Below are 71,733 nucleotides of genomic sequence, written 5' to 3' on the forward strand. Positions count from 1 at the left end.
GTAGACAGAGTGCTTACCTATCCTGCACAGAGCCCTAGGTTAATTCTCAGCACTGCAGAAAGCAGAGTGTTTGTGTATGTCTGTAATGCCAGCACTCTGAAGGTAGAGGCAGAAGAATCAGAAGTTTCAAATTAAAGGCCAGCCTGGGATACCTGTTTACTTGTTGAGACAAAGTCTCATTATGTAGCTCTGGTTGGCCTTGAACTTGCTATGTAGACCAGGCTGGCTTCAAGCTCACAGCACTCTGCCTGCCTCTGCCTCCCTGAGTGCTGGGATTACAGGCTTGCACCACCAAGCCTGGCTTGGGTATGATTTTAGAAAGAGAAAATTTCATCTATAATTTTTGCAACCATTTCTCCCAGGAATTTACTTTTGTCTCCTCTCTTCCAGGATACCGGGTTTTGTCTACCTTACACCAAGCCCAGATTGGTGGTTCTGGGAATGGTGCTAATATCAAAGTCTTCTTCTAGACTGTGAAAAAAAATCACCTTGTTTCAGATCTTTAGACTCAGGATCCTTCAAGATAGCATGATAATTTAATAGATGCTTCTTATCATTAGGCAAATTTGGAGAAGGCTTAATATAGTGGGTTCAAGTCCTCAGTTATTCTTTGTATGGATCCAATTAAGTGAACTTCAGACTCTAGTATGTTTCTAGAATTGGATCACTAGAGCTGATTATTAACTTTTCAGATTATGTGTATAGAAATATACACATACTTCTCTGTGGTAGAAATATTTAATGATGTTTTCCAGGCATATCTTCCTAATTCTACTTTCATTTATGCCACCTTTCATAGCTGGATGTTGATTTAACATCTTTTTGTATTACATTGGTGTGTGTGTGTGCATGTGTGTGAAAAGTTGGTGGCATGCACCTTTGCTCAATGAGCCATCTTGCCAAAAAGGGGTGGGGGCAATTATGGCAGTTCATGCCTTTAATTCTAGCACTCTGAAAACTAAGGCTACACAGATAAACCCTGTCTGGAAAAACCAGGAAAAAAAATCATTCTCAGGGTTTGCTTATTGCATTCATTCTGATTCATCTTAACTCAAGAAAGAAAATCTTCCTGTAAAAAGAGAGTAGAAATCCTTAGGCCCAGTATTTGACAGCATCATAGACACTTGCATATTATTAGACTATTTAGAAGCATGCTCCAGAGTTCTGAGGTTGCCATTCTGCAGTGTTATTTTGATACCCTGACAAGATATTTTTAGAGCAATAAGGCCAAAATTAAAACATTGTGACAAAAAAGTGAAATTAAGTCAAAGCTTCACTAAATGGAAAACTACAGCAGATAGTCAGTGAAGAGCAGGAAAATAACCACAAATACATTTTGAGAACCGTATGGGGAGTTGCAATAGCAGAGATAAAAAATTGTTTACTGCCTGTGTGCTTGGAAGCATCTACAGCCAGGGAACTGAGGCCTTAGCCATGTAGCCTGTCCTGACAGGCCTGCATGCCTTGGATTGGCCCAGGCAGAGCTGATCCCTGTCTACAGTTCAGGGGAAGAAAGCCTGTAGCACTTGAACTTCACTGTGGTCATGAGAGCTCTGGATTTACTTTAATCCCCAGGTACTTGATTTGGGTCTGAAACATGGCTATCCAGACTGCTTATCTTTCTGCTTTCTCCTGCACCTGTCTTTTCAACACTAGCCCTGTGTGGGGCGTTTCTTGGTGCCTCTGTTTGAGGCCTTCCATGATTTAGACTTGAAGACCTTCCTAACCCCCAAAACCACTGTTGAAAAGTGCACACGCATAGATTATGCCTGTTAGAGCCTGGTTCCTAAAGTCTTTAATGAGTTCTTACATACAGTTTGTTGCAGTTTCAGAGCTTTCTTGATTCCCTCAAGCCCAATCTTAAGTAATGATTCAGACTCTGATGACCTTGGCCCTCAACTGGGAGCCGAAAGCACTGTTTGCTGACACAGTAATAGAACTGTGTTAAGAATTTGAATGTCCTTACTCTTCTAGGGGGTCTTGGTATAATTTTAGTTACACAACTGAATAATTTGCCTTAAGATCCAAATATCTTCTTTAGCAATTCTAAGGATGCCCTTGAGTTTCTCATCAAGGAAAGAGATAGAGGCAAGTTTTTTTAGGAAAATAAAAAGTTTTTGTGCCACTCTGAGAGAGAGAGGAGATCTGTGAGGCAATGTTCAAGGAGATACTGAGACCCGTTTTCCATGCTTACTTAATTCAGCATATATAACAAGGAAATTGGAAGCTCCATCTTGTGGACCTATGGTAGGGAGTAACCCATGGTTACTATGAGACCAGTCTGTGCAGGAGAGAATGCCAACCTGCAAAAAATAGAGTGTGGACACACTCACAGGCCTCACCTCTCACACCTCACAAGGTGAGCAGTGAGCAGCTTTTTAAAAAAACATGTGTATTTGGGGGGAAGGTGTGTGTGTAAGTGTGTGTGTGTGTGTGTGTGTGTGTGTGTGTGTGTGTGTTTATGTGTGAGTGCATGCGTTTGTGTATGCACTCATGCCTGCATGCAAGCACGATCAGGTATGTGTAGGTCACAGAACAGTATTTGTTTTGTTTTTTGAGACAGGGTTTTTCTGTGTAGCCCTGGATGTTCTGGAACTTGATTTGTAGACCATGCCAGCCTCAAACTCAAATTACCTGCCTTTGCCTCCCAGGTGCTGGAACTAAGTTCATGCGCCACCATCATCAGGCCAGAAGACAATTTTGAGTGTTGATTCTTTCCTTGTTGTTATAAATTAAAAATAGAAGCAGGGGGACAACCGATATTCTCTTTGAGAGGTTTATTAGGAGGGATATGGAGGATGTGGGTATCGGGACATGGTGGGGGAAGAAAGGGGGAAAGGGAAAGGGGGGAAGCCCCAGAAAGAGAGAGAGAAAGAGAGGGGGGGGAAGTAAGAGAGAGAAAGTAAGAGAGTGACCACGTGTCGGAATCGGCTCTTTTAAGGGGGCACGGTAACCACGCCTTCCAGGTGTGACCACCTGGCTGGCGACATATGATGACATCATAGGTTGCTGGGCAACCCAGAAGCAGGTTGTGTTCCAAAATACTAACACTTGTACCATGTGGGTCCTAGTGATCCAACTTGGGCTATCAGACTCAGAGGCAAAGCCCTTATCCGCTAAGCCAACTCACCATCTCATGATACATAGCTTTTATAAATATATGCTGCAAGGAATAACACTATTGAATGACTTGACTTGCCCTACAGAGTAATTTTATTCTGACCAATTGAATTTTGAAGCAATGGAGTTGCGTTTGGTTTTAGTTAATGTTGTATTTGAGCCATTTCAATTGTCTTTTCAGGCTACTCCCCTTGTTTGATAATAAAGCCATTATGTAAACAGGGTAGCCATCCAGAGCTTAGGACTTGCTGGAGGCGTTTGGAGGGACGGGGAAGTGTAGGAGAGACCAGAATGGCTAAACCTTTCTAAGCCTTTTGGTTCTAAAACTTTTGTTTCTCTCTTTTGAAATGTAGACTCTGTGTGTGTGTGTGTGTGTGTGTGTGTGTGTGTGTGTGTGTGTGTGTAAGAGAGAGTAATATATACATGTACATGCTTACTAAAAAAATTCTTTTTTACTGTTTGGTTCATATCCCATATCAGTTCTGGATTGTAATGTATGTGCCTACTTGTGGGTTGTGTTTTGTTTTTGAGACAGAGTATCAGTATAGCCTGGGTGTCTAGCACTCAGCCTGTACAGACAAGAGGCCAGGCTGGACTAGTAACAGTCCTCCTCCAGAGTGCTGAGATTACAGGCATGTGAGGCTGGTTTCTGTGGTGCTGGGCATGAAACCCAGGACTTTGTGCATGGCAAGCACTCGACCAGCTGGGCGACCTCCTGAGTCCTGTGTTTTGTTTTAAATCTTTTAATAATGCTATTTAGTTGTCATGGAGAGCTTTTCTGTTTTTTCAGATGTCTACTTAGGGCACTGTCTCCCCACTCTTTGATGACTCCATTTGTATCCCTTCCATAGATGTATGCTGCTTTACAGTCGCAGGTTTCCATATGGCCCTACTGCTAACTGTCCCTTCTCACAGTGCCTCCATTAACCCTCTCCTCCACCCCCCTTCCCATTTAATCTTCTCCTTCCAGTCCCCACCCCCATCTCTTCATAACAATGTATTTTTAAATTTTGGGTTGTATTGAGACAGAATTTTGCTATGTAGCCCAAATTGACCTTGAACTTACAACAGCCCTACTGCTTCAGCCTTTCTAAACTATTACAAGATTCCCACCCTGCCTAGCTTTATGAGTACAAAACAAATAAGCAGAATGAATTTGAATATTTTGAAGGTACCCCAGCACCTTTCTCAGTGTATATCTACAAATGGGATCGTGCCACACATGCTGATAGAATAGCGCTTGAACACGTGCGGCAACATGTGACATAACGTTTTATTTATCCGACTGATGACATTTTCAGGATGGTTTCTAGAATGTCACTCTTGTCAAATCTTTTTCTCCTTAGGGTTGTCCCTAAGATGGACAGAGGTAACACATATTCTACATTTTCAAACATATTGTTTACCGATTATTACTCTATTTAAGGTGTCTGGGACCCCTTTTGTTTTAACAATTTATTTAATTTTATTTTATGTGCTTTGGTGTGAGGCTGTCAGGTACCCTGGAACTGGAGTTACAGACAGTTATGAGCTACCATGTGGGTGCTGGGAATTGAACCTAGGTTTTCTTGAAGAGAAGCTAATGCTCTTAACCACTGAGCCATCTCTCCAACTCCTAGGAGGCCTTTTTTTTTTTTTTTTTTTTTTTTTTTTTTGGCCTTCCGATTACCAATGTAATTGTCCTTAGCTGCAAAATAATCCTCAGAGAACAGGTCTTTCAAAGTGAAGGCAGAGAAGTAGGGACCTTGATTGTCCCCGTCCCTCCCAACAATTTGCTAAACATAATAGTACAGAGAACAGTTTAAGAATTTCTGGACAGAAAAAGAACTCACCAAAACCCCAGGCCTCCGGCCTCCAGCCTTGAAGCTGTCAAGAGCTACCATGTCCTGTCCTGTGCGGCCAGCTGGACAGAGGGAAGGCCCTATTGGCCGACAGCAGTCCAACCCAGTGACCACTAAAGAAGAGAGAGAACATGATCAAACTGGGGCGCGGGGAGGGGAATTTATCGTCAGTCCCTGAAGACATTCAAGAGGTCTTGGCGCTGGAATCTAGCGTTCCAGGGAAGGTAGGACTTGAGTAAACTGCAGCTACAACGGTCTTTGCACCGGGCAACTCGCTACGCTAGCAGCCGAAAGACACGAGGGGGCGCTGGTGCCCTGGTAGGGACGAAGCTGTCCTGTCTGAGCCCGGAACTTGTGCGCGCCCACCCCCTTAGGCCCACCCTTGCGGCTCCAGACGCTGCTGACAGTGTTTGCTCTAGCCGTCCGGGACCCCCGGGCAGACAGGAGGAGGGAGAAGCCAGAGCTCTCGTCTTGTCTCGTAATCCGACCGTAAGCCTTGCACCTGTTTCAGTGGCCACTGACCTAAGGCAAGTGATAGGACCTCAGCTACCCAGACTCATTATGAAACAGGGCCGCTCCTTGACACCTACCCCCAGGAAGGTTTTGGTGAGAATTAATGGAATACACGCTGGCTGGTACTTCTGTAAATACCCTTAAAGCAAGCCAACCATCCCTCAGCATAATCAGTGTATTAACTTAGTGGCTACGGGGGCTAGCAGGAGAGATTTATTATACTCCATTCTCTCTCTCAGCAACCTCTTAGTCCTTTATTCTGGAAAGGTCTATTACAACTCCACTGCCCACCAACACACACACGCGCGCGCGCACACACACACACACACACACACACACACACACGCACACAATCAAAAGTTTCCGGTGTGACTTGCGGAGGCACGAGTGGTTTCCATCCACTTCAAATGTACCTCAAACATTTTACCAGGGTTTAAAATCAACAGCGTCTGGTCGGAGGTGTCCAGCCCCGATCGGCTGTGAGCGCTGACGGTGGGGGGGGGGGGGGGAGATATGTGGAGCGGGGCTGGGTACCCACCATACCTGGCTCACTTACTCAATTACCCAGTCCAGTTTCCAGCTGAAGGGGATGGACGGCAGCCACCCTGAAGCATGAGCGGACAGGAGAGTGGGGGGCCTGAGCTCTGTGTTGGCAGTTGCCATGGTTTTGCTCCGAGTTCTGGAGCCAACCTGCCCACTACCTGGAGGCACCCAGGTCACAGAAGCAGTAGGTTAGAAGCCTGTGGAGGACCTGAGGAGTGCTAGCCTGGAGCCTGCCAGCCCAGCTGTTGAGATGGAAGCCATAGATGGGCAAGGGGGTGAAGGAGACAAGCCACTAGAGAAGGTGAAGTGAGGCTTGGAAGTAAGGGAGCCAGGGAGGGGCTGGATTTAGAGAACCGTGAACGTGAAATTCAAGGAAGGAGACCAGAAGAGAAAGTGGTGGGATGTATGAGCTGGCAAGAGCCCAAAGAACAGGAGGACGTAATTCCTCCATCAGTTGGGCTAGAGGGTAGCTCAGTAGCAGAGAGCTTGCCCTAGTCCTGGGTTTGATTCCCAAGAACCAAAAAGTTGGGGATAAGTAGTAAACATGTTTATCAAAGATGAGTCTCTGGCAAGATGGTGAGAAGTTCCGTTTTATTGCTAACCCATGCCTATGTGAGTGTACAAATGTGTTACGGTCTGTGGACAGTTATGTGGCTGTGTTTACGGAGTTAGCCAGAGTCCCCACTGTCTGTAGTTGTCCCTTCTTTACCTTTCCCCAGCGTCCCCTCAGAGTGATCTGAATGCAGATCTTCCTCTCCTGAACACAAATGGCAAGTAATCCAGTTGTCCACAGGGGCTTTGACGATGTGAGGTGCAAACCCGACCCTGCTGGCACCTTCAATCCCAGCACTCAGGAGGCAGGGTCCATCGGATCTCTGCGAGTTTGGGGCCAGCGTGGTCTACAGAGCAATTTCTAGGTCAGCCAGGGCTGCACTGAGAAAGTCTATTTCAAAAAAACCAAAAATAATAAAAATTTTAAAAACCCAAAAAGCAAAGAAAGACAAGAATATGTGAGGTACAAACCCAGTGACACAGACTCATCCTGTGCTCTCTAAGTTTTAGGGGTATTTTACAGCTGCCTCGTCACCACTGATTTCCAGTTTTCTTTGCTCCACTTCTGTGTCACAAGAGTCCTGTTATCATCACCACCCTTCTTTACTGGGTACCCTTCAGTTAGTTGCATGACATAATGCTAAAATTTAGACATGCATAGACATGGGCCTGGGACCTCAGTAAGCACCAGGCCCATGAATAAATGAAAGAAAAAGTGATTGCTGCCCGACAAAGAGTCACAGAATTCTTTCAATGCCCCAGTGTTCTCGATTATAACCAGAGGTAATGATAGGTACCCTCACAGAATTCGTGGAAAAAGAAAATGAGTTAATATTTATTAGGAGCTTTGCAAAGTTTCCCAGGATAGCCAAGAATTATAAAAGAAATAGGTAAAATGTTCTAGGTTTTCTAAACAGGGGTTTTTAGAGATGGGCTTCTTTGCCCAGCCTCACTGACCTAGTGATGTTTTAAGAAAGATCACAGGGAGAATGGAGAGGAGCTTGGCTGTCATTTGCCAACATCTGCCCAGCACTGATCCTCAGACCTGAGCCCCTTGCTGACTGTGCCACCTCCTTCCAGGTGGGGAGCTCCAGCACCGTACCTGCCAGAGATGCTCTGGTCTGTCATGCCAAGGGCCTGAGCCAGGACACCTTCAAAATTGTAAGAGGCCATCCTGAAACCCCGTCCCTCTAGCCTGGGAGGCCTCAGGAGGCTTCTAACTCCGAGCCTACCACCTCATCTGTCACACTCAGGATGGAAGTGGGGTGGGAAACTCTTTGGAGCCTGTCACCACACAGCCCTCTGTGAGCCACTAAGGACCTCACTCAGGCCAATTTGCCAGACACTTGGGGTGTCCACCTGCCTTTCCTCCCCACCCTCAGCCCCCACCTTGCCTGTGACCTCCTCAGTGTAAAGAATACCTGAGGCCCCTGAAGAAGTTCCTGCGCAAGTTGAACCTGCCCAAGGACCTTCCGCAGAAGAAGCTGGTAAAGCGCATGAAGCAGAGCCTGGAGGCCCTCGGGGACCACATCAACACCTTTCTGCAGCACTACTGCCAAGCCTGGGAGATGAAGCACTGGAAGAAGTAGGCAGCCTCCTGTCCTAGCCCACCTCCATTCAAGATTACGCTCCAGCCAGGGCCCTCCAGCCCCGCAGAGGGCCAAGACCCTGGGAGACAGCGGGTGTGTAAGGAACAGGGCCCTCTCGTCATCAGGGCCACACTGACCGCACCTTGGCTGTGCACCTAGCAGACAAAGTCTTTCCCAAGGGCCTCCAGAGGCCTCTGCAGGTAACGCATGTTACCAAGCCCAGCCACCTGAGTTCTGTCCCTCCCACCCATACAGTGGAAGGAGAAATCCAATGCTGTTAGTTGTCCTCTGACCTCCTCACGGGCACTGTGGCAAGCACTCACACAGACAGTTACACACAGACACACAAAAACACAGACACACAGAGACAGACACACACACACACACACACACACACACACACACACACACACGTGCGCACTCACGTCTTTAAGCCTCTCTCTCCTGAGAAGAACTCTCTGGCCTCTAGGTGGACAGCTGCTGTGTACTGGTGCTTGATACCAGCACGTGACATTTCTGTCCTGGTCCCCACCTCCATCTCCTCACCCTGACACTGAGGAAGCACGGTGTACCTTCTGCTGGGTAGCTCCTGGTCACAGGATGGAGGGGGTAGAAAAGGCTCAGTCAGCCTCTCTGTCTGGTTTCTCTCTGCAGGATGCTCTGGCGATTTGTGTCCCTCTTCTCAGAACTGGAAGCCAAGCAGCTTCGCCGGCTCTACAAGTACACCAAAACCAACCAGACGGCCAAGTTCCTGGTGAGGCTTCTCAGAAAGCTCCTCTGAGGTCCAGCAGGAGTTCTTAGATCATGAGGGGAAGGCTGGGACTGTGACTGGCCTCTGACACCCCCACTCCCAACCCCCCCCTTCCAGGGCTCACTGCTGAGGAAGTACCACCTCTCATTATCTTCCCCTACCCTGGGCCCCGAGGGAGCTGACTAGGGCCACCAAGTTCATGACATTTATTCCTCTTCCATATCCACACCATGGTTTTAACATGGACAGGGACATCCTGAGCCATGGGTGAGAACAGCTGAGGCCAGCTTGGGGACATCTCCAGGGCCTGAAAGCAGAACTTGACCTAGCTCTGTCCTCACACAGTGGTTCAGATACCCTGATCTCTGGACATGTTTACTTCTTAAAATAAGTGAGAACTCTAAAAGACATGCTTATAGCTATTAATATTTACTCTACTAGAGATTATAGGTAAGGAAATTTTAACTATATTTACTAAAGTATTTAAAAATAGTATTTTTTGTTTTTGTTTTTTGAGGTTTCTCTGTGTAGCCTTGGCTGTCCTGGACTTGCTTTGTAGATCAGGCTGGCCTCAAATTCACAGCGATCCCCCTGCCTCTGCCTCCCCGAGTGCTGGGATCTCAGGCGTGTACCACTGCACCCCACTAAATAGGAGCTATTTTAAACATAAATATCCTGTGAAAAAAAGTAACTGCTTTCTGAAACAACGACAACAAATTCAGAAGAGCAGTAGTGTTTTCTGTTTTGCAGCTCTTTTTAGTACCTGACTCAAGGGAAGCAGCTGCCATCTCAGGTCTGCTTCTGTGGTCGGTGTGTTATGATATATTTATTGTCTTGGTTGAAACACACGCAAGTCCCAGCCTCATACAAATATGTATTTAGAAAATAGCAGATATTTTTCTTTGCTGTCATACCAAAAAAAATACAACTAGTAGTTTTTAAAAATTGTGCGGTGTATCTTGAACCATATTTATAAACTAAAAAATTGATGGGCTTGCCAGCCTGGTCTACAGAGCAAGTTCCAGAACAGACAAGGCTACCTAGAGAAACCCTGTCTCAAAAACAAAATCAATGGCTTTATTTACTTGTTTTTAGGACAAAGTCTCACTGGAACTTACTCTATCATAGGCTGGTATCAGATCCACAGGCTGCCTAACTCCTGAGTGCTAGGATTCAGGGACCGTGCTGCTGTGATCAGCTACAAAATAAAATTAGGGGACGGAGATATGGCTCAGAGGTTAAGAGCTCTGGCTGTTCTTCTAAAGGTCCTCAGTGCAATTCCCAGCAACTACATGGTGGCTCACAACCATCTATAATGTGACTTAGTGCCCTCTTCTGGTGTGCAGGCACACATGCAGGCAGAATACTGTGTAAATAATAAATAAACATTTTTTACAATTAAAAAAATAAAATTAATACTTAGCCCATGTCTTTAATCCCAGCTCTGAGAAGCAGAAACCAGCATATCTCTGTGATCTGTGAGTTTGAGGATACCCTGGGCTACATAATGAGGTCCAGGCTAGCCAACACTACATATACCATGTCTCAAAAAGCAATAGAATAATAATAATAATAACAATGATAAAAATAGCAATAATGGACTTAAAACCGCTTTAAAGGACAGTGAGTGGGAAGCTCGGGTCTGGCTCTCCCCACCCACACTTCCATGCTTCCCAAGCCATAGAGACTTTCTTTAGGCACATTTGTCAAGACTGGTAAAACAACATCAACAGAGTCTTACCAGAGAAGGCCCATCGTTTACATTAGGATTTAGGTTTTCTGTTGTATACATCTGATAGTTTCTATTTGATTTCTAAAACCTTTAAAATCAACATTAATTACACAAAGGGGCTTTGTTGCTTTGATCATATTCACTCTTCACACTGCCTTTTACACACACACACACACACACACACACACACACGCACGCACGCGCGCGCATACTGAACTTTTCCCAGTTAACTCCTTTCTGCTCTCATCTTTGTGTGTGTGGCCCAGCAAATTTAGTCAGGGTTGCTTATGGCAACATGGGTGAGGCTGATCTGCAGAGCATGGGCAACTTCTCATTTTGTTTTCTTATGGTTTGGTTTTGCAAGACAGGGTTTCTCTGCGTAGCCCTGGCTGCACTTTGTAGACCAGGCTGGCCTTGAACTCACAGAGATCCACCTGCCTCTGCTTCTCAGAGTGCTGGGATTACAGACATTTGCCACTCCACCCAGCCGAACATGGGCAACTTAGCAGTGACACACCACTGGAGAAAAATGTCCCTCCCTTTCTGGCAACCATTGACAGTTTATAGATCCTCACGGGTATAGGGCCTTGTGAGCTCTTCCCCTCTTTTGTCTTTTAAACAGGGTCTTGCTGTTAAGTCCAGGTTGCCCTTAAACTTACAACCCCTTGCCTCAACCTCCCGAGTGGTAGGGTTATAGGCATACACCACCACATCCACTAGTGTTAGGGGTTTTGATAAATGTGTGGTAAATGTCCCTACCGCTACCGTGTCCTTCAGAATAGGTACCCCCGTCATCTGTGAGCCACTCATCCCCTCTCTCCTTCCTTCCTGGGAGCCCTCAGGAAGCTGTTCCTTTCACTGAACTCACAGCTTTCCCTTCCCGGATCGTCCTGTGTCTGCAGCCATACGATACGCACTTTTTCAGAGATCTGCTGATGAGCTGGTCATGCTCTGCTTCAGTAGAATCCATTGGCCTATTTTTTTTTTTGCATGTTGATCAGATCTTACCTTTCTGAGAATTCAGAGGATATTTTGAGAGTCTCAGGTTCAAAACAAGAATCCTGCCGGGCATGGTGGTGCACGCCTTTAATCCCAGCACTTGGGGAGACAAAGGCAGGTGGATCTCTGTGAGTTCGAGGCCAGCCTGGTCTACAAAGTGAGTTTCAGGACAGCCAGAGCTACATGAAGAATCCCTAAACAAACAAACAAACAAACAAACAACAACAAAACCCACCCACACAAATAATAATAATCCTAAGTAATAGCAGTGAAAGTCGCCTTTGTGTCAAGGACTTTCTGTTCCTTCCTGTGAGCTTCACAAATAACTGTAACTAGCAATTAGAGTTATAACCCCCCCCCCCCAAAAAAAAAAGAGTTATAACCCATGATTTTTAAGGAAACATCCAAATACAGGGAGATGAGACGGTTGTGCCAGGGACACACAAGTGGGAAGACTGCCAGGAGCAGTCTGCCTGTATGAGTGCCTGCCCTAACCTGCTTTGTCAGCCCCCGCCCCCTGCATCTCTGCTGCTGCTCTTGAACATGAACACTTGGATCATTTTGTTAATCCTTTTTTTTTTTTTTTCTTTCCTCTTATTTATTTTGATCTTTACCGTACTGGAATTGAACTCAGGGCCTCACATAACTAGGCAAGCGCCCTATTACAGATTTACCTGCATAGCACCATCTTTTCTTTAAGGGAAGGGGCAGGGATCCTGCTGTGTTACCCAGGTTGACTGTCACTCCTGGGCTTGAGTGATCCTCCCGTCTCAGTAAGCTGCAACTACAGGCGTTTGACTTAGTGTCTGGCTCAAGTAGGTCCTTTTCTAAGTATAAGAAGTTGCCATTTGCCGGGCAGTGGTGGCACATGCCTTTGATCCCAGCACTTGGGAGGCAGAGACAGGTGAGTCTTTGAGTTCGAGGCCAGCTTGGTCTACAGAGTGAGTTCCGGGGCAGCCAGGGCTACACAGAGAAACCCTGTCTCAAAAACCACTACCACTATCACCACACACACACACACACACACACACACACACACACACACACACACACAAGTTGCCATTCTAGTGACTCCTGGATTTCTTGTATTTACTGACCAGAAAATACTTCAAAATATGCCTTCAGGTTATCAGTTTATTTTTTTAAGTTAGTATGAAAAAAAAAAAAAAAAAAGACAAGCACCACTGTCTCATTACAATCAAGCAAATAAGACACCATCACTCTCAAAAGAAACGGAAGGTATAACCTTAAAATGAAAGGAGACCTTGCTGGAGCGTGAGGGCAGCAGGACACTTGCTTGCATGAAGCCCTGGTTCCTGTCTGCAGCAGTGCACGCCTCTGACACCTGAACTATTTCCTTAGCGTGGAGAAACTTACCTAGAACACACAGGTGGCAGCCTGACTCACCCACACCCTCAGTTTTTCTGTGACTTTCACCCCATCCTTTTGGCTAGGCCAATGGGAGATGCCATAGCTTCTTAGCAGCTGGGGGGTAGGGCTGGGTGAGGCTGCCACCTAGAATTTAGGCCCATCTCTTCTCCTGTATCTCCTCAACCACGGACCCAATTTCAGGTCACACTCTGCCCGTTGGATGCGCCAGAGAGATCGTTGCTGTCCAGCCAGGAGGACAGTCTTCCCCGGCTCTGCAGTGCCTGGGGGTTGCATGGAAATATCAGCGGCATGAAGGAGAGGCTGTCCAAGATGCAGGCCCCCGGCGAAGCAGTCATCCTGCTGGAGGAACCCCGGTCCTTGCACCACTCCAGAGGAGGTGAGGCCCACTACCTGGGTGAGGGGCTGTGGACAAGTTTTCGGGTTTTTCTGGGGCAGGTACAGCCGCCCTCCCTCCCTCCCTTTCTACCATCTCTTCCTTCTGGCCTTTCCTTTCTTTTCCTTGGTCTCTTTTCTATTTTCAGCTTCTCCCAGATATATTCATTTATAGAATCTTTTAACTCTGTAGCTAAGTGTGGGGACAAACAAACAAACAAACAAACAAACAAACAAACAAAATACCAGTACCCAGAGGCCAGCATTGTTGGCATTTAGTGCAGTTCCTTCAGCGTCTGTCATCTCCCAGCAGAGGTCTCATAGTGTGTACGTTTTGAATCTTGTATTTTTTTTTTTTTTTTTTTTTAGTTAACTTTTTTGTAAAGGCCCTTTCTGATATGGCTAGAAACAGGGTGAAGACGGTTTCTGAGTGCTGAGAGTATGGACTCCCATGAAGTGTCTGGGTATCGGTGGCAGGATGACCACTCTGATGGGGTGGGACAAAGAGAAAATGGAAGGGCTCATCCTTCCAGGGAGATCGATGGCATGGGATGACTTTCCAAGCCTCTTTGGCCTCTGTGCTGACCAAAACATTCGATTCTCTGTAGAAGGGCTGTGGAGTTAGGTGGGGGAGGCTTTTCAACCAGAGGAGGCTAAAGGTAGGGACCTGGGAGGGCTCCTGCTGGACACAAGGCACAGAGAGACGCGGCATGCCTCTACCTCCACACTTCCAGACCTGGCTCTGGGCCACAGTTAGCTGTCCTTTCTCGGCTACTGTTGGGGAAGGCAAAGGCAAGCGTGGTAGCCCGGAGAACACAGAATGTAGTCCTAATGTGGACTCAGAGGCTCTCTTCTGAAGGTGTGAATGACTGTTGGCGCTCATGCAAGTTGGCCTCGGGCATCTCTTTCCCAATCACACCGGACACAGGAGCAGCTGTGAAAACAGAGCAGAGGCCGTAAGCCTGGGTCAGATAGCTAGTGAGGCACAGACACTGTCTCCGAGGGCCCGTGTCTGGCCTTGGTGCCTGCAGCTTAAACTGAGGAAATGAAGCAGGCAATGGGGCTTCAAAGAGTATAGGCCAGGCCATTGCTAAGGAGCTCATAGCCAAGCCCTGGGGGAGAGCGTGAGTTCTGTGCTCTGGAAGCCTGTATCTGGGCCAGGTGCTTTGTGTTTTGCTGTTGACATCTGCAGCATCCTGATGAGAGAGCTGGGTGTAATTGTCTCCCTTTGGAGAGGAGCTCTTCAAAGGCAGCAAAGGCCATGTCGATCAGATAAGCTGTGTGCAGGAGGTGGGGCTGGGTCAGGCTTTAAAGAAAGAAATGAGGCGGCTGAAGAAGGCAAAGGAGCGTGGGAAGTATGTGGAGAATGAGCAAACGGGCTAGGCCTGGCAGTGAGTGAAGCGAGTGCAGAGTGGAGTGAGGTGTAAGGCAGGGATACCAGGGGACAGCCTTGGCTGGTGGGCTGAGAAGCTGGAGAGCGAAGCGAGGGTGTCAGATGTGCTAAATAAGTTCCACATCCTTGAGCCACATCCCCGGCGTCTTCAAGCAAGTGTTAAAATAAGTAATGTCACTCATGGTGGCTTGCGCCTGTAACCCCAGCACTTTGGAGACTGAGTCAGGAGAACTGCTGTGATTTTGAACCATATAGTTTCCGGACCAGCCTGGGCCACAGTGTATGAGACCTTGTTAGAAAACAAATGGGGACTGACACCATGGCTCAGCGGGGGAAGATGTTGTAAGTAGGCCTGATGGACTGAATCTGGTCCCTGGGATCCACAGGAGGAGAGAGCTGATTCCCACAAAATCCTATGACGCCCACACATGCGTACCATGGGCCGTGTGCCCTCCCTATAAACAAGTGTAATTTTAAGAACTTAAAGTGATTTTTAAAACGTTATTTTTATTTATTTATTTGTTTGTTTATTTATTTATTTTTGAGGCAGGGTTTCATGTAGCCCAGGCTGGCTTCAAACTCACTATATAGTTAAGGATGACCTTGAACTCTGAGCCTACTGTTCCCACCTTCCAAGTGTTAGGATTACAGGCCACCTGATTTATGTGGCACTGGGGATCCAACCCAAGCTTCATGCATTCTTGGCATGGGGTCTGGTACTAGAACAAAGCACTGAGGTCTTTAAGGGTTGCTAAGGCTCAGGGCAGATATTTTTGTTTTTGTTTTTGTTTTGAGACAGGGCTTTTCTGTGTAGTCCTGGCTGTCCTGGGACTCACTCTGTAGACCAGGCTGTCCTCGAGCGCACAGAGATCTGCCTGCCTCTGCCTCCTGAGTGCTGGCATTAAAGGCATGCACCACCTTTGCCCAGCAAGCATGGATATTCTTACATACAACACTTGTGCCAAAGTCCAATATAGACAAGTCAGTCTTCACTGGGAATGACGGTTAGAAAGTTTGTGTGGCAGGATGGATGGCTAAAATATTGAGTTAGTGCCTTTTCTCTTCATGTCAGCCAGGCATCCACGCTTTGCAGTGCTTTGCATAGAGATTTCAAGCAGGCAAAATATCAGATGCAGCCTTTCTTGGTGGAAGTTTTGCCTTTGGTATCTTGTGGCACCAAACTTAAAAACAGCTCAGGTGGCAACTTTTATATTTGTATACTTTATCAAAACAGAATTTGAGTTAAATGCAAAAAAATTAAAAACAGAAAAATAAAAACAGGGAGATATAAACATCAGATTGTCATCGTCCACCATTGCACTATTAACAGTTTGTGCATATAAAATCACATCTATTTGAACAAAGCTGAGACTGTGCTGTCTATGTGATTTGATTTTAACTTGCCTCATGTTTGAGAAGGGGTGCTGCTATCACACGGGGGGGGGGGGAGCCATTGGTAGACATAGTTCCTCAGTTATTTTTCCAACCTTATTTTTTGGAGATAAGGGTCTCTCTCGGACTCTGCAGCTCACTGGCTGGCTAACGTGATTGAGTAAGCTCCAGGGATCCAGTTTTCCACCTCCCCATGATGGAACCACAGATTCGGGTGTCTCAACCAACTTTATGTGGCTGCCGGGGACCCAAATTAAGGCCTTATTCTTGCCTGGCAAGTGCTTTACCAACTGAGCCATCGCCCATCCCTGAACCTGCTTTTTATTTCTTTGCTATTTGTTCATGTTTATGTATGAGTACCTGCATGAGTTTGTATGCACCACATATGACCTGTGGAAGTCAAAAGAGGGCATCAGATCCCCTGTATAGTTACAGGCAGTTTTTGAGCCACCAAAGTGGGTGCTGAGAAACACACCCAGGTCATCTGGAAGAGCAGCCAGCACTTTTAAGCACTGAACTGTACTCCAGCCCTCTAAACTTGCTCTCCCCTCCCCTCCTTATGAATGGCATCAGCCTTTCCAGGCCATCATTTTCACTCTGTGGAACTGGGTAGCCCATATTCAAGTTTCAGAGGAGACTGCTGCACTGGCTGCTCACAGCCAGTGTTCTAGCTGGTTCCATCTCAGCCTGACAAACTTGCTGCCTTTTTATCTGATCCGTTGGCAGAGACCAAGCTGTCGACAGGATTTCCCATTTTTAGCTTTTTTTTAAAAAGAATGTTTTTATTTTATGTGCATTGGTGTTTTGCATATATACATGCATATACAGCATGTATGTCTGTGTGAGGGTGTCAGATCTGCTGGAGCTGGGGTTACAGACAGTTGTGAGCTGCCGTGTGGGTGCTGGGAATTGAGCGCAGGTCCTCTGGAAAAGCTGCCAGTGCTGTTACCACTGAGCCGCCTCTCCAGCCCCCTTTTGGCATTTTTAAAAACTTATTTCCTTATCTATAAACAGACTTTTTCTCTCTCTGTCTGTCTCTCAGTGGTAGAATGCTTGTAACATAAGTGAGGATATGGATTCAATCCTCAGTAACACATACATACTCTCTCTCTCTCTCTGTCTCTCTCGGCTGGTGAATATGTTAGAGGTTAGAGATGTGGGACCCCTACCCATTGCTGCATGAGGAAAGCACATAACGCTGGTGGGCCCATCGTTCGTGGTCTCCCGGTACAGAGTCTACCCCTGCAGTGACTGACACGGTGTTTCTTTGGCACCGTGTTCATAAATTATTTATTGATTAAAACTTGGCAGTGTTGTTTGTCAATGGACTTGTGTTTCAAAGCACTTGGAGTTAGTTGTGAGAATGGAGAGGGTTGTAGGGAATTCAAGCAGACGTGGGCTTGGTCCTGGCTGTGACTCTGGCTTACTATAAAGCTTCAGACATGTCACATGCTTGCTCTCTGCTTGGCCAAGCATCCTCGCTGTGGACTGGGGGCGATGTTATCTCTCTACCTCACAGGTTTCCGAGAAAAGTAAGAGTGAGGGACAGATTGTATTACTCTATTCATGTTACTGAGGGTTTTTAATAGTTGTGGTGTCATTGGGACCCTCTCTAACTTCTGTTCTTTCAGATTCTTTGAGGAAATTTCCTCAAACACCAAAACTGAAGAAAAAGAGGATTAAGGAAAGCCCAGAAACTCCCAAGAGCTACCCATGAGAAGCCCCATAGGGATGGATGTGGTTCTCCCTGGCACCCTGAGCTCTTGCATGTATGCTCTGGGAAGGAGGGGGTTGAAGAGGGTAAAGAAAGTTTATCAAAGGGATGCTTAGTTTTAAATTATAAATAAATGGGTTGGGAAATAATTCTTCAGACCATTCTTTTTCACTTGGCTGAACTTCATTCATTTTTTATTTGCTTAAAAATATTTGAAGATGGGTTTGCTGATTTCACCTTTAATCTCAGCACTTGGGAATCGGAGGCAGTTGGATCTCTGTGTATTTAAGGCCAGCCTGGTCTACATAGGTCCACATACAGAGTTCCAGACCAGCTAACGCTACACAATAAAACCCTGCCTCAAAAAAGAAATGTTTAGAACTACTTCCTAAGTGTCAGACAGCCAGCTATGCAAAATAAATAGTTGTGCTTGCATTTGTGGAGGTCCATCAGAGACCAATGGGAAAAGAACAAAGGAGTTTATGGATGTTAGCCGCAGGAAAGTACAGGATGGACAACTGACTGTATGGGGCCAGTCAGTGAGAAGTCTGGCAGCCTCCGAATCACCTAGACTTCATCTTATGGTAAGCTTGGGGCAGGTGGTGGCAAAGGAGAGATACAATGGAATGAACTGATGCCACCTGGATATTGGGGAGATTTCCCGGTGTCTGTGAGTCAAGTATATGGAAGCAGAAGCATTCGGATCTTTGTGAGTTCAAGGCCAGCCTGGTCTACAGAGTTGAGTTCCAGGACAGCTCCCTACACACAGAGAAACCTGTCTCGAAAAACCAAAAACCAACCAACCAAACAAAAACCAAAACTTTGTTTTATTTATTTATTCATTTATTTATTGTTTGTGCGCTCCTGCCACAGAGTGCTTGTGGGAGTAGAGGACCTCACGGGGGAGGGGGGTGAGTGTGAGGGGGGTGGGTGGGTGGTCAGTTCTTTTCTTCCACACGGAGTGGGTCCAGGATGGAGCTCAGGCTGTCAGGCACAATGGAGAGCCTTTTTACCTGCTGAGCCATCTCGCCAGTCCTTTTTTTATTTCGTAGTGCTGGACATCAAAACCGGGACCTTGTTCATTCCAGGCAGCCTGAACCAGACCCTCAGCAGCCGGCTGATGGCTTTTGGTGATGATAGTGAGAGGCAAGAAAGGAAAGGAGGAAGCTACAAAAATAAAAAAAGACCCGTCCTACCAGCTACAGAAACCAGTTAGGTGGTGACTCCAATAAGGAAAGTAGGCTCAGTGTGTGTGTGTGTGTGTGTGTGTGTGTGTGTGTGTGTGTGTGTGTGGCATGTGGAATCCTCTAGAGCTGGAGTTACCCACGTCTTCCTCCGGAAGAGCAAGAAGCACACTTAACCCTGCTAGCCTTCTCTCCAGCCCACAAGACCCAGTGATTTTGTTTTATGAGACAGGGTTTTTCTGTGTAGCCCTCGATGTCTTGAAACTCTCTCTATAGATCAGGTTGGCCTCGAACTCACAGAGATCCTCCTGCACCACCAGCGCCAGCACCACCACCAGCTCTCTGTCTTTTTTGCAAACACAAGCGTCCTTTGGGAACCAGGGTAAATGTGTGAGCCTTTTGTCCCTCACACCCTTCACTTTTTACTTAGAGGTGAATTTCCGCACAGAACTAACAGTGAAAAGAGCGCCAGTCTAGAGGAGGCGCCGAGGGAAGCAGGAAAGGGGACACCTGGTGCGGGCACCCCCTGAAAGACTCCCGCTCGGGGAGACCCCGCTTCCCAAGGAACAGCGAGACCAGCCTTCAGATGCAAGCCGCAAGAGGTTTATTTCGATACACAGGTACCCGGGGCGACAAAGCCTTTCGGAAGACTTGCGCGCCTCTCGGTTGGGGTGACGGGTTTTTATAGGGCTCGGGAGCAAGAAGCGCGATTACAGAAGCGAGAAGCATAGTTACAGGGATCTGATTGGGCGGTTTGAACAAAGCCATAGTTAGGTCACGTACCCGGAACAGGGAAGGCGGGAAGGCAGATGTGAGCTGAGTCACGTACCGGGTTCTTATCTTGGGTGCCCAGAGTGTTTCAGGCGCCCAACCGCAGATATCCTGCTGTTGGGCATCTGTCCCGCCTTGCCTCTGACCCTGCACTGCTCCAGTCTTGCAAAATAGTGTTGCCAGCATTATGCTAGGGCTTTATTCTTTCACACCCCCCCCCCCTTTTCCTTTTACCCAGCGCTTCCCGGAAGCCCAAGAAGGGACTGTGTGTGTGTGTGGGGGGGGGGGGGGTACCCGGCCGGTCCACACCGACTTCGACAAAGCAGGACTTGGGAGCGAGGGGCGGCAGGCTGGGAAGGGCGTGATGTGGAGGGGCTCCCAGCAAGCGTGCTGGTCACCGTCTGTGGGGCAGCACCGCCGTCTGCATACATCTACATACATCTACATACAGGGCCGGTGGGGGCACCGCCGCCCTCCAACCAGGCCAGAAGCAGCCCGGGCGAGGAGGGTGGGGAGCTCTCCCCGTGGGCAGACGGCGAGGCCGGCTTCGGCGCGCTCTTCACTCTTTCCTCAAACTCGGCGCGGCCTTCCGGGCTGGGACGGCTGCGCCTGGAGGCGCAAAGCTCCGCGATGGGGAGGTGAGGCAGCCTGCGCGACATTATTCCCCTGTCTCCAGGGAGAGACGCTGAATAATGAAAGCGGGGCCCGCGCCACCGGCGGACCCTGTGAGGCCCCGTCCCAGCCTCCGCGCTCTAGGCCTTGCTCTCCGCGAAGCCGTCGCGCACGTCGCCGTGACGGAACACGTGCGGCCATGAACTCACAAACAGGGAGGTTTCAACATCCTTAAATCATGTTTCCAGCCCGACTGGCCCCGCACGTGGCGGCCCTCGGTGACACTTTACCTCCTGCCCTGGGCCAGCCTTATTTTCACGGCGTGCAAATAACTGGCAGGCAGACGTTTTGCTTGCTTGTTTGTTTGTTAAGGGTACGAATGTTTTGCCAGCAGGAACGTAAGCCCAGGTCATGTGTACCCGGCGCCCTCCGAGGCCAGAAGATGGCGCCAAATCCCCGGGAATGGACAGTCTTAGGCCTCGTGGGGATGTAGACTGCGATGTGGAGGACGACGGGAACTAAATCCGGGTCTTCTGCAAGGGCAGCAAGTGCTCTTCACTGCCAAGCCACTTCTCCGGGCTCCAGCGCGTTATTCCTGGGGTTGTCGGCTAACGTGCTTCCACCCAAAGTATGACCTTGGAGTGGTGAGAGGTGGTGCTGCAGACCCCAGCAAGTAGCTAGGGAGACTGCGTGGAGGAGGCGTTAGCTGTTAACATCCTGTGTTGCCCTGAGCTCTCCTGGTAAAGCTAATCCTAGGGAAAAACAAAACACAAACGAACGAACAAACAAAAAAGAAAATAGCCTTACCAGTGGCCAGGCAGCAGGCCTCAAGAAGGGATCTTCCAGAGAGGAGGTCTTCTCTCTGAAAATGTTTTTGGGTGGGTGAGATTTGGTTTACCCGCTCGGCCCAGCCCTTAACCCTCTGGCTCAAGTTGTCCTGCTGCTTTAGCCTTCCAAGTAGACGGAACCGCAACCATAGGGCCTTCAACAGCTTAAGTTTGAACCTGAACTTCTGATCCTCCTGCCCCCACCTCCCAAGTTCCGGGTTTTACAGGTGTTGCCATCACGCCTAGTTTACACTAGCGATGGGAATCACGGCTTCGGGAATGCTAGGCATGCGCTCTGTCTTCCAGCTGAGCCGCATCTCCAGCTCCTCCCCAAAGCTTTGAATGGAAAAGGCCCCTAACCAGAAATGTCCCCCGCCCATCACTGCCCAGCCTGCTCTGACCTTAGCCGCCCCCAGGGTTCCTCCACAATCTCCACAGCAACACTGCCCCGGCAGCCAGGGAAGCAGACTTCAGGGCTGGCTCAGCTAAGTCAAGGCTTACACACACACACACACACACACACACACACACCCCTCAGCATCGCTCTTTCAGCTCTTAGTATCCTCCTCCTCTCTTGTTGTGGATGTAAACATTTCCCCTTTGTTTTAATAGCTAAATTATAAGTCTTTTGTTTGTGTGGATTTTAATGGGGTTGAAAGCATTTCAGCACTTAAAGGTCTCTCGCATTTTCTCCTGGCATTGCAGGGTCAGTGTTCACGCTAAAACTCTGGCCTGCCTAAGCTTGTTTGGATTCACGTGCACTAGAAATCCAGTATGTGTGCTTTTCAATTGGCCGAACACTTGTTCCTGGGTGTGTGTGAGTGTATTTACAGTAGCACTCAGGGAAAAGCCATTTCATTGTTTCCCCACCGTGATAGGGTTTCTCTTTGTAGCCTTAGCTGTCCTGAACTGGCTTTGTAAAACAGGCTGACCTTAAACTGACTGAGATCTGCCTCCCTGTATTTGGGCCACCACACTCCGCTTCGAAGCCAGTTTTGTGTTTTTAAAGATTATTTAGACAACATTTTGCCTGCATGTATGCCTTCCACCAGCAGAGGGCACCAGATCTCACTATAGACGGTTGTGAGCCACCATGTGGTTGCTGGGATTTGACCTCCAGACCTCTGGAAGAGCAGCCAGGGTTCTTAACCTCTGAGACATCTGTTTTTAAAAAATGACCATTTTAGATGTAGCTCTTCTAGATCAAATTCCTGATTTACTTGGGTCTATTTCCTGAAATTTCTGTTCTATTTTGTGAATTCATTTTGTATGTCAGGTTGAAATTTATTGAGTGAGCAGAAACCATTACAACAAAATTTGATGTAACAGACTTGAAAAGGAACTGGTTTCTGTTGTTGTAGTTGTTTTACATTTATTTATTTTGTGTGTGTAGCTCTGGCCTGGCCTGAGAATTACTATGTAGCCCAAACTGGCATAGCCACCCTGCCTCTGTTCCTCGAATATGTGGATTAGAGTGAACCCCTGCTCCTGGTCTTCATGGTTATTCTTGCAAATATATCATATGAGTCAAATGCCAGGCAAGTTTTAAGAGAAACTTTTTTGAAACTTTACGTATGTATGTATGTATGTTCTGTGTGCTCACACTTACAAAGGCATGCTTGTGGAAGTCAGAGGATGATTTGCGGGGATTGTACCCATGTCATCAGGCTTGGTGACAAGCGTCTATGCCCACTAAACCATCTCTGCCAGTCCTGCCTAGGCAGGTTGAAAGCATTTTTTAAAAAATTCTAAATGTACGTAAAATTATCCTGCCTTTCATGTGCTGCATCTGAACCCTTTTTTATTGTAATTGTTCACATTTTTTTGTGCAACCAATCTTCAGAACTTCCTCATTGTGTAAAATGGAAACCATACCCATTAAGCAACCATACCCATTTTCCTTTCCCCACAGCTTCTGACAAATCTTCATCCTTTTAGCTTCTGTGAATATTACACTAAAATCATATAGTAATTTTATTTGGCTTTGTTGTTGTTTCAAGCAAGGTTCCATGTAGCTTAGACTGGCTTCCAGACTCAATATTTAGCCAAGGATGATCATGAGCTGGTCCTCATGCTTCTGATTCTCAAGTGCTGGGAATACAAGTGTGTAAAACCATGGTCAGCTCTGTCTTAGCATATCAAGGTCCAGCCACATTATCGTACTGTCATCATTTCCTTCATGTGCTGTGGTGTATGTTAGTCAGAGGACAACTTGAGGGAGCCATTTCTCTTTGACCAGATGAGCTGAAGTTGAAACTTGATTTGTCTTGGTCACATTTTCCTTTATAAAGACTGGGTTTCATTTTAAGGATGCCACATTTTTATAGCAGCTGCTGTTTGGCGCCTTTTTACCTTTGACTGTTAATGTTGCTATAGACATGGATGTACAGATGGATTGAAATCCTTCCGGCAGAATTGCTGGATCACATAGCAAATATAGTTAATTTTTTTTTTTTTTTTACTTTTTTTTAAATTTTATTTTTCTTATTAGTTACATTTAAACTGTGTAGCCCAGGCTGGCCTCGAACTCGTGATCCTCCTGCCTCTGCCTCCTTCAGCAAGTCCTACCGGTGTGCGCCACCACAACTGGCTAAAGTTTGAGGATCCTCCATATTGTTTCCCATAGAACCTACCATTTCACGTTTCCACAACAGCACATGAGGACCCAATTCCTCCACATCCTCACCACACTTGTTCTGAAACAGTTATCCTAGCAGATATTAGAGTTCACTTCCGGGTGGGTATTCAGTATTGCTGGGTATTCAGTTCAGAGCCTCACACATTGTATGTTCTACCACTAAGCTACACCCCAGACCATCTTGAATTTATCTGTAGTAGTAACTGCCTGAAGTATCTGTAGTTCGGTAATATCTGTCACAAGGTGAGCTGTGCATTATTCGTTGAACAATGCAGACATCAGGAAAAGGACAAGCTGGAAGTAGTTTGAACATTCCCAGCTGTGAGACTGTACGGGCAGTGCTTCAACGAAGTCTGGAGTAACAAGCCACACTCAGAATTATGATAATTCAAAATTTGCAGAAAGAGAAACTGCAGAGGAAGCAAGCAGTGAAATGCAGGTCAAAGTAGGTTTTTGTCCAGGGAACTTGGCTTTCCTGTATTTCAGAGTGAGGCCTCTGGGCTGGGGAGATGGCTCGGCAGTTAAGTGGGTAAGAGGCTGCTTGTCCAGTCTGGTTCCAGCGTCTTCGCCATGCGGCAGCCTACAACCACCTGCGTGGAGGTCCGGCTCCAGGGCACCTGACATGGTCTCCTGGCCCTCGCAGAGAACCACAGGCAGGCAGCATGCGCTTACACATTTCAAAATATGCGGCCACATTTCTGGTCACTCTTTTGACTAGAGTATCTATCTCCTTTCCACCAGGAAGAGAAGGTTAAATTTTTTCCAGTTGTGGGGCAGTTGGAACTGAAACTCAGATTAGGGGTGTGGGCGACGGAGACTCCGCTCTCATCCTTTCAGCTGAGCTCTAAGCCTTCTCCAGCAGGAAGGCTAGTGAGGAGGTACAGCAGCTCTCTGCCGCACTAACACTGTCACTTCCAAGGGCCACCACGAGCATGGTTACCAACGCTGTCTCCATAGACCTCTGTAGCACCTCTTCATTTTCTTGAACCAGAGTACTTTTGTTCTAGCTTCAAGTTTCTCTCAAACGATTCTCCAGTGAGAACAGTCTACACCTTAAAACCCCTGAATTCCAACCCAAAGCAACCACAACTCAATTGGAAACATACACTATGAATGCAGGAACACTCTGTTTATTAGATCAATAATTCATTTAGCAATACAAGTACAGAATATATCACAATGCTGGTTACAAACATACTTAGTGTGGCTTAATAGTTACAAATAACGGTGAGTGCTACAAGTGGGTGAGAATGATAGGAAAGGCCGTTCTGACTCAACGAACTGTCTTCAGAATCTATTACTGACCATCAATATTTCTATAGAAATTACTGCGGCACTAGTCGTGGGGATTTTCATGTAAAGAATGCTAGTGATTCATCTGCAACTATTCCATTAAGGGTTTTGTTTATTTTGAACCTATTAAACTAAAACCCCTGTTGCTTAATAAGGTATAAAAATAGTACTGACCTGGTAATATTTAATAAAATGTAGCATTCATTCACATAATAAAGTAAAACTAAATTGAAAAGTTTTAGTCACCATGGCAACATGTCTTCCCATAAAAGGAATATACAGATATGAGTGATGTTATACAAATGGTACCTGCAATTCAGTGATCCAACATTTTGTGCACCACAACCAAGTTTCCTAGATATCTCTATATAGCATATATATTTAATCATAAATTTTACTTTTGAAAAACATGTGCACTTCAACAAACTCATTAAGGCCACTCATGCTAGATACCTAGAACTGCAATTAACAATAGTGTTAAATTCTAAAGCACACTCCTTCAAATCACCATCAGGGAAAAAGCCAGTTTTCTGCCTAAAACATTCCTGAGATCTGGGGACACAAGAACTACTACTGTTAAATCTTTACACTAACCCAAATGTTCTATTTAAGATAAATCTTTTTTTTTTTCCAGGTAATCTGAAGTCCTCTAAAGCCAAGAGGCAAAATGTTAATCTTTAAAACAAAAATAAAACTTTTAAAAATCAGTAATTATAAATAAGATTTTCTTTTTTTCCAGTAGTAACTTTGCCATCCAGAAAAAGACGACTGGAAGCTTCAGGGCTAAAAAGCCTAGGGGAAAACATAAAAAAAAGAAAAAAAGAAAAAAAAAGTGGCAGTTAGTAACACCTGTTGCTTAGCAAACTGTTCTCTGAATTTGCCAAGTTTTGGCCATAAGCTTGCATCACAGACTCAGCTGTTTGCACTATAAAGACAAGTCCAATGGCAGCTCAAAACTTCCAAGCTTGAAGCTGCTGCACTTCCATTGTATTCTTGAGATAGGGTCTGAGAGGCTGCCCTGGTGATTTCAAGTGATTCTCCTGCCTCCTCCGCCTCCCAGGTGGCTGGGATTAAACCTTGTGCCATCACAGGCAGCTTCCTGTACCTAATGGTCCTCTAGTGGCCAGCACAAAAGGCTCTATTCAGACTGATCCTCATGGCAGGGTTCCCGGGCAGGGGACTGAGCTGGTGTTTAAAGGACAACGTACAGCCATGGAGAAAGAGTCCAAATCTAGTTCGAGGACCATAAATATTACGTACTAAAAATCCAGTTGGTGCTATTAAACTGCATGCAGGTGACTCAGCTGTGTCACAGGCATGAGCTCCCTCATGGCCCCGCTCAAGTAGCACCAAGCTTAGGAATAAGAGAATTTAAGGGAGGGCGAGATCATAGGCCTTTATTTAAAATTACATGCAAGCTGTGTAAGTGTGAGGTAAACTTCAGTTTTTCCTTTGAGATTTTTGTTTGTAGCCCAGGCTGTCTGGAACTTAACCTCTTCCTGCCTCACTCAGCCTCCTGAATGCTGAGGTTATACATATACTGAGATTATATGATATATTACACCCTGCTTTAGCGAATTTTTAACAGTAAAATTATGATGGTATTCATCTCACTACATTCTCAGCATCCTTGCTAAAGGGATATTTCCCACACTTGAAATCATGAGGTATTACTTTCTCACTAAATCAGAACACATCCAGTCATTTCATTTAAGAAAACAGACTGCTACAGTGTAGGCATTAGATTAACTTTTATGAGATACAGAAAATCATAATGAAGGAGTAGTAAGACGGAGAAACTGACAACAGCGATGCCGGAGGTTGGGGCTGGTTGTCATCTAACATCACCTGTGATCACAGACTTCTAAAGAACGTCATCACTGAGTATGAGTTAAGTGTGAACTGAGCTGAGGAAGATGAGCCTTAAGTTATCTGACTATGCAAAATGCTGTATGTGCACAACACCAACAACTCAGATTAAATAAAAATAATTCATGGGGAAACTTAAGTTTCAAAATATTTATTGAAAAACAATTTACCATGACATTCCTATACCACAAACATACCACAGGGCTCTAAATAGCCAATAAAAGTATACAAAGCCTATCCTGAAAATGTCTTTGGAGGTATCAAATATATAGGCCTGTGAGGCTCGAGCTGAGTAACTGGGAAACACTCCTCCTTGGTCACACAGACTCCTTGGGTAATAGAGGTGACACCTGGCAAGACTGTAGTTAAGGGGGAGGGGGACCAGATGGATAAACTGCAAGTGAACCAATTTATTCTTTGAAGAATTTAATCAGAAATTCAGACAGAGCAATAAATTCAAGTCACTGAACCAAAAGTTGTGTCAGGGTGTGGGCTAGCCTCACCTGCTGGGATACGTTCCCATTAAGTTCCCTTCTAAGGACCTAAGCGCACTGGTTTAACACTATGATTGCAAATAGTTTCAAACAAAGTTAAAATTGGGAAGTTAAAAAAAAGTTTAAGATAAATCCTGAAGCTTCTAAATTAAAGTTTCTGTTCTCTACATGATAACTGTTTTCCTTTACTCAACGAGCATGCTAAAAGAACAAAATTTGACACATACCCACTCACCTACATACTACTCCAAGCATTCATTGCCAAGAGCAGTGTATCTAATGGCCAAGTCAGGAACCCCTGAAAATAGGGGAGAAACCCGTATTCTTAACTACAGAAGCACGAGATGGGCCACTGTGCTAAGAATTGAGGTAACAGCAAAAGATCTTTTTTGTTACATGTCACACTTAGGAATTGAGTATTAGCTCCACATTAAATAACCTGGCTAGCTTTAAAAAATTAAAAAAAAAAAAAAAATCAAAGCCCCAATCAGTGAAAAAGATATTATAGGAGGATCTTTCCACTTGACTCCTGGATTTCAGTTAAAATGACTGACTGTACTATTATTTATTTTCCACAAAAATGAAGGACTTCCTAAGACTTTTTTTGTGCATTCAAGCTTCTTAATCCCCACAAACCATACAATAAACCTAAGATTCTCATCTGGACATGAGTTATGTCGTGACTCTTAGCCAGTATGCTTGTTAACTACATGGAGTACTAGGGCGGAATAAAATGGCCGCAGCAGACAGTTACAGAATTGCTCATGACACTGCCATCCACGTACCGTGACTAAAGAGTTGCCGCTGACACTGTCCACATCCCACAGTTGTGTATCTGCGATACAAGTAAAACTCTTGCATTAGTACTTTGCACTCTATCTAAATCAAATTGTTCTATTGGAAAAGGCAAGTGCAGTGACTAAAATAATAATCTAAAGCCTCTGGTCCAATAACAGCTTCCACAGCTGCCTGGTCCTTTTAGATTCTTCTGGTCCTGTTAGTAAACACTATTAGAGCATCTCACCACTGTACCAAAAACAGAGAGTTCGAACTGCTGGTCTACCTGGTGTTCTGTGACTGACAGATCAACACTGGTCCAGTCAGATGAATCTGACAGTCCTCACTGAACTATGGTTCTGGAATGGCTGTATGCACTGATCTGGGAAAGCTAGCCAAAGCTGTGGGAGGGTGCCCCTGCTCCCCTTTATTAGTACCTGTGTTACTTTTCTATACTGCATATAAAGAGTTTTCCATAAAATTTCCTTACAATACAGTATTGAATACCTCCACATGGAAGAATTACATGTTAAAAGTTGTTAAAATCATCCTTACATAATAAGAATGCAACTCTTTTAAACTCTTAAATAGTTTTATTTAGGGGTTCTTTTTTTTCTTTCAGGCTTTCTGAAAAATGAATTATTTTTTAAAAAGGAAAAAAAAAGGTATCCTGTTGTTCTACTAGGGTGAGAACGTGGGACTACTTATACACGCGGCACATGCTGATCTAACTCAATATATGCTTATTCTACAGGAACTGCAATACAGGACTACCCGAAATAGGGTCTTCAATGGACTGGACCAGTGTTTCAATGCAAATGCCAGCCCCAAAACAACATGGTTTTGATTTCACAGTATGAATTCCCCAGACTCTGGGAAAAGGTAATTGTTAGCTGAGGCTGTCCCTCAGCAGCTTGGTCCCTCGACATTCTGAGACATCAGGAAGGACTGCACCACTTCCTCAGTGGACTGGGGGCTGCTGCTGACGTCTTCAAGGGCATCGGTCACTGAATACTGTCGATCTCGCAACCGGTTCCAGTTAGAAAGAACGTTGTGATACTCAAACACTTTTTCATAATTTCCAATGGAGTTGTAAAGTTTAATGAGGCCTCGGTAATCATATTCTAGTCCACTGTAGCCTTCACCAAACAGTTTCTTCCCTAAAGTAACATAAAAAACTTAAATTAAATAATGTACAATATTTTTTGTTTTGATTTTCATACAAGTTTAACTCTTTTTGTTTGTGTATTTTTCAAGACAGAGTTTCTCTATATAGCCCTGGCTGTCCTCAAACTCATAGATCCACCTGCCTCTGTCTCCCTAGTACTGCAAGGCAAGCACCATTACTGCCAGGCACAAGTTAATTCTTTAAATAGGCTGGCTTGGTTTTAGTCCTATGGAAGGAAAACAAAACAAAACAAAACAAAACAAAACAAAACAAAACAATCCCTTTATCCATGCCTCTTAAATCACTCTCATCCAAAGGAGTTGGCTTTCCTAGGATGCTAAAGTAAATTTCATGGGGGGAAAAAGTTTGTAATTAATTCATCTGTATGTCAGTGTGTTCACACACTTGTGCTATATAGCATGTGTGGAGGCCATAGGATAACTTTTAGGAATCACTTCTTCTATCATGTGAGTTCTCAAGAAAAAAATTAAAGTCATCTAAGTTGATGAGCCATTTAACCAGCCCAAAATTTCAGGTTTAAGGACTAACATTTTTAAGGATATTTTAAAATAATGAAGATTTACAGTCTTTCTCGGTAGCCCTGGCTGTTCTGGAACTCATTATGTAGACCAGGTTGGCCTCAAACTCAAAATCTGACAACCTTTGCCTTTTGAGTGCTAGAATTAAAGGCATGTGCCACGATTCCTGACTAGTTTTGGTTTGTTTTTTGTTTTTTTTTTTTGAGACAAGAGTTTCACTCTGTAGCCCTGGCTGTCCTGGAAGTCCCTGTGTAGACCAGGCTGGACTTGAATTCACACAGATGTGCCTGCCTTTGCCTTCGCAGTGCTCAGATTAAAGGTGTACCATCGCCTAGGAAGTTTTGTTTTGTTTTTAAAGCAAAGTGTGCTGGTTTTGTAGCTGTCACTGTTTCAGGTTGATAGGCCCTAGAGTGCACCTAGGAAGAAGAAGGCTCAACTGAGGGATTGCTGAGAGCAGACTGGCCTGTGGTCACTGTTTAGCTGGGTGCAGCGGTGGGTGCGTGCTTGTGATCCAGCATTCAGGAAGGCAGAGGGGGGCGGATTCGAGTTCAGGGCCAGCCTGGTCTACAAATCAGGTCTAAGAAAGCCAAGGCTACACTGAGAAACCCTGTCTTGAAAAATCAAAAACAAAACAAAAATTAAGAGACGTTTTGATTGATGATTAATGTGAAAGAGCCTGGCTATTGTGAGTGGCACCATCCTCAGGCAGGTAGTACCCTGGGCTGTGTACAAAAGCTTGCTGGGCATGAACGAGCCAGTGAGCTAGCGAGCAAACAGCTTCTCCATGGCTGCTGCCTTGAGTTACTGCCATAACTTTCCCCAATGACCTGGAAGTGTAAGATGAAATAAGCCATTTCCTCCCCAAGTTGCTTTTGGATCATGGTGTTTTGTTATAGTTAACAGAAAAACAAAACAAAACAAAACAGAACAACAGTATACAGAGTATCTAAAATATGCTTATTTTGTGTATGAAAGAGAATAAAAATCAGGCATGGTGGGATGAATGCCTTTAATTCCAGCACTTGGGAGGTAGAGGTAGGCAGATCTCTGTGAGTTTGAGGCTAGCCAAGTTCCAGGTCAGCCCTACACACAGAGAAACCCTGTCTTGAAATATCCACTCCCCCCACAAAAGCAAAAAGAAAAGAAATATAAGAAAATACTTATTCATCTGCTTTTGTGTAAAATGATACATAGAAAAATAAGCCAGAAAAAATGAGACCGGTCAACCAAAGCAGGTATTCTGAGAACTAGATAGAAGAAATTAAGGAAATTATCCGTCATAAGGATCTTAAGAACATTAGTATTTCACACACTCAGGGACTGATCAAGCGAGTCAATACACGTTAGTTAAGACACATATGGATCACCCTTTGCAAAGGGAGAGGACACTGTTGGAGAAATGGTCCCGGGTCAACTATGTTAGATGCATGGAAAAAGTGAAATTTGATTCCTTCTAAGATGAACAATTTTAGAATTGCACATCTAACCATGAACGGTTACATAAAGTGTCCAGAAGATGATCTTGTAGAAGAGTACTGGTAGGGGAAAAAAAAAATCCCTCAAAATAAATTTAAAAGGCGCTAATGATTAAAAAAAAAAAAAAAGCACATCAAGGCATCCCATTAAACTGAGGAGTTCTTAGGCTGGCTGTGGCAGTACATGCCTGTGATTCCAGCATCAGGATGAAGCAGGATGATCAGGACTTCAATACCAGCCTGAGCTACATGAGTCCCTGTATCAACAAACACACAACCAAAATGAAATGAAGTGAAAAGAAACAAGAAAACAAACCATAGGATGAGAGGACATCTTGCAGCCCAGGCAACCAACAGGGCTCACAGCTACGGAACATGAAGAATCTTTTGATCAACAATGCCAGACGATTCAACATGAAAGCAGGGAAGGACAGTAACAGCAGTTTCATACAATGAGCTAAAACCGTCAAATGGAAACAATCCAAATGCTCTGTGTTCATAGACCAAATAATGTAAGAATGCATACATTCAGTGATAGCCCACGCCTTTAATCCCAGCATGGGGGAGGTCAGAGGCAGGCCAGCCCGGTCTACAAAGTGTTACAGGACAGCCAAAGCTACAAAGAGGAACCCTATATCTCAACAAACAAATAAACAAACAAACAAACAAACAAAGACAGAATATGGCTGATACCCGAGGAAGCAAGATTTAAAGGTAACATACCAATTGCTATAGATCGTAAATACAGTTTCTCAGCATTTTCATATTGATTCATGTCATAATTATATAAGGATGCCAGATGTCCCACCGAAAGGGCTACTTCATAATCTTCTTGACCAAGAAGCTGCTCCTTAATCTGAATTGCTTTTATGTGCATTTCTTCAGCTTCCTGAAAAACAGGCCAAATACAACATTAGACTGTACTTTTTCTTAGGACAATTCTACTCAATATGCGAGTTTGTTCTAAGTATCAACCACAGCTTATAAAAGCCATTAGGTAGTAAGATCAAAGACCAGCCTATGCCTTTTCCAAAAGCTGCTAATGAAAAACATTATGGTTTTAGTAAACTGCACACAAGCTGATGACAGTAATGGTCCTAAAGCCTAAAGTGATAAAGGTAAAGGTTAAACGTTCTAAGCTAGGTGTGGTGCGACATATCTGTATTTCCAACAACAGGCAGGCAGAGGCAGGAGGACTGACAGTTCAAGCCAGCCAGGGCTACAGAGAGAAGATACTGTCATAAAAAACCCAAAAGCATCAAAAATTTTAAAAAGAGCAGTAAAGAGCCTCCTAAAATGAACATGAAGACAGGCACGATAGCACACAACTTAATTCCTGCAGTGACAGGAAGCCAGAACTACATAGCCAGACCCTGTTTCAAAAAAAGAAAAAAATTATTTTGGAGTTACCACATCCCCCAAAATAATTTCAACTTGTTACAGATGGTACTGACTTATGCAGACATGTGCATGAGAGCATGTGCACATGCTTATGTGTATGTATTACACACACATAAAATTTACAAAGAGAGAGAGACAGACAGAGAGGTCCCCTAAATAGCTCAGGCTGGCACAAAACTAACAATCCCCCTGCCTCAGCCTTCCAAGCATTAACCTTAAAGGAATGTACTATTATTACTGACTAGAAACAAAAATTCTAAAAGAAGCCAGGAGTGCAGGCACACATCCCAGCACCCAGGGAGGCAGAGGCAGGAAGGTTACTGTGAGTTTGTGGCCAGGCTGGTCTACAAAGAGTCCAGGAGAGGCAAAGCTGGAAACACAGAGAAAGCCTATCTCAAAAAAACAAAACGAACAAACAAAACAAAACAAAATTCTAAAAGAAAATTAGTGTTAAGTGTTGTGCTAGATTTTGTAGGTCTTCTCTGAATACTTACTACAGGCTAGATATTGTGCTAAGACCTAAACATACTATGCTAGGACTTAAACATACTATGCTAAGAGATATGACTAAAGTCTGACTAAGATACCACCTTGTTAAATCAAAAACCTTTTTTCGTGGTCTTGATTCTGTCATTTCACTTACAATTTGACTACTCATTATTTTCTCAGCTCCCTTGGTGTTAGGTAAAATACTTATATGCTTTATCATTTAAGATTACTGAAGACTTACTATTTTAGATTAACTAATGTTTAGAATTAAAAGAATGCAAAGCCCCTTTACCTTAAATTTTCTCATTGACTGATAAAGTCGTCCAAGGTTGCCATAGTGTTTTGCAGTCTGCACATTAAATTCTCCAAAAGCTTTCTTAGCTAGCTGGAGAGAGGACAAGTGCAAGTCATGTGCTTCCTGAAGCAACCTCTGTTCCGTCTCTTTGTTGTGACAGTCAATTGCAATCTCCTCTAAAATGAGTGCTGGACAAACAAAGTGATAAATTAGGAAACTTAAAATCCACTTCCCCAAAGGCTCAACATTTCATTGACAATTGAAGACTGTAGTATTAACTGAATATTGACTACTTAGCTGTATCAACAGACCACATACTGACTGTGGTCTAGAACTGGCCAATATCAAAGTAGTCTACATTTGTGGGATTTTTGTTGTTGTTGTTTTGCTTTGTTTTTGAGCTGGGCTCTTGATTTGTAGCCCAGGCTGGCTTTGAATTCATGGCAATCCTCCTGCTTCAACTGCTTTCTAATGCTGGGATTCCATATGTGTGCTATTGTGTTCAGCCAAACTATCATACTTCAACAGCACAGTTTTGGGAAAGTTGCTCTATTTATACAGAATATTTATTCAAGTTAAGGGGAAATGGTGTGCCTTAAATTAAGGGGAAAATGGTGTACCTTAAATTATGTTGCAGAATCAGCTTCTACTGCCATACTCAGCTCCATTTTATAGGAGGAAAATAGCCACCTGGGAATGGTAGGGAATGCCTATGTGAACAACAGGGAAGCTGAGGCAGCTGGACTGGGAGTTTAAGGATAGCCTTGGCTACAGGAGAAGTTCAAGGGCAGCCTGGACTATATGAGACCTTGTCTCAAAAAAAACAAATCAACAAATCAACAAAAAAGTGAAGAGTAATGATAGAAGTCAAAGTTAAAGTTACGCAATTTCAAGAGGTACTTTAAGCACTTCTGACAATTCTGCAACCATCCTTTAAAACATAACCTCAAACCACACATAACTGAAAAACAAACAAACAACAACAAAAAACAAGTTTCCTATTTCCTCCACCAACCCAATCAGGCCAGAAGACATTTCAGTTTCGAAGTTCCATTCAAAGTTTTCAAATCCCATATAAGACCTAAATAATACAGATATTACCAGCTATTTTTATTTTACTGGCATTGTACAAAGGTAGTAAATAGAAAGATACCTTATGGCAGCATTTTTTTAAAAAGAAGGTTTAAAACAGTTTTAATACCAGACATAAGATTAAGAAGCTTAGAAGAAGGTACACACCTATGTATATTAAATAAACTGTACATGATATAATAGGTAAAAAAATAACAGATAATAAAGCTGAAGAGTTACTAACTTCTCTCCCAACATTTATTTATTGTTTGAGTGGCAGGGACTGAACTTAAATTGTAGGGCTTGGCAGCGAGTCTATTTACCCCCTCAGCCACCCCACTGGCCCTTTATTATTTAAAGAAAAAAAGGGCTACTGTAATCAACAAAATGGTGATTCAGTATTAGTGAGGCTTTGTGGAACAATTTATTTTTCTTATTATCTAACTTAATTGCTAGGATTAGAGTAAGACTCACTGACATGCACATAACCACCACAAGGCTGACCTAGTCACAGCAGAATCGATGCATTAAGAGAAAGCACTGGTGAGGATTAGCAGAAAAGTTAAAATCAGAAAGTGGTATTGGGGAACACTTAAGAGCCGAGGCCGAGGAAAGGTGCACTGTAAACTGGCTCTGCAGAAGCCGTCCTCAGTCCTCACTGTTACTGTGGGATCATCGGCACCACTCCTCTGTCTTACTCAAAGGAAAGGGAGGGAGGAAGTAAAATGAACAATGTTATGTGAAAGAGGTGAATCACAGAGAGGAGAAAACTACTTTAGTCATATATCCATACAATCTAACAGACGTATTTTATGCCATCTATCAATTTACAATCATCTGAGACTAGATTACAAAGGGTACCTTTCACCCTCTTTGAAGAAGCCAAAAGAAGATGATCTTCAGGTAGGATGTGGGTAATGATACCAATGGATCTTTCTGCATGAAATCTGTAATACACATAGATAGAGTCTAGTGTTTCTTTTCAGTTAACAGCAACAACATGTATTATAGTATTGGCAGAAAGTACTAGTAAAACTAAAAATGAATCAAAGAGTTTTGGGGCTGGAGAAGTGGCTCACAAACTCATGTAACTCCAGCTCCAGAGGGTGACACCCGTTTCTGGTCTCCATGGGCATCTGCAATTATGTGGCATGTGCGCATATGTGTGTGTGTGTATGTGTGTGTGTGTGTGTGTGTGTGTGTGTGTGTGTGGCGCGCGCACACACACACACACACACACACACACACACACACACACACACTCACTTATTCTGACACATACTCATAAATCTTAAAAAAAAAAAAAAAGTTTCAAGAATCAGAGTTTCGTTGAACCAGGAACCACACCCAGGACCTCTCAGTTGCTAGGCAAGCACTCTAAGCTTCAGGCTCAAATTTTCAATCTGTTGTGAATTAAACTTTCAACACCCACTGCATTCTCATCTCCCTCTAAATAAAAGTCCTCACTATAGTCGACAAGACTCAATCTCTCTGCTACCTCTCTGACATCATTTCCTGCCATTCTCACATCAACTCTCTGAGCCTCCAGCCAAGCATGCCCAGCAATTTCTGGATGAAATCTGTTCTCACTCTAGCATTTGCTCTTCTTTCTCTGGAGTGCTTTCCCCTCCATAGGCACATGGTTCACTTTCACTGAAGAGAGTGCATAAAGTCCCCTAAAATCACTCAGCCCTTTAATTTCCTGTCCATAGTAACATCTGTTATCTGTTCACAGTCCAGCCCACAAACAAAAGGCAAACTACTTGTCTATTATACTTGCTACTCCCTTACAACTCAAACTTCTTTTAAAATAACATTTCTTTTTATCACTTTAAATTGCATATCTGAGTGTGGGTATGTGCATTTGAGAAGCCCAGAGTCCAGGTGTTACTCGCCTCTTGGGCTGGAGTTGCAGGTGGTTTAAGTTACCAGATACAGTTTTTTTGAAAGAACAGTATCTCATTCTTAACCACAGAACCATCTCTCTAGCTCCCCAACCAAACTTCTCATCTCCACCTATCTTCAAATTCACTAATTCTCTTTAGTTGTCAACTAAAGTGCTGTTAAACGTGTCTATAGAGTTTTGACATCAAGGACAACACAGGAGTCTTTTCCTCAGCTGTTGCTTGCTTTCTTTGAGACAAGATTTTATTTACTAGACTAGACTGCTAATTCATGGCAATTCTCCTGTCTCACCTTGAGTATTAGTGTTAGCCACCACACTTTTCAGTATATTCAGAGTAGTACATTTACCACTGTAATCAATTTTAGGGCATTTTTATCACTTAAAACAAAAACAAAGAACAAACCTATATACACCTAACAATCCCCATGTCCTTCCAACACCCAGATCTAAGTGGGTCTTGTATCATTCACTTTCTGTTTCTAGATTTACCTATCTGAACACAAATAAATAGAACCACATAGAGCGTGATCCTTCGTGACAAATTTCTGAAAGTTAACATTTTTTTCAAGGCTCAACCATAATGTAGGATGCATCTTGTTTCATTTAAAATTCTCAGCTCGGAAGCAGGTGGATCATTTCAGCCCAGAGTATAAGAACAGCTGGATAACAGCTAGAACCCCTGAAAAAAGTAAAGCCTGCCTTTGAACAAGTTTCTGTTTTGTGTGTGTGGTTTTTGTTTATTTGTTTTTTAAAGAGAAAGGAGTCTTGCTGTGTAGTCTAAGCTGGCCTGGAACTCACTATACAGTACAGTACAGACTGGCCCTGGATTTTTTTTTTCCCTTCCTTTTTCAGGCTGTTAGAAGAAAGCTAGTAGAAGCTTCAGTTTTCTCCTCCACCATACGGCTCTCAGGGCTGGAACTCAGGTTGTCATGCTTGGCAGAAGCGCCTTAAATCCTTGATCTTCCAGACCCAGCATGAGTGCGGATTACAGGAATGCCCTATACCTGGCCTGCTTTTTGTCTTCATTTTCCTCCAAAATATTACTGGGTTCTTCTTCTCTATCAGATCTAGAAAATTTTCTTTGTAAGGGACTATACAAAGAATGTGATGTTGCCAACATATTTTCGTAACTACTTAACTCTTCAATCATGGCATGAAACAGTCATAGGAAATAGAGAAACAATGAGCATATCTGACGGACAAAAATATTTTGCATATGGGCCACAGTCCATGGCTGAAGATTTACTGCCCATTTTATGTTGCTGGGGATTTTTCTCACTCTTGCAAGCTTAGTTACACATTAAAAAGAACAGCTATAATTTACATATCTAGTTTTTGTTTTTTTCAGCAGTAAGTTTGTAGGTTGTTTTTAGGTTGTCAATTTGCCATTGATCCAGGGGCTACTAATTACTCAAAAAACAAAAAAACAAAAACAAAAACCTGAAATACTGAAAAGCTCATTCCATATAAAAATAGACAAATCTTAATATAAAACCACAAGCCTAAATGGATGCCTTAGAAATTGGGATGACTTCAAAAACATTCTATACCAACAGAAGACAAGTTTATTCCTATAAAACTTAAGAACTACTACATTGGGGGGGATCATAATTCTCAGAAAAGAAAGTGGAACTTACAGGGCATTGTCAAATTTTCCGGAACTGTACTGGTGAACATAGGAAGAATAAGCCAGGTCTTCATGAGCTGTTGCTACGTGAATATTTTTGCCACCAAACACCGACTGCCGAATGTCAAGCGCTGCCTGAAAGAATCAGAACGACACTTAACAGTACTGTGTACTACTGAAGTTAAGTGAACCAGCCCCACACTATATGTACCCAACCCCTTACATTTCAAATGGGAAAGTCTTGCCAGATTCAAACAAGAGCAGAACATGCAAGTCACCCAAGACCTGATTCTGTGAAGACACCTGTCTGGAAAGCCACGTGAGTTGTTTTTCAGCCATAAGACCAAGTGCATATAAGGCAGCTCCACCAGACTCACACCTCAGCCCTAACAGCTTCTTCTACACCCTTCTTAGAGAACTGCAAAAATCAGTGACATCTTGTCTAGTGCCACGGTACAGGACATCATTTACCTGAAGTAACAATTGCACGGTCTAAATCTAATACTAGACTGACACTTGATAAATCCTCCACAAAATTAAGCCATCAACCAAGGAAATTACAACAGAAAGTACAGTGGAACAGACCCACCACCTGATGATTCTAGTCCTGGATGATTCTCTTCAATCCTTAAAACATTTGACTCTTAAGCCTTTATACTTAGTAAACAATGGTGAGGCCTACAGAAGAAAGGCAGGGTTCAAAGAGTTATCTATCTGTCCCTCCACACATCTATCCTTCCATCTATCCATACACCCATCTATCTGTTTTAAGTTGGTCTGCTATTGCTTTGTAAAATTATTTTATGTGCATTGGTATCTTGCCTGCATGAACATCTATGTGAGGGTATCAGATCCCCAGTAACTGCAGTTACAGACGGTTGTAAGCTGCCATGTGGGTGCTGAGAATTGGACTTGGGTCCTCTAGAAGAGCAGCTAGTGCTCTTAGCTGTGGAGCCATCCCTCTACCCCTCAAAGAGTTATTTTATACATGGATTAGAAATAACAAACAGGGCTGGAGAGATGGCTCAGAGGTTAAGAGCACTGGCTGTTCTACGAAAAGTCCTGAGTTCAATTCCCAGCAACCACATGGTGGCTCACAACTATCTACAATGAGATCTGGTGCCCTCTTCTGGCATGCAGGGGTACATGAAGGCAGAATGATGTATATATAATAAATAAATCTAAAAAAAAAAAAAAAAAGAAATAACAAACAAATATAGGTCAGCAAGTCAACTTAAGATTTAAAGGAAAGGGAAATAACCAATAACACACCTGGTAAATCGCAACAGACTGGCAGATATTGTCTACATTGAGTAAGTAGAAGCCATAATCCAGCAGCGTATCAGAGTATTTTGGGTGTTTAGATCCAAAATGATCTCTAGAAAAAGATACAGAACTATTAGCATATACAACTGAGAAACACGTTAAAACAGCCTCTTTAGTACCAATCACCTACCGTGCCAGATACACTGCATGTTTAATCAACTGCTCTGCCTTCTTAAATTCCCGTTTGACAACACAAGCCTAAAAACAAAGAGAGGAATTATTAAACAACTCTCAAACAGTTCAATAGTGTGCTACAATAAGTATGGTTCACACTATAATAGCTAATAAAAAACACTTCAGAGAGTCTTTCAATTTGTGATTTCTTTCTAAGTCTCTAATAATTTTCTAAGAAACAGATCTGTAAACAACTTGGGAAAATTCTGACATTTCTAGCATGAATGTTTTATAAAAGATGGGCTGTGGTGGCACACGCCTCTAATCCCAGCACTCAGAAGGCAGAGGCAGGCTGATCTCTGAGATCAAGGCCAGTCCAACCTGGTTTACAGAGCAAGCTCCGGGGCAGTCAAAGCTACACAGAAAAACCTTGCCTCAAAACAAAAAACAAACAAACAAAAATCCCTGTTGTAACAAAAGCAAGCCACAAGCTGGTAAATGCTTACCATTTTATAATGTTAAATAAAATGCTGGAGGGAGGACTCAGCATGGTATTTTTAAGTATATATTCCATTTCTGGAATGGGCCAAAATAAACTTTTCTCAGTATATATATCTATATATAAAATCTTTCTTTCCTTCTCCCCTGCCCCCCACCTCAAGACAAGGTTTCTCTGTGTAGTCCTGGCTGTCCTGGAGTTGATCTGTAGCCCAGGCTGGCCTCAAGGTCACAGAGATCTGCCCGCCTCTGCCTCCCTACCTCCCGAGTGCTAGGATTAAGGCAGTTGACACCTCGCCCAGCACATGTACATATTTTTAAATGTGTAGTTTTTATGTGTGTGGGTATTTTGCCTACACATATCCCAGAAGGTGTCAGATCTCCTGAAATTAGAGTTATAGGTGTTTGTGAGCTGCAGTGTGGGCTGATAATCAAACCTGGGCACCCTGGAGAAGCAGCCAGTGCTTAACTGCTGATCCAGCTCTCCAGTCTCATACTTTAAATTATTTATACATTATTCATTCTGGGCACATGCACACATACACATGAATAGAATCTGTGGAGGACAGAGGACAGCTTCCAGCACTTGGTTCTTCCCTTCTACCACATAAGCCTCCCAGGAGTTAAATTCAGTTGTCATCCTTGGTGGCAGGGGCCTTTATCCACTGAGCCATCTGATTGGACCCTCTGGTTAAATAGCTCCTGCTACTTAGAGGTGATGCTGTTTAGGACTTTTCCCCACTAGTTTATGAGAACAAACAAGATCTGGGACATAAGGTTATCAGGATCACATAATAATTTTTATATGTACAAAATTCAAGTTTCCAATTTTTTAAAAAAATTGAACAATGACTGCCAGTTTTTGAAATCTAATACCATGTGCATATACAAAATGTACACATTGTTATTTCACAAAGGTACATATATTTTTTAAAGATTTACTTATTATTTATACAATACTCTACCTGCATGTAGGCCTGCATGACAGGAGAGGGCACCAGATCTCATTATAGATGGTTGTGAGCCACCATGTGGTTGCTGGGAATTGAACTCAGGACCTTTGGAAGAGGAGCTAGTGCTCTTAACCTCTGAGCCATCTCTCCAGACCCACAAATACATATTTAATGTTTAATTTTTTAAATTTAACTTAATTTTATTAATTACTTTATTCACTTTGTATCCCCCCATAAGCCCCTCCCTCCTCCCCTCCCAGTTCCACCTTCCCTCCCCCTTTTTCACATATGCCCCTCCCCAAGTCCACTGATGGGGAGGTCCTCCTCTCCTTCCTTCTGATCTTAAGTCTATCAGATCACATCAGGAGTGGCTGCATTGTCTTCTTCTGTGGCCTGGTAAGGCTGCTCCCCCCTCAGGGGGAGGTGATCAAAGAGCAGGCCAATCAGATTATGTCAGAGGCAGTCCCTCTTCCCATTACTATGAAACCCACTTGGACACTAAACTGCCATGGCTACATCTGTGCAGGGGTTCTAGGTTATCCATGCCTGGTACTTGGTTGGAGTATGAGTATCTGGAAAGACCCGTGTTCAAATTTTCTGGTTCTGTTGCTCTCCTTGTGGGGTATCCGTCCTCTCCAGCTCTTACTATTTCCCACTTCTTACATAAGATTCCATGCACTCTGCCCAACAGTTGGCCATAAGTCTCAGTGTTTGCTTTGATAGTCTGCAGGGCAGAGCCTTTCAGAGGCCCTCTGTGTCAGGTTCCTAGCTTGTTTCCTGTTTTCGTCTTCTTCTGATGTCCATCCTCTTTGCCTTTCAGGATGGGGACTGAGCGTTTTAGTCAGGGTCCTCTCTCTTGATTAGTTTCTTTAGATGTATAGATTTTAGTAGGTAATATATAGTAGGATATATATAAAACATATCCTATGTTATATGTCCATATGAGTGAGTATATACCGTGTGTGTCTTTCTGCTTCTGGGACAGCTCACTCAGGATGATCCTTTCCAGGTCCCACCATTTACCTACAAATTTCATGATTTCCTTATTTTTCATTGCAGAGTAATACTCCATTGTATAGATGTACCACAATTTCTGCATCTACTCTTCAGTTGAGGGGCATCTGGGCTGTTTCCAGCTTCTGGCTATTACAAATAAAGCTGCTACAAACATGGTTGAGCAAATGTCCTTATTGTGTACTTGAGCTTCTTTTGGATATATGCCTAGGACTGGTATGGCTGGATCTTGAGGAAGTGCTATTCCTAGTTGTCTGAGAACGCGCCAGACTGTTTTCCAGAGTGGTTGTACAAGTTTACATTCCCACCAGCAGTGGAGGAAGGTTCCCCTTTCTCCACAACCTCTCCAGCATATGTTGTCACTTGAGTTTTTCATCTTGGCCATTCTGATGGGTGTAAGGTGAAATCTCAGGGTCGTTTTGATTTGCATTTCCCTGATGGCTAATGACGTTGAGCATTTCTTTAAGTGTTTCTCTGCGATTCAATATTCCTCTACAGAGAATTCTCTGTTTAGCTCTGTTCCCCATTTTTTAATTGGATTACTTGGTTTGCTGCTTTTCAGCTTCTTTAGTTCTTTATATTGGATATTAGCCCTCTGTCAGATAAAGGATTGGTGAAGATTCTTTCCCAATCTGTAAGCTGTCGTTTTGTTTTTGATGACGGTCCTTTGCTTTACATAAGAAGCTTTTCAGTTTCATGAGGTCCCATTTATTGATTGTTGCTCTTAGAGCCTGTGCTGTTGGTGTTCTCTTCAGGAAGTTGTCTACTGTACCAATGAGTTCTAGGGTTTTCCCCACTTTTTCTTCTAACCGATTTAATGTGTCTGGTTTTATGTTGAGGTTTTTGATCCACTTGGACTTTAGTTTTGTGCAGGGTGATAACTATGGATCTATTTGCATTTTTCTACATGTAGACATCCTGTTAGACCAGCACCATTTGCTGAAGATGCTATCTTTTTTTCCATTGTATGGTTTTGGCATCTTTGTCAAAGATCAGGTGTCCACAAGTGTGTGGGTTTATTTCTGGGTCTTCTGTTCGGTTCCTTTGATCCACCATTCTGTTTCTATGCCAGTACCATGCAGTTTTTATAACTGTTGCTCTATAGTACAGCTTAAGATCAGGGAAGGAGATACCTCTAGAAGATCTTTTATTGTAAAGGATTGTTTCAGCAATTCTGGGTTTAAATTAAGCAAGTTAATATCCTTTCCTCATGTGGATGTTATCTGAATATTTACAGTGCCATTAGAATTGCTCCAGAGATCCAGGCACATTGGTACATGCCTGGAACCCAAGGAAAGTTACAATTTGAGAGCAGCCATGACTATACAGCAAGCTTAAGGCTAGCCAGGTTACAGACCAAGATCACAATTCAACCAAAACTTTTTTAGTATTTCACAAAAACAGTGGTGTTTTCTATTTATTTAGCAGTAGTGTTTTTTAATCCAAAAATCTGAACTGACTCAGAATAACCCAACCAAAATGAAATATTCAAGTGAGTAACTTCTAGACAAAGATTGTATGTGAAAGTTCATCCAAGCTTTAAGGCTTCTGTAAAATGAAACAGTAACTTTAAGGTACTAATAAATGGCTTCAGAGAGTTTATATACTTATTTACAGAAAAAGAAACTAGAGAAGCTGGGCACGGTGGTGTATGCCTTTAATCCCAGCACTTGGGAGGCAGAGGCAGGTGGATCTCTGTTAGTTTGAGGCCAGCTGGTAGACAAAGTGAGTCCAGGACAGCCAGGGCTACACAGAGAAACCCTGTGTGTGGAAAGGGGCTAACGGAAGGGAGAGGAAGACTAAGAGAAACTAGAGGAAAAAAATTCAAATAAAGACTGTCTCCCAGGTCGAGCGTGACAAGCTATGTTGCTGTGAAATGAAATCCTAGGAGGAAAGTAAATTTACTAGGAGGCCCAGCCCCGAGCCTAGAGAAATGTTATTAGGTCCCACATGATCTCTGAGTAAGAAACTGAAGTTATTGTACAGCTTTAAGGAAAACAAAAAATAGCACCAAATAGTACAGTGATGTGAACTTCAGTGAGCTGAAACAATTATTTCAAGGTTTCTCTGATAAAAGAAAATTAGATAAAATGTATCAACAGGTTTTTGTTGTTGTTATTAAGTTTTTTGAGAAAGAATCTCACTATGTAGCTCTGGATGTCCCAGAATTCACTGTGTAGACCAGGTTAACCTCAGAGTCCCACCTGTCTCTGCCTCTCAAGTGCTAGGACCAAAGCTGTGGGGCACCACACCCAGCCATGGGACAGTTTTGATTAGAAACTAAATTTCTAAGACTAAGCAAAGAAACTTAAAGAATAGATCAAATTAGTTGAGCCAAATAAGTCCTATAAACATTTAATGTTTTACATTATATTCACCTTAGATGCTTGTCTTAAAACATCCACCACAACTTTGACTGGTAAGCCTGATGTAATTTCCTTCATCGCCTCAACGCACCACTTGTATGCCTTTGAAAACATTGAAAAGAGAAAGAAAAGTAACAAACTCAACAAAGTATTTAATGAAATTATTGTGAATTTATCCTACAAGATTTCAACTACTTAAAGACAACACAAATTATTATTTTTTTAAGAATTATTTATTATTTATATAGCATTCTGCCTGCATGTGTGCCTGCACACCAGATCTCACTATAGATGGTTGTGAGCCACCATGTGTGTGGGAGGGGGCTAACAGAATCTATGTGGTTGCTGGGAACTGAACTCAGGACCTTTGGAAGAACAGTCAGTGTTCTCAACCTCTGAGCCATCTCTCCAACCCTGACATACAAATTTTACATGAAATACATGGAATTTTCTGAGACTATTTTTTGAAAGTGTGAGTCGATCACACTCTATTTGCTTCTTACATCCATACTTTTTCTGAAGCCAAGTGTGGCGGTGCACACCTGTAATTCCAGAGTCAACAGGAAGGAGGACTTTCCGGAGTTCAGTGAATTAGAGGTGATTTTAGGAGTGCTAGCAAACATTCCCCCTCAAAAACGTTTTTCTAAATTAAAATATTACAGATTGTATTTTTCCCAGAAACCTTTGTATATAGCCTCTCCCACTGCCTTAGGAAGCATTCCCTTTCTTCTAGCCCACTCGTTTACCAAGCTCATCTTTTGGACTTTGGTCCAAGATTAAATTTCCTGTATTATCTTTCCCCTTCTGTTATACTGTATTGTCTCTGTCTCTCCTTCCTTCCCTCTCTCCCCCTTTCTTTCATTCACCCTTTCTTTCTGAGATAGGATTCACTATGTAACCTTGGCTTACCTGGAGCTTGCTATGTAGATCAGGCTGGCCTCAAACTGCCTGTCTCCCAGGTGCTAGGATTATAGGTGTGTGCTATTATACCTAGCTATTATTTTCTATGTTGTCTGTTTAGTAGGGCTTACTTTATGCTACATATTGTTCTAATAAGCACTTCATTGATGACTTATACAGGTGGGACCATCCCTGGGCTGGTGGACCTGAGGGCTGTAAAAAAGCAAGCTGAGCAGGTCATGGGAAGCAAGCCAGAAAGCTGCACTCCTTCATGTGCTCTGTAGCAATTCTTGCCTCCAGTTTTTTGCCTTGAGTTCTTATCTTGATGTTAAGATGAAATAAATAAGTTGCTTTTGGTTACAGTGTTTTATCACAGAGGTAAAACCCTAACTAAGATAGCTACTAAGTAAGCTGATTGTTTCAAAGTAATACAATAACATTTTTGAAACTATGGTACCTATAATGCAGTTTAAAGACCTTTCAGTGGTAAGGTGCTTGCCAAATTAAATACTTATGTTCAAACTTGGGTTTAAATAGTTAATCCAAAATGACATATAAACAAATATGTCTATTAACAAAGGATTTCCTTTAAAACAAGCTGGGCAGACAAATACCTGTACAAAAGTTTAAGAGCCCTAGATTTCACTTCATATATTCAGATCCATCTCACAAATGCTCCTTTTGCCAACTTACCTCATCATAATGGCTCTTTGCAAACAGGAGCGCACACAATTCTCCGTAGAGGGCAGCTCTGTTTGCTTGCTGGCCGTGTTTTGACAGCTTATCCATGTACGTCTGAGCTAATTTAAATGTTTCCTCACCTAGATGATATTTGCAATTTCCATTTCGCACATGAAGCAACCTGAAAAATACAAGAGTCCTTTAGTTTTGACACTTCCAGTGCAGTGACTCTAGCACTCTCTTAAAATGACGATGCAGCACCTAAAGGACAAGACAGTGGATGGAAGAAAGGCTGCATTTGAAAGAACCATTGTCTAAAGTGTCAGTGATAATGCTGTAAGTTTTTTGTGATTGATCTCTCCCTAAATATTAAAATATGCTGCTTACTCAGCATGTGCTAAACAAAGAAACAAAAAATCCTTTTATTCCAAATTCAAATATAATACAGAAAATGTGAAAAATTTAAAAAAAATCAATCTGCCATTACCTTTCTTTCTAATTTTTTTCTTTTAATATCTGTGTACCATTTCATCAGTTGGCACTACTCCCATTCATGCTGCTTCGTAAGTACTCATTTCTGCTTACTGTTACATTAAGGTAAATTCAATGATAAAACTATGGTAACTATTTGTCCTACACTCTCTGTGGCAGAAAATCCTATGCTACAGAAAACAATGCACAATCTGCTAACAATCTAATGAGAATGAAAGAGTATCAACACGCTTTAGATCAGACTAGACTCTAGGCAGTGGGCTATGTACATCTACAGACAATATGGGACAAGAAGAATAGCTGTTAGGACAGACAAATACTTATCTTTTATAGTGCTTATTCTCTTTTACAGTGCTTATTTTTTAAATGCTATAACCACCTATAAGGGCAATACATTTTTCTGAAAATGTGTAGAACCCAGGGCAATAAAGACATAAAAGATACTTCAAAGAAACCAAGCAGGGCATTAATATCAGCACTCTAGAGGCAGAGCTAACTGTCTAAAAATAAATAAAACCAAATAAACAGACAGACAGATAAAAGCACATGAGAAGAAGACATAAATAGGTGGTTGAGCCTTTCCTACAATGTGTGAGGCCCTCTGTTCATTCCCTAACACTACACAAAAAGGAGATGGAAGGATAATTAATCACACTGCTCTAGAATGCTGGGTGGAATGACTATTTTTGAGCAAGGAAATCAAGTATGAAGAAGCTGAGCAGCATAAAAGAATAAAAAACAGCAGATAATTGAGTGAGGCTGGCAGCACAAGCCCTGGGCTACAGAATGAGTTCAAGGCCATCAGTGGTGACTTAGCAAGACCTTGCCCACAATAAATAAATGAGTAAATAAGTAAGTGCGTGAGTGAGCGAGTGGACGAATAAATACTAGGGCTGAAGATGTGGTTCACCCAGCAACATGCTTTTTTGGCATACATCAAACCCCAGTCCACACACACTAGACACGGTGGAATGAACCTACCATCCAGCACGTGGACTGTAGATTCAGGAGGAGCAGATGTTAAAGGTAATCCCCTGCTACATAGACAGTTCAAAGTTAGCCTGGGATGCATGACACCTGTCTCAAATACTAGTAATAATAAAAAGATTTGGCTTGTGATAGAACATTTTACTATATAAAAACACTTGGGCTCAATTGCTAGCATTAAAAAGAAAACCTAGAAAAATATTTTTTTCATGCTATACCGAAAATACTAACATATCAGCAAACCAAAATGAGAAACATTCTAATAATCTAAAAGTCTATTCTTTCTTTTATAGTCAGGGGACACACATAGAAAGAACTGCAGATAGTATCAGGCATATTCAAGATGATATGGTTTTAGACTGCCTAGACCCCCCCCCCCCAAAAAAAAAAAAAATTCAAAAGGGCAGAAGGATTGCTGGTTAAGAAAACATTCAGTGCTGTGCATGGGCCTTTAGTCCTAGCAGAAGAAATTTAGGAACAGCTTGATCTCTTTATAAAAGGTAGTGCATATGATGTTTTAACACCCTCATTGAGGGTTTTTGTGCCACTAAATTTTCTAGCAATAGGGTATAGTGAAGAATAAGAGAGAAACAAACTGCTTGGTGATGTAATCCTAGCCAGGGCAGCTGGAGCATGACAAATGTGAAGTCAGCTGAGGGTACATAGCAAGACCCTGTCTGAAAAAGATGAGAAAAAGGCAGAAAAGGGGAAGAACAAGAAGGTGGCAAGTGCGTCTGGAACACGCTGTGTAGAGGACTGTGTACAGGAAGATGAGGAAAGAAAGAAGTCATGTGGGAAGTTTTAGTTCAACAGCAGGAAAGATGATTTCACTTGGCTGGTAGAGCAATGCTATTTAACAGAATTCCCTCAGTGCTGGAAATGCTCTAAGCTAAGTGTGAGAGTACATACCTGTAACAGCGGCACTGGAGGCTGAGGCAAGGAAACCTTTGAGATCCTTTGAGGGGGGCAGCCAACCAACAAAGCCCCTCAAAAATCCCATTTGTGACAGCAAGGCCACCAGAATGAAGCCCTTATAACAGACCAGAACTGAATATTCCAAGGGGGATTTTTATTAGAGATGCAGGTGTGAATGAGAGAGGGGTAAGCACAGATGCTACACTTCACCGGGAAGGAAAGCAGGAGCCGCCAATGCTCTTCACCGTGCGTACTCCAGGACGATGATCATCTCTGACCATTACTGAGTAACTGGCACATGATAGGGCAACAGACTATTGGAGGAGGAGATGTTAAAGGTAATTCTCAGCTACACAGTTCAGAGTTAGCCTGGGATGCCAGAAAGGCACTGCTTGGTGTTTCTCCAGTCCTTGCTGGTGGTCTATTAAAAAAAGGAGGGCAATTAAATATAGAGACCCATTAGGTTCATCTGGCCTGAGAGTAAGCAGAATTAAAGATCCAAGAAACTTTTGGTACAGTTGGCAAGTCTGAGCAAAGAGTACGGTGCCAACGTGTGAAAGTAGTTTATTTTTACAATTAACAACAATGTGAGCAGACACTAAGACTCATAACCAAACCCTCGGCAGAGTGCAGGGAATCATATGAAAGAAGGGAAGTTAGTATGATATGGAAAGGATAGGAGCTCTACAAGGACCAAATATATCTGGGCACAGGGTCTTTTCTGAGACTGACACTCAACCAAGGACCATCTATGGATATAACCTAGAACTTCTGCTCGGATGTGGCCTGTGGTAGCTCAGTAACCAAGTAGTTTTCCAAAGTAAGGGGAACACAGACTATTTCTAACAGGATCTCAGGGGCGGGCTGTTTCACCCCCCCCCCCCCCCCCCCCCACCGGGAGGAGCAGTCTGTTAGGCCACAGAGGAGGACTTTGCAGCCTGCCCTGAAGATACCTGATAAAACAGGATCAGATGAAAGGGGAGGAGGTCCTCCCCTATCAGTGGACTTGGAAAGGGGCAGGGAGGAGACCAGGGAGGGAGTGTGGGGTTGGGGAGGGAATGAGGGAGAGGGATACAGCTGGGACACAGAGTTAACAAAATGTAACTAAAAAGAAAAATAAAAAAATAAAAAAAAAGAAATATGATTCAATTGTCAAAAAAAAAAAAAAACAACAACAACAACAACAATGTGAACTCACACCTCCCCCATCAACAGCTACTGCAAAAATCAACTGTTGTTGTTGTTGTTTGTTTAGTTTTTTGAGGTAGGACCTCTACAAAGCCCTGGCTATCCTGGAACTCAAGAGCTCTTTATGCCTCTGCCTAAGTGCTAGAATTAAAGGCATGTGCTACAATGCCTGGCTGAAAAGCAACTACTGTGTACCATGACAAACTCTTCAAGCTTCAAATGGAAAATATATAAACATAGAAGTCATCTAGTTTACTGCAAGATTAAAAGGCTGTACTGGCGAGATGACTGAGAGTAAAGGCAGTGGCACATGTACAAACCCAGATTTCAGTGGAAAAAGATAACGGGGTCCCAAAAGTCCAAAAGTTGTCCTCTGGCATAAGCCATGGAATGTGTGCCTATATGTGCATGCATACACACACCGACACAGAATAAGAACCAAATGAAAGCTGGCTAGAGAGATCTCAAAGGATAAGGAGCTTGCTATGAAAGCCTAAGAACCAGAATTTAGATTCCCAGAACCTACCTAAATAGTACGGGGCAGGCCTAGGGACAACCTAGAATTCTTGAGGAGAGAGGGACAAGGGATTTCTGGAAAAAGCTGGATAGCTAGATCAAGAGACCTTACCTCAATGAAGTGGAAAGCAGTCAAGGAAGAACCACTGTCAACTACATGACTCTACATGCACTCGCGTAAGTACCCACACATGTGAACACACATACGCATGGTACAAACACAAGCATACAATTTATAAAAGAAAGCAAGTTACTAGATCCATATCAGACAGGCAAAAGCAAAATACATGACACCAGGTGGAAAGAGGCTCAGTAAATAAGAGCAGCCCTAACTGTTCTTTCAGGCAGCCAGATGCTGGGGTGAAAGCTTACTAGCTCAGAGGCAGAGAAAGCACCCAGCTGACCTTTCTACTCATGTTGGAAATGGAAGAAGCCAAAAGCCAATCACTTAGTAAGAATAAGAAAAGGTGAGCTTATTAAGGAGCCTCAGAGGCTGAAAACATTCTAGGCATCCGTTAGATTGTATGGAGGCTAGAAGCTTTCAGGACTAGGCCTAGGTTAGCTGACAAAGGCAGTAATCCTCTGAGACAACAACTGAAGCAGGTGAATAAAAGTTTCTTTTACACGTAACAATCTGTCAATCCCTAAGACCCAGATGGAGGAGACAATGCTCTCCTGGAAGTTGTCCTCTGACCTCCTGATGTGCACTGTGTCCCATCCCCTTCCCCTACTCCTCCAAAAATAAAAACAAATGTAATTTTTTTAAAAAACTCAAGGGACTAAACTGGGCATGGTGGCACACACCTTTAATCCCAGCACTGGAGGATCTCTGAGTTCCAGGCCAGCCTGGTCTACAGAGCAAGTTCCAGGACAGCCAGGGCTACACAGACAAACCTTGCCTCAAACAAACAACCTGAAAAAAGAAATAAAGAAAAAGAAAAGCCTAGAGACAGATCATGAGGATCATGAACTAATCAATGGATTCATAGTGTGATGGCATCACTGGGACACAGTGAGAAGGCGGCTCTTGGGACACAGCATACAAATTGAGTCTCTGCTTTCTTTTTTATTATTTATGTGTACGTGTGTATGCCTATGTATGAGGTCAGGGAGGTGTCAGATCCTGAAGCTGTGAGCTGCCTGATGTGGGTTCTGGGAATCAAATTCATGCTTTATACAAGAATTTAAAATGTAAACCTGGGGGTGGTGGCAGAGCACACCTTTAGTCCCAGCACTTGGGAGATAAAGTCAGGCAGATCTCTGAGTTCAAGGCCACCCTGGACTACAGAGCAAGTTTCAGGACAGCCGGGGCTACATGGAGAAACCTTGTCTCAAAAAATGAAACAAACAAACAAACAAACCCCCCCCTCCAATCCATGCTCTTAGTCACTGAGCCATGTCTTCAGCCCTTGAGGCTCTGCTTTAAATGCTCTTGAATATGCACCCTGGAATGCAAGTGCGGGGCCATATGGTGATTCTATGTTTAGACTCTGAGAAGCTGCCAAACTGTGCATTGCACAGCTGCATCATTTTACACTCGGCAACAGTATATGCAAAGGCTGCAATGTTTCTTCATCCTCACCACCACTACCTTTCTGCTTGTTTTGGCATTGCTGGAAATCCACCCTACAATATGAAACATGCTGGGCAAGAGCTCTTGCCATAGCGCATTAAAACAAAATCCTTGATATCTTATCTGTGTCTGACTTAGAGTTTCCTAACGACTGATATTCCTACTACTATTGTTTTCATATGCTTGTTCCCAATCTACACAGCTTCTTTGGAAAGTGTCTTCTCAAGTCCCTTGCCTATTTAAAACCTTGGGTCATTTGTACTTACTAATACATTCTAAATACTAGACCATGGCCCACTACATGATTTGTAAATCCTTTTTCCCATTCTACAGGTTGTCCTTATTGGAGCCAGGGTCAGTGGGAATGGTGGTGTAGCCCTGTACTCCCAAAACTCAGGAAGCTCAAGTAGGTGGACAAGACAGTGCAGGTACAAGAGAGAAAAGAGGAAAGAGACTGATGAGATTTTGCTATGTACCCTGAGTGTTGAGATTACAGAAGTAAACCACAAGACCTAGCTTGATACTGTCCTCTGCAAATTTTCTAGAGGATTTAGATGTCCTTTATTTCTAAAGTCAAGTTCTCAGCAATGCCAAATACCTCTGCCTCCCGAGTGTTGGAATTACAAATGTGGACCACAACACCTAGTTAACTACATTCTGAGTCATTGAGTGTAGTCTTTTTCCCCTTTCCAATACGGATGCTCTTTACTTCTTTTTCTTGCACATTGTGGTTAAAATTTCCAACATATTATTGACTATCTACAGTAGACGTCCCTTACCCTTTTCTTGATCCAGTGAGAAAAAAGCATCCAGGGTAACACCAAGTTACTGTTGTTTTTCTTTCCCCCTTCCCCAACTCTTCCCAATGGTACCATTCTTCTACTTGGTTTGAGACAGTGTTTTGCTATGTAGCTCAAGACAGTATTACAGACATACATCCACCATGCCCTGTAGTTTGTTATAGCAAAGAGGTTCTCTCCAACTTCTAGCTTCCTGCTAGGTTTTGTTTGTTCTGATTTCCCAAAAGACAGGGTTTCTTTGTGTGTAGCATTGGCTGTCCTGGAATTCCCTCTGTAGATCAGACTGGCCTTGAACTCACAGAGATATGCCTACCTCTGCTTCCCAAGTGCTTTGATTAAAGGCATGTACCACCACACAGCTGCTCTGAGCATTTTTATTAAGAAAGGATAGCAGACTGACAAATACTTTTCAACATCCACTAAAATTATATTTTTTATTCAATCTATTATCATGGCATATTATAGTACTTGATTTTCATGTCTAAGTACTCTTGCATCCTCGGTTTAAATCTCACTTTAAGATTATAATATAAATTGTTTTAGATAATCTTTTAGATTTGATTTGTTAGTACTTTGTTAAGGATTTTTGCATCTATAGTTAAGAAGGTACTGGTTTCTAATTGTGTTTTTTTGTTTTGTTTTGTTTTTTGGTGATGTCTTTCCTGGGCTTTCATTAATAGGATCATAGTGGCCTCATAAAATGAGTTGGGAAGAAACTCTTCTTCAATATTCTAGAGTCTGGGATAGACCAGTGCAAACTCTTTAAATGCTTGGCACAATTCACCAGCAAAGTCTTCTAGTTCTGAATTTTCTTTGTTACAAGAAAATTTGCAATTCCTATTTGTCAGAAATTTTCAATCTCCATCTGTTATGGGTCTGTTGAAATGCTCAAGTTCTTCCACAATCATCTGGATAGTTTGTGCATTTCTAGAAATTTGTTTCTTTAATCTAAAATTTCCAACTGATAATGTACAACTTTTCCTCAGACTCCCTTATGTTTGTTTGTTTGTTTGTTTTTAATTTCTAGAAAGTCAGCAGTTACGTGCCAATTCTGTCTTCTGACTATGGTTATCTGAATCTTCCCTTTTTTTTTTCCCATTTAATTTGACTTAAGCTAACAAGGAGCTGGAGAGATAACCCAGCAGTTAAGAGCACTGGCTGTTCTTCCAGAGGACCCGGATTCAATTCTCAGCACCCACATGCAGCTCAGAATTGTCTGACTGAAGCTAACAAAGAAACCAGTGTAAGACGTAGCAGATAAGTCAGAAGGATGCAGCTCAGAATTGTCTGACTGAAGCTAACAAAGAAACCAGTGTAAGACGTAGCAGATAAGTCAGAAGGAGCCATTCTTGCCCCTCTTGCTTAATGACAGGCCTGAGTGTGCTGAAGCACTGATGATGTTTGCACAGGACTGAGGTGTAAGCTGTGACTAATTTAAAGCAGTATTAGAGTAGGGATGCCATTCCCCTTGCCAGTAACTGACTCAGAGGTTACCAAAGGTTCTGGCTCTGGCTTGTAGACCCACAGAGGTATCTGCTAGTACACATTAGGTCCCGGGGTCTTGGTAGGTTTGAAAATGTTCTTTGCCCTTAAAAAAAAAAAATTAGTGAGGTATATATACACTATTTTTTCTCAAACACTGAGATAACATTATTTTGTTTTAGCTTCTCATTTCTATTTATCTTTGGACATCAGAGAATTAAAATACATGAGATACAGGTTCTCTTTTAATCCCTGTTCAAATTGTTTCCTACCCAACTCTCAAGAAAGCTTTCACTTCATAAAAATAAACAAACAAACAAATAAATAAATAAAGAGCCAGGCTCTGAGTTCAAGGCCAACTTAGTCTACAAAATGAGTCCAGGACAGCCAAGGCTACACGGAGAAACCCTGTCTTGAAAAACAAAAATAAAATGCTGGGCCTGGTGTTGCACCCTTTAAATCCAACAGCTGGGAGGCAGAGAACGAGGCCAGGCTGGACTACACAGAAACATCCTGTCCCCACACACATGCACAGACACCTATAACAGGCTAATGACATTCTGGTAATGGAAGAAGGTTGGACTAAGCAAACCATGACATAATTATCACCTAAGAGATTTACTCAGCTGTTGGGAATATAACCAGAATTCTGAATCCAAACCACCAGCACTAAGCAGCACTTTAACTATGTACCACTTAATCACAGGCCTGGCTCCAGCTTACCTCACACAGCACTCCACTGCATGAAACCAGTGAAGCATCTCATCATGTAGAGTACACAACTGAAGGCAAGAGAGAAAAACCTTCTCCGCCTCGCTGTACCAGCCTGCGTCGGAAAGAAAGCCACCTGAAGAACAAAATCAGTAATGTTAAGGGACCCAGTGTACTGCCTGAAGGCTAGTGACACATTTACAACTAAATACTTGAACAAAAACTCCCTAGTATTAACATCTTATGTTTAACTTATAAAAATGTTGGTCCCCAGCACAAAAAGAGGGAACAATAATTTGAATAAATAATTGCCTGAAACATACTTTGTAAAGTTGTGAAAAGTACTTGGGTTACAAAATTATCAAACAGTATTTTTCAATATGCATAAGCCTTTCCAGAATATTTTAAGGTGATGTATCTGCTATCATTATAGTATCTCCAGAAAAATTAAAAATAACTAATTTTGGAAATGAGAAACAAAACAAGGCCCTGAAAAGATTTGTGTCTCCTGGGACAGCACAGAGTAAGCAGTTAAAGAATTTGGTGACAGCATGACACAGCAGAAAGACCTGCTTTGGGATCCCAGAGACATGGGATTCTAAGCATAGCTCACTGAGGACTATGAGCTCACCCATTCCCTCACTTCCTCATCCGTCAGTGACACTGCTGGCACTGTGCTGGAGTGCCGCACCTACGTACGAGTGACAGTTGCTCACAGCCTGCCTGTGCAGACTGAGAACTCTGTATAGTTAGAAGGGTTAACCACAAGGCCACCGCAGAATAAAACACCCCTCTATTTTGCCATGACTTACCTAAGACAAAGCCAACCTGGATGGCCTTCTCCTTTACTGCAGCATCTGATTCTGCTATGTAAGAACACTGTCTACTGAATGAGTAGGCCAAGACAGAAGCAACTCTAACACCATGATCCATCAAAGCCTGAAAACAATGATGAAGCAAATGTCTGAAAGAGAAGAGAAAGATGATTCTAGAGGGGTAACTGATTTTATCCCTTTAGAGCTGGCTGCTTCTTTATGAAATATGTCACCATTGTTTTCCAAAACAGAATAAGGTGAGTGAGGATAAGTCTGTAAAAACATAAAAATAAAATAAATTCAGGAGGCAGAGGCAGGCAGATCTTGATGAATTTGAGGCCAGCGGTGATCTGCAGAGGGAGTTCCAGAGAAACCAGGGGGAAAAAATTAAATATGCTCCAAAATAAAAAGACACTGAGCCAGGTGTGATAGCGCACACCTGTAATTCCAGCATTCAGGGAGACAGAGCCAGGCAGATCTATGCAAGTTCGAGGCCAGCCTGGTTTACAAAGCAAGTCCAAGACAGCCAAGGCTACACAAAGAAACTCTGTTTCGAAAAACAAAAGACAAGTGGGCTAGGCTCAGCAATTGCTTCCCAAGCCTGACAACCTGACTCTGGACTGCCAGAATACACATAAATACACATATATCCACAGAGTAGCACAAGCACCAATGATCCCAGTGCAACCCTAGGAAGTGATGGGAGGCGTGAACAAGAGACTTACTGGAAGCTCCCAGGTTAGTGAGCCTGGCATGTGGAGCAGGGAACATAAAGAGAGATATCATCTCAAGTAAGGTGTAAGGGCAGAGACGGCATCCAAACATGAGACCCTGCTTCAAAACCAAAACCAAGCCCCTCAGTAAGGGCTTTACATTTATTTTTAAAGCACACGCATGTTCTTTGAGCTTTCCCATCATGTATAAAGTATGACTATTATCATCATGTTGTTCTTCAAGGGTTTCCATTGAGCTGTAGTCCCGTGCCATGGAATTTACTATCATAGCATTGGGTGGTGGCTTTTGTCTACTCATAAACTTTGTTTTTATGGTGAAAAAGTCTATTGCTGGTTGATGAACAAGGTTAAGTACACTGAATTTACTGAATTTTATACATTTTCAAATAATTTATGTTCATTGGTGTTTTGTCTGCATGTATGTCTGTGATGTCAGAAGCCTTGGAACTAGAGCTAATGACAGGTGTGAGCTGCCATGTGGTGCTGGAAATTGAATCTAGGTTCTCTGGAAGAACAGTCAGGGCTCTTAACTGCTGACCATCTCTCCAGCCCTATATAAATTATTTTTTTATCATGTTATGTATATGAGTGTTTTGCCTGTGTGTATGCCTATGTACCATATGTATGCCTGTTGTCCTTGAAGGCCAGAAGAAGGTGCTGGATCACCTAAAAGTAGAGTTACAGATAGTTGCTGGCTGTCGTGTAAGTGACAGGAATTGTATTTGAATCCTCTGGGAGAGCAGCCAGTGCTCTTAACCACCAAGCTTATACATTTAAAAATGGTATTGGTGGCAAATTTTATGGTATATGTTTTAGTAGGTTTTTTTTAGAGACCTCGTCCCCAATCTGTAATCCAAGCACTTATGTAGAGGCAGAAGGACCAGAAGTTTAGCAAGCTCAAGGCCATTTTGGGCCACATGAGACAAGGAAGGAAGGAAACTAGCAAACAAGCTATCCTACACACACACACAAATTTACCTTTTATCCAAAGCTCTCAAAACTTTAGCAAAAACTTCCAAATCACAGAATTCACTGCCCAGTTGACATAAGCGTCCCTGTTGGTAAAGCTGTAAAAATAAAAAAAAGAAAAATAATTATTTCAAACTTTTACATTTAACTTTCTACTTTGTGATGAAAAAAAAAACTGATGTAGAAGAGGATTTATTTATTCGTTCATTCGTTCTTTCTTTCCTTCCTTCCTTCCTTCATTCATTCAGTCAGTCATTCAGGCAGGTAGGCAGGCAGACAGGATTTCTCTGTGTAGTTTTGGCAGTCCTAAAACTCAAGACTATTGATCTTGAATTCAGAGCTCCACCTGCCTCTGCTGGGATTAAAAGTGTGTGCCACCATCACCGGTTCCATAAAGAAAAAGTATAATGAATAAATTTTTACAACTTATAAAAACTTTTTTCTACTGTGAAGCAGAAGAGCACATGGTAAAAGGACCAGGAAGTGGTATATAACTATATATTTGCCATATGTATGCCTACTATGAGAAACTTCAATCTGTTTATTTTTTCCTTTAAACAAAACTAGATAATTTAAGTTATCAAAATAACAGCAAAGACAGTGTCTAGAAAACAGAGCTTGTCGAGACGCTTTTAGGGGCCTTCAGTCCGTTTCAAATTCTCAACTTAGTTCGGCACATATTTCACAAGCACTAACCTTATACAGTACATCTATCTCTAGAGATCCGTAAAGTCTGACTTGTAAGAACTTTTTAAAAAACCACTTAGGGACTACCAAGATGGCTGAGCAGGTACAGGAGCTTTGTAGCTAAGCCTGAGACAGGGGCTCAATCCCAGGGGGCCACAGGGTGGAAGGAGAAAAATGACTCCTTCAACTGTCTTCCAAACTCCACAATGTGCAGAAATGTAAAAATAGTTAATTACTAATGTGTTTTTAAAAAAGCAAATATAAAGAAGGGCTGGAAAGATGGCTCAGTTAAGAGACTGACTCTGCTCTTCTAGGAATACAATCCTGATTCTTAGCACCTACACAGTACAGTGGCTCACAGCTGTCTGCAACTCTAAAGCCAGAGGATATAACACATTCTTTTGGCTTCCTAGGGCACCAGGCAAACACATGGTACACAGATACATAGGCAATCAAAACACTCATATATAAAATAAATAATGACATTTTAAAAAAGAAACAAATTCTGTTTTATCATCCCTGACCTCAATTTCAGTAAATACTTTTGAATGTATATATGCTATACAGAACCTTAAAAAAGTGTTATCTTAAGTCACTTTGTATTACGGTTCTTCAACACATTAGCTACAAAAAAAAGAGGAAGGCAATTTATTTTGTACAGGAAAGCAACTAGAACCTATACTCTTGAGCCTAAGGTCACGAGTCACACAAAGGCCAGATCAAGTTAGTACACACAACTCAGGGATAGAAAGCTTATAGAATATGTATATCAAGCCATGTTCCATGTGCAACATAGGAAAGAAAAATGAAAACAGGTGCACATAATCCTGCAGACAAGTGCTGGTGAGGAGAGGGACCACAAGCTCAGGAAGGAGATCAGAACCATGAACTTCGAAGAATGACAATATTCAAATAACATTAAAATCTGGTTCACAGCCAGTGGTGGTGGTGTACACCTTTAATCCCAGAGCTGGGTTGTGGTGGTGGTGTGCACAGACCTTTCTGAGTTCAAGGCCAGCCTGGTCTACAAAGAGTTCCAGGACAGCCAGGGATACATAGAGAAACCCTGGCTTAAAAACAAAAACTGGCTCACATAGAGAAAGCTGCTAGTCTTGGAAATTACTTTTCTACTACAGAAAAAGAAGAGCTTTTGAGAATGTAAACAGAAAAATTCACTTACTGATCTAGTAAATATGCTCATTTGACAATTAGCTATTACAGGAATTAGCCATGCAGGAGAAATAAAGCTGAGAATTTATAACCAAATTCCAATGTTGTGAGCAAAATAATGTAAAGCAGGACCAAAAACGTGCTAACCAAGATACTCAGACATCTTCCCCCCCAAACCACTATGACAAAAATCTTAGCTTCCGAAGGCTCAGTGGGTAAAGCATTTGCCAGGCAAGGATGAGGATAGGAGTTTGAATCCACAGGATGTAATCACAACAATCCTACAGGAAAAATAGGAGGTGGAGACAGGAGAATAGCATACACAGCAGAAAAACAGGAAGGAAGCTGAGGACTGCCACCCAAAGCTAGCCTCAGACCATACATACTCTAACAAGTGTGCTATGGCACATGTGCACACACAAATGTGCAACACAGGGAAGAAAGATGGAATGTGCATAACTGCACACATGCACGTCCCCCCAAAATGACTGACTTGTTATCAACCGTAAGACTGAATTTCTTCTATAAAAGATAAAATGAGGGCTGGAGAGATGGCTTAGAGGTTAAGAACACTCGCTGTTCTTCCAAACATCCTGGGTTCACTTCCCAGCAACCACATGGTGGCTCACAACTATCTACAGTGAGATCTGGTGTGCAGGCAAAATGTTGTATAAATAATAAATAAATCTTAAAAAAAAAAAGATAAAATGAAAACAAGTTATACAACCCCTTTGCCTATATTTGCCAGTCAAATAAAAACAAACTCAACTATGTGTTGTGCAGTTCATAATATCCCTTCCCTGAAAATGGTCTAAGCTAACTTGGATTTGAAATGGAATTTAAGGCGCTGCTTCTGTAAGACAGTTTGAGAACTGTCCTGTAACAAACAGCTATTCTATATATGGACACATTTAACTTTTCCAGATAAAATGAATTTAAATTACCAGACAAGGGTAATGATTTAATAATTACATTAAGATTATTTCATCAGGAGCTGCAGAGATGGCTCAGTGGTTAAGAGCACTATCTGCTCTTCCAAAGGACCTGGGTTCAATTCTCAGCATCCACATGGCAGCGCACAACTGTCTGTAACACCAATTCCAAGGGATCCAACACCTTCATACTAATGCATATAAAATAAATAAATTTTAAAAAAGTATTTCATCAAGTTTATCCCAAAATAAAAGGGGTTTTGGAGATTCCAACTTTCGAAAAAAATAGTATCTAATCCCTAAATAGCTTAATTTTTTTATTTTCTTCATAATGACTGTGAGCATATGACTGCAACTGTATGTGTGGGTGACAACTTTCGGGAGGGAACCATTCTGTCCTTCCACGGCAGGCCCTGGAGACTGAATTCCAGGCTTGCACAGAAGGTTCTTTTATCCACCAAGCTAACTCAGCAAACCCGAAATTTTAAATGTTAAAAAATTAAATTAGGCCTGTGCAATTAGCTAAACAATAGAGCATTAGCCAATGCAAGCATGAGGACCTAGGCTCTAACTTCAGAACCCCTGTGAAAAAGAAAAGCATGATGGAAAGTGCTTGTGATCACCAGCACTGGGCAGACAGGGACAAAAGGATCCTTTGGGATTCACAAGCTAGCCAACTATCTCGCCTGCTTAGTGAGCTCCAGGCCAGTGGAGATCCTGTCACAACAAACAACAAAAACCCAAAATTAAGCCAGGGGTGGTAGGGCACACCTTTAAACCCAGCACTCAGAGAGGCAGAGGCAGTCGGATCTCTGTGAGTTTGAGGCCAGCCTGGTCTAAGAGCAAGTCCAGGACAGCCAAGCCTACACAGAGAAACATTATCTTGAAAAACAAACAAAAAACCCAAAGTTAGAGAGCTTCTTAGTTTTTGACACTAAAGACAGACATCTGGCCTCTATACTTTCTTTGTGCATATACAAGGAACCTACACATATGAACATACACGAATCAGAATACTAAAAGCAACCTGATAACATTGACTTTTTAACCATTATATTCCAAGCAAAAACATCAAGGCGACAAATGAGCACATAAAACTCTAAAATGTAACAGGCGTGGTGGCTTATCCCTGCAATCTCATTACTCAAAGGGCTGAGGCAGGTGAACTATCATGATTTCAAGGTCAGTCAAAACTATTCAGCAAGTTCTGGGTCAATCTGGGCTACAGTGCAAGACCCTACCTCAAGAAACAAAAACTAAACAAAACCCAAAATGTTCATGAACATAAAACACCACAATCAATCAATCAATCAATAACCTGTAACACTAATGACATACACAAGAGTTAGTTACAAGGTGGTCTAAGAAAAGGATGCACTGAGAAGCTTGACAAATGTAGCAGTCGAAGAAGCAGGAGCCTAGTGTGTGTGTAAGAGAGAGAGAGAGAAAGTGAGACATTATTTGGGGGACATGGGTGAAGGCACAGAAACCTTAAACATACTAGTTTCCTGACACTCAAAGTGAGGCTAGCTGTGACAGTGGGAAGTTGACTCTAGATTCTAGAGCGAAAGCCAGAGTGTTCCCATGAGGCGGCTCAGCTTGGACATCAAAGTGAGTGACATGGCTCATTTGGAATAACGTACCAGGCACAGCTGGCAAGCACAGGGAACTGGTGCCCATCAACAGGTTCTTTGGGACAAGAGGCTCAAGAACCAGGGGGCTAATGATTATGTTCAAAATGTACCACTGCCACAGTGTGAGGCCATGGCACTTTTCTAGTAGGAAGAGGGTAAGACCGTGGGTACCCAGAGGTGTGTGGGCTGCTCCACTCTAATTCCATGTTTTCTTGCTTGCCTTTTTAGAGAGATCCAGTCCTTCTCTCACTATTCTCTAGACACCTCCACAGCCTCTGCCTTCCTTTTCCTTCACATCTTTCCTTTGCTCTCCAAAAAGATGAACTGTACTTAAATCTGATGCTAGAACACATGGCTGAGACAGTGTCCCTAGTAGTCCACCACTTCACCAAAGCTGAGCTGACCATCTCTATCATCTAGATTAAGGTACACGCTCCAGTTCTAGAGTTTGGATACATCAATTCATATGGTACATGTCACCTGTCAGCTCCAGAACCTACAGGTGGATCCCTACACTACCATCTCCCTGTAAAGATGTTTCCTGCCTTTGTTTTTGGTAGTACTGTTCTCTGGAGTTCATCTTGGGATCAATGGTCAAACGCTGTCTATAGACATGTGGTCAGCAGGCTGCATACTGGTGGAACACTGACCACCCTCCACTTGTACAGCTCATCTTCCCTGGGAACAGATGATGACACGAGGAACCCAACCCAAGAATAAATCTGGACAACGAACCCCAACTCTACAGAGTTCAAGTTCTCCCACATCAAAGCTCGTGCCTGCACAAAAGCGTCCAAATCTGAAATGGCACCTAAAGCCACCTGGCTCTTCTGGAGCCCACACCTGCCTCAAGGCTCTCCTTACTAGAGGTCTGGATCCACAGCCTCTTGAATGAACTACAGTGTGTCAGTATCCAGCTCCTTAGAAAATGCTTCTCCAACCACTCTTCAACTTCAGTCCTTACTGGCCCACACTCCTGCAATGCAACTCTTATTCTTCCTCACTGGAGGTGCTGCGGGATATGGATAGGATAACACACAACATGACTGCTGGCCATTACCCCATTTTACAAACTCCATCCAGTCCAGATTGGCAGGTGCCTGATGTCATACCTACCCACACTTTTTCTCAGAGCCCTTGACTACCCTCCATGTCCATCTAGGAGTCCCAGGTGGAGCCAGAATTGAAGCTATAGTCCATCAAGCTTCGGCTCAGCTAGACCCCCAAAATGAACAAAAGGCAGAGGTAAATGAATCCTTACCTCCAACTGTAGGTCCTCCCTCACCGGCTTCAACTCTATAATGGACTTTTGTTTTGTTTTTCAAGTCAGGTTTCTTTGTGTAGCCTTGGGCCTTGAACTAACAGAGACCTGGCCGCCTCCGCTCCTCAAGTGCTAGCATCACAGACATGAGACACCACACCTGGCTCTACAGTGGGCTTTTAAAAGCATCTAACTAGATGTAGAGAGTAAAGAGAAAGAAGGGCAGGAGGATAGAAATATAAGAACCTTCTACGTACTCAGCTCCTCCCTTTCTCCTAAGGCCTCCATCTCCTCCAGCCACCCTAAAGCCCTTATAAATAGATTTTTCTTTCCTTAAAGGAAATCCAAGTTTGCACTATCCAATCTGTACCAGCTGTACCCTGTTTCTGGCCTTTTCTTCCAAGGCTTCCTCCCTGTTTTCATACTCCAGAGGGCCCAGGAGTAGGCAGCATCTCTGGTATTTTAGTTTCCAAAGTAAGGTTTACCTATGTGCAGATATCTGTTGAATAAATTACTACCAGAAAAGAAGGCAGGCAGGAAGGAAGGGACGGCCTAATTAAGGGATTTTTGTTTTTGTTGCTTTTTGAAACAAGGTTTCATGTAGCCCAGGCTAGCCCTGAACTCACTGTGTAGCAACCTATGATCCTCCAGTCTCCAAGCCTGTAGCTGGGATTTGGAGTATCAGGATTACAGGTGTGCACCGTCACTGCCAGTTTAATGATCACACTGTTTAGGAGCAAAGGTTTCCAGGAACAAAAGTAAACATTCTGTAATAAAACTGAAGACAGCTATTACCTACACAATGCAAACCTACTCCGACCCCAGAAAACATGGGGAGTTACAGAAAGGAATAAAAACCTTCCTTACTCCATGTGATTCTAAACTGGCACATCTCCCAAAGTCAATTCAAAATTAATCACAAACTGAAAGTTAACATCATTTTGGCATACAAATCAATGTAGTCTAATTTCTAACAAAACACATGGAAATTTCAGTAAAAACATAAAAGAAGTTGAGAGCAAGACTGGGTGCAGTGACATAACCCTTTAATCCCAGCACTCTGGAGGCAGAAGCAGAAGACTCTCTGTGACTGGTATACATAGTGAGTTCCAGGACAGTCAGGGCTCTATAGGGAAACCTTATCTCAAAGAGAAGAAAACAAGCAAATGTACAAACAAACAAAAAAATCAAGTTCAAAACTACTGTATAAAAAAAAAATGAAAAATCATAGAACTAACTAATTAAAAAAGCTGCATGAGTATGTGCACACACAGAAACTTATCTATTCTGTTCATATTTGTAACTCATTAAATAGTAAAAATTAAGCCAAAACAAAAAACCTCAGAAACGAGAGCGACTTATTATCAAGGAAAAACTCCATGATACATAGAAATTGTATCATACATCCAAACTGGGAGTACACCATTTTTGTTTGAATGCTGTGTGTCTATATCTACTCTGTATATACATACATAAAATTAAAAAAAAAAATTTTTAAAGCTCTGGTATCTCCCTACACCCACCCAAGAAGGGGGCTGCTAAAGAAGAGGATACCATTTCCTTCAAAGGTGGCACACACTAAGAGGGCTACAACCTAATGGAAGAAGTAGTTCACAGGCGATGGAATATGATGAGAGTGAATATAACCACAATCCAAGTGTGTACAGGATTCTGTCCATAAACAAGTTAGTTAGTTAGTTAATTAATTAATTAATTAATTAACTAATTAATTAATTAATTAATTAATTAATTAAAAGGTTTACATATTTGCAGTAAACAATCTGTGGTTCAAATTTTCCACTTCTACTGTCACCTTCTTTTTCTGGTCTCTCCATTACCCTTCTTGTCACCCTTCAGTTTTCTATGCACTAACCAGAGTGACCCCCTGAAATAGCAAATGGGGATAGGGCACAGTGAGTTGGGAGACCAGCAAGAGCTACCTAGTAAGACCCTGTCTCAAACAAAAAAAGCAAAACAACAACAAAATCCCAAACCTGTAAATTGGGCAGACATGGTGGCACATTCCTGTAATCCCAGCACCTAAAAGGGCAGATGCAGGAGGTCTGCCGTGAGTTTGAAGCCAGCCTAGTCTACACAGTAAGGTCTAGTCCAGTTGGAACTATATAATGAGACCCTAACTAAAAAAACAATGACAACAAAACCACCCTAAACATATCATTACCATTTGAAATCTTCCTTTAAATCGCACTCCCTATGCATTTAGGGCATAATCCAAAATCGTAAATGTATCAACTCCTGAAAATCATCTGCCCTTACCTTTTCTTTCTTTTGCCCCAGTCCCCTACATCCCCACCACACAAGCTCTTTCAGGTCTTACTTTTGGCTAGATAAGCCACTGCCCCACATTTCTTTGGTTAATTTATAACTTAGGTTGTCTTTACTAAGATGTTACTTCCTCAAGAAGCTCTTTTAGACTTCTCAATTCAAATTCCATTCTTAGATTTTTTTTCCATGATACAGTGTGCTTTCTTCTTACAGAAGCAGCCTCAAGACATTAACCTATGAAGGCATCTGTCAGGATAGAAACATATACGACTAGCAAAAAAAAAAAAAAAGAAAGAAAAGAAAAAAAACAATTCAATGAAATGATTCCTAATGATATTCTGCTATAGGTTGGTACCTAGCCCAATTGTCTTCAGAGGATTGTCATCCAGCAAACTGATGGCAGCAGGTGCAGAGACACCCACAGTCAATCACTAAGAAGAGCTAGGAGGATCCCTCAGAACAGGGGGAGGAAGGATTGTAGGAGTCAGGACACCATGAGAACACAAGCCACTGAATCAATTAAAAAGGGCTCATGGGAGCTCACAGAAACTAAAGCAACAAACATGGATCCTATATAGTTGTGTAGGTTGGTGTTCTTGTGGGACTCCTAACAGTCTCCCAAAGTGCTAGGATTACAGGCATGCACCACTGTGGCCCAACCACCCCCCTTTGAAGGGAAACAGGAGGAGTTGACTGGGGGAAGAAAGGAGGTGGGGAGGGACAGGGAGGAGAATAAATAAAAAAAAATATTTCAAAGAATGTATTAAAATCTATAATAAATAATCTATGATAGTAGCTTAAGTCACAACTATATCCCCAATCCTTAGATGCCTGGCACTAGATATGCCTTTAAATTTTGAGTAAATAATACAAAATGGTAGTCACTACCTTTGTATGAACTTGGAACTCAGAAGAAACAAACAAATTCAAGATAGTCTCTGCACTGTAGTTTATAATTATACAGTATTCAGTACTGTTATTCTATTATTTATTCAAACAGTCCACAAGTTAGTGACTTTGATATTAAAAAATTAAAATATTTTAAAAAGGAGTTCAATTTGTGTTATTTATATTCTTTTGATTGCAGGGCCACCAACCGGTGTGTGTGTGGGTTGGTCTCCAAAGGCCAAAAATGAGTCTTCCTCTGCTAGTGGCTATCAGTGGTCGACGGCTAGGGGTGGCACTTCATGCCCACCTCTGTCCACTGCACTGGCTTGAAGCAGGACTTGTGTGTGCACATAGGCAGGCACCCTGCTGTTTCTTTGCAGTATTCTACTACCTCTGACTCAGTCTTTTAGTTCTCTACTCCACAATGAACCCTGAGCCTTGGAAGGAGGGGGCATGAGCTGAGCATTCTACAATCTTATTCTCTGTGCCTTGACCAGCTGTGGGCCTCTGTGTTAATTGCCATATGCGATCTAAGTAACTTTTTAGAGCAAGATGCTAGTAGAACAACAGCTGGTAGAACAGCAACCTCACTTATGAGAATATGACAAAAATGGAAAATCTGAGGACAAGTTCTGAATATGGCTGCTTTGATTTATAGATAAAAGTAGGTGTGTTTCCTAATATATATATATATTTTTTAATTTTTTTGTCAAGAAAAGGTCTGTGTAGCCCTTAGTTGCCCTGAAACTCACTCTGTAGACCAGGCTGGTCTCCAACTCAGAGATCTGACTGCCTTCCAAGTGCTGGGATTAAAGGCGTGCACCACCTACGCCTGGTACCACCTCCAGGCTGGTTTGAAGCTTTCAAAAGCAGTTGAAAATCTAAAATTGACAAAAAAAAAAAAAAAAAAAAAATTAGGAAGATATAAACAAGCTGGTGGTGGTTGTGTTGCCCATGGCTTTAATCCCGGCACTTGGGAGGCAGAAGCAGATGGATCCTGAGTTCGAGGCCAGCCTGGTCTCTACACAGTGAGTTCCAAGACAGCCAGGGCTACCAAACAAAAACCTGGCCTAAAAGTGAGGTGTGGTGGTACATGTCTGTAACTGTGGTACTCAGGAGGCTGAGGTGGGAAGATTGTGAACTCCAGGCCACTCTGTGTTAATGTGTTAATGTCTCAGCAAACATAAACACAGAAGCTAGAGTGCTGGTTCACTCATTAAAATGCTTGCAGAGCACGCTAGCCCCACTTCCCATGAGAAACACATCAGCCACCCCTTCTTTTACCTTTTTTGAAATAGGTTTCACTATGTAGCACTAGATGGCCTAAAATACAGACACAAAGACAGACCATTCTCAAAAAACAAAAGTGGAGCAGGGCACAGTGGCACACACCTTTAAACACTCCCAGGAGACAGAAGCAGGCATGTCTCTCTGTGAGTTCAGGCCAGCCTGATCTACATACTAAGACCCTGTCTGAAACAACAACAACAAGACCAGTCCCTGAGGAATAACCCCAAAGGTTGACCTCTGGCTTCCATATATACACCTACACCACACACCCCTACAATCACACTCTCAAACAAAACCAAACAGGTCTGGGATGAACCACTGACGTCATGAAGTGTTCACAAAGAGACGCAAAAGCACCTAGGTGGGGGGATAATAACATTTCCTATAGTGACCATCAAAATTCCAGACTACAGAAAATTCTGTTCACAGAGCAACATAACCCATTTCTAAAACAGAGAAGGAAATGAAAAGAAAAATACAAGAGGAAAATAAATTTATAACATACATTAAAAAAAATAACACTTTAAGAGATAAGAGTACTTGCTGCCCAAGCAAGAGGACCCAAATTCAAATCCTCATCACCAACGGTAAAGGCCCGGGCACGGCCACATGTGAGTGTAATAGCAGCATTGTGGGGGCCACACAGAGTACCAATGGAACTTGCTAACTAACAGCCTAGCTCCAAGTCTAGTAAGAAACTCTCTCAATAAGGCAGAGTGATAAAGTAAGACCCCCAATGTCTTCTCTATGTGCAAAAGCACATACATTGTACACCATTACATATGACATACAAATTCCAGAGCTCCAATGTAGCTCTGAGTGCTCAGCAGTCCTATGTGCAGTGATGCATGTCTGTAATCCCACTATGGATCAGAACAGGGTCATTTCTTAGCCACATAGGAAGTTCAAACCCACCGTGGGCTATATGAAATTCTGTCTCTAAAAAAGACCACCAAGTAGTGAAACTCGGGGTCTTGACTGAAACAAGTAAAGTGCAAATAGACATACAACATGCATTTTACTAGTTAGTTATCACAGCATCATAGGTGAAGTCATGTCTAGATTTGCAACCAAACACAAGAAGGCGGAAAATGGGTGAGAGAGATTCCTTTAATTTTTTTTTTAAATTAAAAAATAAAAATCAGGATTGCTACCAGGATGGCTTTTCTCTCTCTCTCTTTTTTTTTTTTGGGGGGGGGGAGTTGGTTTTGTTTTTTGAGACAGGGTTTCTCTGTGTAGCCTTGGCTGTCTTAGACTCACTTTGTAGACCAGGCTGGCCTCAAACTCACAGCCATCTGCCTGTCTCTGCCTCCTGAGTGCTGGGATTAAAGGCCTGTGCCACCATGCCCAGCTTGACCTTTCGTTTCTTGACTCCCACCCCAACCCCTGTCTTAGCCTCTTGACTGATGAAATTACAGGTATATGCTACCATGCCAGATTATAAAAAACAGTACCTTTGTGCTAGCAATATGTTTCAGTGAACAAGGGCTTGTTGCCAAGGCTGCCCACAAAGTGGAGGGAGAGGACCAACTCCTGCAAATTTTTTCTGATCCTCACATGTATATACACAATAAGCAAATAAATGTGTATGTATGTATATACATAAGAAATGGTAACCTGATAGCTACAAAGGAGACAAGTACAGGTCCATCCATCACCCTAGTCTACTTCTGTACATGTTTAATTTAGCATGAAAGGTTTGTGGTGCTGTGGATCTAGCTACAAGGACCTCAATATGCTAAGCAAGCTCTCTACCCCAGCAGGGAAGGGAAGCTGAAGAGATGACTCAGCAGTTAAAAGCAGTTACAACCACACCTAACTTCCAGGTTCAGGGGATGTCATGCTTTCTTCTGGTCTGCATAGCAAGTTCCAGGCCAGTCCTGGATACATAATAAGACCTTGTCTAAAAGTCAAAACACACACACACAATTTAAAAAGTAAAATAAAAATAAAGTGTGGCAGGCAATATGGCTCAGCAGGTAAAACTTGACAATCTTGAGTTTGACCTCTGGGGAAATGACCCCAATAAATTGTCCTTCTGGATTCCACACAAATGCCTCGCCACAAGTGCAAATGCACAAGTGTGCAAACACACTCATTCTAAAACAAATAAATGTTAAAAAAAAAAAAAAAAAAGGAGAGGCACAGTAGCATGTGTCTATAATCCTACCCACTTAGGAGGAAGGACCTAGAACAGTGGTTCTCAACCATCCTAATGCTAACACAGTTTCTCATGTTGTGGCGACCCCAACCATAAAATCATTTTTGTTGCTACTTCATAACTGTAATTTTGCTACTGTTATGAATCATAATGTTAAGATCTAATACGCAGAATATCTGATATGACCCCAACGGGCTCACAACCCACAGGTTGAGAACTACTTGGCTAGAGGCTTATGAGTTTTAGACTAGCGCTAAGTGAGACATTGTCTCAACAACATTAGAGGGCTGGGAAGAGAAAGGAAAACTTGGGCAGCAGAAAGAGGAAGGAAACGGAGGCTGGGGCGCTTGCTTGCTCTGTAAGCACCAGGACGAGCAACCATGAAAAAGGATGGCACTCTGCTGTAACTATGACCCAGCACTTAAAGGTGGAGACAGCAAAGATCCCTGAGATGTTCTGGTCAGCCAGTCTAGCCAATGAGACACTGTCTCAAAAGAGATGGGTGATCTTAAAGATGATACCCCAGGTTATTCTCTAGCCTCCATATACAGGTACAGACACACACATGCAGCACACACGAGCATAAATTTCAAAACATTTAAAAATGGTATCTAGGGGCTGGAGAGATGGCTCAGTGGTTAAGAGCACTGTCCGCTCTTCCAAAGAACCCGGGTTCAATTCCCAGCACCCACATGGCAGCTCACAACTGTCTGTAACTCCAGTTCCAAGGGATCTGACATCTTCACACTGATGTACATAAAATAAAGTAAATTATTTTAAAAAATGATACCTCACCAGCCAGGTGGTGGTGGCACACACCTTTAATCCCAGCACTCAGGAGGCAGAGGCTGGCGGATCTCTGCCATTTCCAGGACAGCTAGGACTACACAGTAAAATCATGTCTCCATGTCTCTCTCTCAAAAAAAAAAAAAAAAAAAAAAAAAGGTCACTGAGTACTCCCACAAACATTGCAGTAGTTTCTATAGGTTAAAATTCCTTTTTTTCTATTAGAGTTTTACTGTGGTTATGTATGTGCAGGTGCACATCGGACACACAGAAAGCAATCTTTAGTGCTGTTCCTCAGGAACACTGATCACCTCATTTTTTTGAGGCAGGGTCTTACACTGGCCTGAAGCTCACTAAATAGGTTAGGCTGGCTGGCCAAGTGAGTCCTGGGGAAACTGCCTGTCTATTCTGACAACTGAATGCAGGTCTTCCTGCTTTTCCTCCAGGGTTCTGGTTTCACACTTAGAAAAGTGTTCTCCGTGCCAAGATAGCACTGCAGTGTTGGCAAGAAGAGCAACCTTCACCTTTCGTGTATTTTCATGCGATATTTTTGTAATTTGTAAGTTACCTTTAAAACTACTTCTTTTAAACAATAAATTTCAGCACGATACTAATCCCACCCATAACTTATTCTGCCGATTCTAATAGGTAATATTTAAAAATATAATTCGTGCAGTTCACTTTAGTACATGATCTGATATAGTGGTCTAACTTATTTACCGAACAGCCAGTTATCTAAATGAAACACCCGTTTGATGTGAAGTACATCGCTGTCTCTTCATTACGTAATGAAACTTTAAATTATTTGAGTTTTTTTCCTGAGCTGTCTATTATACTCAGTCTCTCATGCCACTGTAAATGCACCAGTGTCATCAACTATTAAATTGTGCAGCTTTCCAATATAGCCAACTATCTTAAAGAGCATCTCTCCAAGCCACTGTGCTTCAAATTTTTCTTGGTTCATTTTCCCCAGATAATTTAATGTCTCCTATATTAAGTAAAATCTTTTTTATTTTTTTTGGGGGGGGTTGTTTTGAGGCAGGATGTTTCTGTGTAGCTTTGGCTGGTCTAGAACTCACAGAGATACACTTGCTTCTTCTCCCCAACCCCCAGAGCTGGGATTAAAGTCATAAACCACCATTGCCCAGTTGTAAAACCTTAGTTAATTAATTAATTTTGAGAAAGGGCCTAAGTAGCCCAGGCTGGCCTTGAGCTCTGCAATGATCCTCCTGCCTCACTTCCCTAGATCTGGGACTACAGCATGA

At 42.8% G+C, this 71,733-nt stretch overlaps 3 protein-coding genes across 4 annotated transcripts in view; 2 read left to right on the forward strand and 1 right to left on the reverse strand.

Annotated features, from left to right (window-relative positions):
• Positions 1-6,267: 6,267 nt before the first annotated feature.
• Chct1 (CHD1 helical C-terminal domain containing 1) lies at positions 6,268-17,906 on the forward strand. Its single transcript, XM_055620632.1, has 6 exons — positions 6,268-6,318; positions 7,650-7,730; positions 7,979-8,154; positions 8,813-8,912; positions 13,213-13,408; positions 17,821-17,906. Exons 1-6 carry the CDS (start codon positions 6,268-6,270, stop codon positions 17,904-17,906), a joined length of 690 nt encoding a protein of 229 aa, XP_055476607.1.
• Positions 17,907-25,049: 7,143 nt separating this feature from the next.
• On the reverse strand, positions 25,050-57,467 carry Appbp2 (amyloid beta precursor protein binding protein 2). 2 transcript variants are annotated; one of them, XM_055619935.1, is made up of 12 exons: positions 57,383-57,467; positions 55,668-55,819; positions 54,868-54,991; positions 46,204-46,372; positions 44,623-44,712; positions 39,796-39,863; positions 39,612-39,717; positions 38,350-38,474; positions 35,668-35,753; positions 33,733-33,923; positions 32,274-32,439; positions 25,050-29,528 (listed from the first exon to the last, which is right to left on the reverse strand). In XM_055619935.1, the coding sequence occupies exons 2-12, from the start codon at positions 55,786-55,788 to the stop codon at positions 29,275-29,277; spliced, it is 1,500 nt and encodes a 499-aa protein (XP_055475910.1). In that variant the 5' UTR covers positions 55,789-55,819; positions 57,383-57,467; the 3' UTR covers positions 25,050-29,274. The 2 variants fall into 2 exon arrangements, with proteins under 2 accessions (XP_055475910.1, XP_055475911.1); XM_055619936.1 differs by having other exon boundaries at positions 55,668-55,794; positions 57,383-57,438.
• Positions 57,468-64,677: 7,210 nt separating this feature from the next.
• Ppm1d (protein phosphatase, Mg2+/Mn2+ dependent 1D) overlaps positions 64,678-71,733 on the forward strand; it is a 53,260-nt gene continuing 46,204 nt past the window's right edge. The window contains exon 1 of the mRNA XM_055619571.1: positions 64,678-64,742. Coding sequence (XP_055475546.1) covers positions 64,678-64,742 — 65 coding nt within the window. The remainder of the gene's footprint in view (positions 64,743-71,733) is intronic.

This window comes from Psammomys obesus, unplaced genomic scaffold (genome assembly GCF_907164565.1).
Source record: "Psammomys obesus unplaced genomic scaffold, mPsaObe1.curated_primary_1811, whole genome shotgun sequence".
NCBI lineage: Eukaryota > Metazoa > Chordata > Mammalia > Rodentia > Muridae > Psammomys > Psammomys obesus.

Bases quoted from the DNA above. Each gene is read 5' to 3' on its own strand.
- Chct1 (XM_055620632.1), top strand. From the start codon at position 6,268: ATGGAAGCCATAGATGGGCAAGGGGGTGAAGGAGACAAGCCACTAGAG. The intron at 6,319-7,649 runs GTGAAGTGAGGC...ACCTCCTTCCAG, and splicing joins GAGACAAGCCACTAGAGAAG to GTGGGGAGCTCCAGCACCGT. The intron at 8,913-13,212 runs GTGAGGCTTCTC...ACCCAATTTCAG, and splicing joins ACCAGACGGCCAAGTTCCTG to GTCACACTCTGCCCGTTGGA.
- Appbp2 (XM_055619935.1), bottom strand. From the start codon at position 55,788: ATGGATCATGGTGTTAGAGTTGCTTCTGTCTTGGCCTACTCATTCAGT. The intron at 46,373-54,867 runs GTAAGCTGGAGC...TGTATTTTTCAG, and splicing joins GCAGTGGAGTGCTGTGTGAG to GTTGCTTCATGTGCGAAATG. The intron at 39,718-39,795 runs GTAGGTGATTGG...ATCTTTTTCTAG, and splicing joins CATGCAGTGTATCTGGCACG to AGATCATTTTGGATCTAAAC.